At 55.0% G+C, this 70,054-nt stretch overlaps 1 protein-coding gene across 2 annotated transcripts; it reads right to left on the minus strand.

The window, feature by feature from the left end:
- Positions 1-11,883: 11,883 nt before the first annotated feature.
- Positions 11,884-59,694, minus strand: EFNB1 (ephrin B1). 2 transcript variants are annotated; one of them, XM_015860125.3, is made up of 5 exons: positions 59,292-59,694; positions 30,241-30,518; positions 17,595-17,687; positions 16,519-16,647; positions 11,884-15,792 (listed from the first exon to the last, which is right to left on the minus strand). In XM_015860125.3, exons 1-5 carry the CDS (start codon positions 59,405-59,407, stop codon positions 15,404-15,406), a joined length of 1,005 nt encoding a protein of 334 aa, XP_015715611.1. In that variant the 5' UTR covers positions 59,408-59,694; the 3' UTR covers positions 11,884-15,403. The 2 variants fall into 2 exon arrangements, with proteins under 2 accessions (XP_015715611.1, XP_015715612.1); XM_015860126.3 differs by lacking the exon at positions 59,292-59,694 and adding an exon at positions 32,171-32,220.
- Positions 59,695-70,054: the final 10,360 nt, after the last annotated feature.

Raw genomic sequence — 70,054 nt, forward strand, 5'->3', positions numbered from 1 at the left:
ACCTGCCCCTTGCTGAGGGCAGTGTGCACCCCAGGATGTGGCTGAATGCTATCAGACCACTCCAGGATTCATCTCTCCACCCTAAAGGTGGACTCTGCTTTAAACAGCTGCCATTACCTAAACCCCCCATGTTTCCACAGAAGAGGCAATGCCCAGCAGACAGATCTGGCAGCAGCTGGCAATGCTGAATCAGCCCTGACTCAGAGGAAGAGGCCCTGAGCCACAGCCCCCACCGCACTCAGTGACCCAATTCCCACTCCACATGTGAAAGCTGGGAGATTATCCACCACAGGCATCACGCTACAGACACCCCACGCACCCGCAGGGGAGGAAGGGCTGAGATCATTTTGATGTAATGAGAAATAAGGCAGAAAGAGAGACGGAGCCGTGGCAACACTGGAACAGAGCAGGAGCTCACTCAGATGGGCTTCCTATTGGGAAACCAGAGATCTCTCCTTCTGGTGAAAACAGCCAGGCTCTATGGTTCTGCTACCTGCATGCCTTTACAGCAGCACAAGGTTTGATGCGAGCACAGAGCATCTCTCCTGCCCCAACCAGGTACCCAAAATGGGGTTCCCACCCCCCAGACCTTGCATTTGCTGCTGACCCCAAACTGCTGCCTCACCGCTTTGCATCTGTCTCATTGGAAACTTGCTGGAACAACGTGCCTGGGAGAGCTGTCAGATCTGGTTTAAGTTACCCAGCAGTCTCCAAGATCTCACCAGGGGCCAGCTGGACACGGGTGCACTCAGAACATGGCTGCCTGTGCCAAACAACAGGAGGAAACAGAGACAGTGCTGTGAGCATACACCTGGGGAGCAAAGATGCAGGATGCAGTGGGTGGGCTTCTGCATGGTGCCTGCAGAGGGGTATTTGGGGTCAAACACGGGCTGGGGACCTGACCCTGTGTCTGACTGTGGTGCACTGATCCTGTCTCCAGGCTTATGGAAGGCCACAACAGAGCCAATCCATGTGAGATGCTCCTGAAACCCACCATGAAGGAGCAGGAGGGGGCATGCAGCCAGCACCCAGCCCAGCAGGCTGTTAGCATCTGCTGTCAAGTACACAAAAACTCTCAACAGAAACTCCTGATGTCTGCAAGCAGCCACAAGGGATGGGAGCCTCCTCCTGTGTCCTATGCAGAGGGTTTGCCCCACCACTGCCAGTGCTGCAGGTGCACCCAGCATTGCTGTGACAAAGGAACTGTCCCCAGCACAGCGTCTGCCCCCACAGCCCCTCTCACTGGCTGCTGCATTCACCCATCCCTGCCCAGCTGACCCCCAGACTGATTACTCCACAGGAGCTCAAACCAACAGTACCACCTCCACCTCTCAGCTGGTCTGATGCCCCATTCCCTCGCAGGCAGATAATTACCATCTCTCGGATGTGGTACTTTTAATGAGGCCAGGTGCTTGTTTCCCATCTAAGCAATTTGCTCAGCAGATCCTCCAGTGAAAGAGAAGTCCCAGCAAAGGGCCTCAGAGAGTGAATGTGGCTGTGATGGATGTGTGGGACATCAGAGAGGGATTACCTCCTCAAGGGAGGAAGTGGAAAAACAGATAAGGGGAAGGCTGGAGAGCACTGGGATGGGGGAAGGAAGAGACAAAGGAAAGAATGGGGAAAATGCAGGCCAGGAAAGAGAGCATCTAATGAATGCTGTTCTATGATTTCCCTGTGACCAAGCCCTGTAGCACCAAAGCTAACACAGATCCAAATAACACACTGCAAATACAGGCTTCAGGACTGCAGGGATACCAGCAGCGAGCTCCAAACAGAGCAAAAACACAAACACAGGAACTCAAAGAAAAACAAAAACATCCTGCTTGGCATGGGGAGCCATGAGGAGGGGGTGAGGGAAGTGGAGAGCGGAATGCAGCACCAGGACCCAGCCTGATGCTTCACTCCTTGCAGCCACGTGCTGCAGCAGCTTCCAATGAGGGAAGCAGCATTTTGGCCAAGTGATCAGCCCCACACACAGCTCCCAACTCTTCCCAGGGCTGCTCTGGACCTGCAGTGCTTGACAGTTCAGGAACACCACTCTGATACCCAGCTTGGATTTTGTGCACAGCTAATTGACAGCCATTTGATTTAGTGATGATATCATGTAATGTAAATTGTTTATCTCCTTCCTTGGCAATCACTCCTCTAAATTTGTTTATTAGGAGTCATTATATCCCCCCTGTCTCAACCTCTTTTTGGCCAGGCTGAGCAAATTGTTCCCTGTTCTTTTCTCAGGGCAGGGCAAATAAGGTCCACACACTTCCCTGCCCTCCTGTCTGGGTACCAACACCCACAGCTAACATCACCACAGCCCCAGCTGCAGGAACATGGCAGCCCCAGCACCACCCTCACCCTGGAGCAGCTCCTGCTGGGAGCTCCCAGCCAGCTCTGCATGAACAGAGCTTGGGAACAGCAGTTGTGCCCACAGGTGCCCACCTCCAGCAGCACAGCCTGAGCAGGGCCGGGTCAGCAGCCGCTCTGAGCATCACTCTGCTCTACTTCTTCTCTTCACACTTCCCTGATTTACAATTGGGCAGCCGAGCCAAATGCAAATGTACCCAATGAGGCCAGTTCTGCTCCCTCAGCTCCATGGAACAGGCGTTTTCTCCATGACCATGCAGCAGCATTGGGGTCTGTGGTAGCAAAACAGGCAGCGGTAGCTGGGGACACCCAAGCAGAAAATGGAAAGCCATTAGAAAAGAACAAATGATCTAAACGTTAAGGGAGGAAAAATGTAATATATTAAATGTAAATCTATTTTTGTTACATCTGTTCAGATCCTTTAAGGAGCTTTAGGACAGATGTTTCTATAGCCCATTTAATCTTGATGTTATTGTAATGAGCTGAGCCGCGGGGTCTCCGCTGCTTCTCTCCCTGGACACACTGCTGCTCTGTGCTAAAGCCCCACCCAGCCCTGGGAGCCACAGCACACCAACACCATGGCTTTGGACACCTCACTGCCCTCTGGGTTCAGCCTCCGGCCACTCTCCCACTTCTCTGACCTCCTCCCCCCCCCCCCCCCCCCCCCCAAAATGGTCACATCCCCCCTCTGCGTTCCATCTCCATCCCCTGTTCGCTGGCAGAGTTATTACTCCAGCATTAGAGGCTTTGTTTTTAATTTCCTAAATTACAGCATAATTTAGGCTAATTATTGCTTTGTCCCTCTGATCTTATTAAACCTTTAATCCCCCAGTGATTCCCCACCCAGAACACAGAGCTTTTCTCACATCCATTCCTGCACAGGGCCAGCTCTCACCCCTTGCCCCAGGCAGCCTCACCTCTCCAGCATTACAGATGCCCTCACACCCTCCCTCTCGCCGCACCCCCTCCTCCTCAGTGCTGCAGGAAGCAGGGTGGGACTCCACACAAACACACAGTAACCACGAGAAGGGCTTCCAGGGCACCCCACTGCCCCACCACACACACCACCTACATCAGCTTTCGGAAGCAGTGCTCATAGGACAGTGCAAGAGAGCCTGGGAATGCTCACACCCTGCACTGTTTTCCCTGCTTACGGGTCCTCCAGCTGCCATTGGGTTACAGGGAAGGCATAGCTCACTACACACCCCCAGCTCTGCCACCCACACCCAGCAGCACCCCACTATGATAAGCAACTCCCAGCACCCTGTACAGGAAGGAGCCTGGAGGTGGGGATGTTGGCTGCTTTTAACCCCCCTCCTTGTACCCCTCAGCACCTGGCAGCAGAAGCAGAGCTCAGCCAAGCACAGGTAAGGGCACTGTGCTCATCCAGACCAGGTGTTGGGCACTGAATGCTCCAGTTCATTTGCATAGGCAAAACAGGTGATAGCAGTGTACTCTTTACAGCAACAAAGTTGAAGGCTTTTCTGACCACGGGCTGCAAAAATCCTCTTAATGAAGGCCCACAGCTCTCTGGGGCTTTAGGAAGAGCTCTGGCCCCTGGTCCCCCTCCTCCACTTGAAGCATTGTTTCTGCCTTCAGTCGCCTGCCAAGAATCTCTTCAGCTCTTGCAGCTGGATTTGATACAGGGTGGGGAGTGAAGTTTAATCACCGCAATAAAGAGAGTGGCAGAGGAGCTGTTCTGGGGGAGTCTTTCAAGGAGTGGGGTTTAAAGCATCCCTGAGAGTAGAGAGAGTGCCCAGATGTACGGCACAAAGTGGGAATAGAGGGAAGAAAGGAAAAAAAAAAAAAAAAGAAGAAGGAAAAAAACCAGAAGTGACAAACAAAACCTCTCCTGGGCCCTTTCTGTCTCTAATTTATCCCAGGCCCTGGATTAGAAGTAGGTTGTTAAAGTGGCTACAGGGAAGGGGTATGGGCAGCACTGCTAATGCCAGTGAGGCAGCAGTAAATCACAGCCTGCACTGGGCAATGTGGAGGGGACACTGTGAGAGCCAGAGCTGTGCTGAGCTCTATGGGGAGAGCCGTGTCCCGCAGGCACCCTTGGAAAAGGACAGCCAGGCCTGGAGCAATGGAGGTGGTTCGAGGGCTCTGGGACCTCTGCACACCCCACCAGCCCTGCGGCTGCTTCCAATTTCCATCTCCGGAGCAGGGCACACCTGCAATTACGAGGCACAGCACCACTGAGCGCGGGGACAGCAGAGCTCCCGGCCCTGCACAAAGGAGCCCTTACATCAGCTCAGCAGCCGACGTGCTCTGGAGAGGGGAACAATTATATTTTTATTCTCTCATTTCGGCACTTATTAACATTCCTTCACACGGCAGCCGAGGGCCGGGCCAGAACAGCTGGGAGCCGTGGTGAGGACGGGCATGGAGGCAGATGGCCCCAAGGCACACTGAGTCCCAGCATCTGCTGCACCACCGTCCTCTCCGAGCGAGCGCCAGCGGCCCCTGGCAACATCGGGCAGAGCCAGGGGGAGCTGGGGACCGGCCATGGCTCACTGCTATAAATAATAATAGCAAACCTGTTTGCCACAGGCTGACAAGGAAGTGCAAGTTAGAAACCATCAGCTGCGTATTGTGGAGCCCAGATGCATCTTGCAGAGCAGTGGGGAGTGGAGAAGAGGCTGAAATCCCGAGTAATAGTAATTACACCGAGCATGGAACGGCATAGGGCTGGGAGCTGTTGCCGTCTGCCATGGGATCCCCCAGGTCCCACCCTGCTTGCTGCCCCAGGCTCCTGTTGAGCATGGAGATTTGCTGGGAAAGGGCCAGGATGGGCGGCTCAGCTGCCTTTGGGGCTCAGCTGGAGGCCAGAATGCTGGCGGGAGGCCCAACAGCCCCATGGCACGCTGGGGCTGCATCGTGAGCTGTGTGCCCAGAAGGATCCACTCAGCAACCAGCGCAAGGGATGGGGAGCAGGAAGGAAGGGCTCAGTCCTATGGTAAAGGTGGGGCGGCCATGTGCTGGAACACCCAGCCCTGGCAGCACACACCCATGGGGCACGGGCAGGAGCGAGCAGAGCAGCCTGCTCCAATGCAGATGGCCCCAGGAGATCCTTGCCATGAGCTGCCAGCCAAGGGGATGCTGAGGGCTGTGGGTCCTTCTGCACCACACAGAAGGAAGACAACGTCACAGCAGCTGTGAGCATTTGGAGGCTGGGGTAAAGGAAAATAAGCAGGGGATCCATGCACACCACTCCCAGAGCCATCCTGCTGCACCCAAAGTAGGGCACCCACTGCATCTCGTTGCCATTCCCATCCTTCAGCAGCTGAGGATGTCCCACAGGCAGTGGCACAGAGATGAACTGCTGTCCCCAGTCACGATCTGGTGCCCACAGTGTAGCCACCCTTGAGCAGACACATGAGACACACTCAGCTGCCCAGCAGCATCTTGCCCACTGCCCTAATTCCTTTGATCATCACTCAGCTCCTCTCTACAGCACAAGGGGAGACTGTGAGGGTACAGCGGGCACACACAGGTCTGGGACTGCTCTCCTGCACCTGGAATGGGTCAGGAGAACCCTGACCATTGGTGCCCAGGCACCCCAGCCAGAGGGGCTGCTCCCTGCCCCCCACACCCACTCCTGGGCCCCTCATTACCCTCCTAAACACTGCCTGGGGTCGGGGGCCCAGACGACGGCACTGACAGTAGCGAGGAAGCTCTGACTGGTGCCGGCGCCGCGAATTCTGGGCAGCCCGGCTCACCACCCACGGCACAAAAGCAATTAAAAGTTGCACACTGAGGCCACTGTGAAGAATGAGGGCACGTCGCTATGTCATCACTGCGGTGTTCACGCCTGTCACACCCGCAGAGCCGGTCCTGGAGTGCACAGCCAGGCTGGGGGACGCTACTGGGGAGAGCCCCAGAGCTGCTGCAATGGGAAGTGGGGCACGGCCACCAGCAAGGACCCTCCCGGAGCAGCGCCACCCCCACACCCACCCGTTGCTGCCGTGTTCTTAGGGTAAACAGAGCACTTCTGCCTGCTGCATCCAACCCCTCCCAGGGGTCACTGGGGTCCTGTCCCATGTCCGTGTTGCTTGCAGAGCTCTGGGACATGCCCCTATGGCCACGGAGCACGGGCAGAGCTGCCACCTCCACCTCTGCACTCTCCCGGGAGCACCCTCATGGAAAACCCTGCAGATACAGCCCAGCACTGTTTTGCCTTCACCCCACTCTGCTGCCGCATGGGCCCAGGCGTGACCCATCCACACGGGGGGGGGGGGTCCCTCTCCCCACACCCCCCTGCCCGCCGCAGCCCATTGTATAACATGGCCGGGCCGTCAGGACGCATCTCATCATCTCGCACGGCCGCAGGGAAGCGGCGGCAGCAGCTGCCAATGCGCATTAGGGAGCGCTGCCTGCGTGCACTAAAGTGGGGGCACAAAGCACGGGGAGCTGCAGGGAAATGGGGAGGGTCAGAGCTCCAAAACACAGCAAACTGCCCCAAAAGGAGCAGCCTGGGGGAAGCAACACCCCAATGCGCTTCTCCGGAGAGAACCATGGCAGGAAGGTGGGAGAAAAGCTGATGGCTGTGATAACCGTGAAAATAACTGATTTTCCATCCAAGAACCAAATAATAATAATAATAATATAGAAAAGGAATCAATCTGAGTAGGCCCGGAGCAAAGGAGGAACGTTGCAGAAGGGAATGTCTTTGTCTCCAGAAGGATAAACAAACAAACACACGCTCCGTGCAGCCAAGGAAAAGTTTATTTAGGGAAGAGAGTTATCTTTAAGAAAACGTTCCGTGCAGCTTAACTTGATCTGCGTGCTTTGTCTCCAAAGGCAAAGCCAAAATATTGTATTTAAAACATGTCAAAGCCAGACGTTGCTGGAGGTTTGAAAATCCGCTCTCTTGGCCACAGATCCAGAATGTATGAATAGTTCAGCCCGGTCCAAAGCTGCATATTTGTGCCGAGCAAAACGTCCGTCAGAAACGTTCCCCCAGCTCTTTGGGGAACAGGAAACGCACCCCGTGCAGCTGCTCAGCCATCTCCCATCCCTCAGGGTGCTGCAGGGCATCCTGCTGGTCACAATGCCGGCAATACATCGACCTCCATCTCCCATCACCCTGCAGCTTTTGCACCCTCTATGCTGACGCGATGTCCCCACTCCCCCCCCCCTCCGTGCCTGCAGCTACGGTGCAGTCCCTGCCCGCGCCGGGGGAGCGGCGTGCATGGCTGCACTCCCTGAAAGGCCCTTTCTCTCCCATTCACACCGACCACGCTGGGATTTGCTGTGCATACAGCCAGCATTGCACGCATGCCCCTAGGTTGCTGGGGCACGGCCGGAGCACCCCAGCGAGGCAGAGCAGGGCTCGGGGATAGGGAACGTGGGGCTCTGCTCCCGGGGAGCCATTCCATTGCACTGAGGTGCAGGAGGGTACTCAGCTCTTGGGCGCATCGTGGCTTCCGTGGTGCCTCCGCACAGCTCAGCAGCTCTGCCAAGGGCTCCCTTTTATTAAGAGCTAATTACCCCTCTATTAGTTTGGGGAAGGATAGCGCCGATGTTTGTAAAATCAGCATTCATTAACCCTTTCACCCCGGGCTGGGATTAATTTCCTGCTGACCCCGCTGGGCGATGCGCGCCCGACGGGAGCGCGGCCGCAGCGCAGACAGAGGGGCTTTGTTCGGCGCTGCTGCCTTGTCGACGCAGGATCACCTTACGCCGAGCGCTCCAGCCCCGCGGCCGCTTCCAAGAGCAGCACAGCCCAGCAGGCAGCGGGGGCTGCTGGGGGCCGGGCAGGGCGACGGGCGGCGGTGGGAGGCACCCAGTCCTGTGCGCGGCCGTATCCGACCGGGGCAGGCGCGCTGTTCCAGTTACAGCGTGGCTCTGCTGTCCCTCCGTCGAGAGTTCCTCCCCTGGCCTCCTCGTTAAGCACATAATTAATGGCCGACACTTGACTGCGTGGAGCAGCAGGAAGCTGAAGTTCGCCACGCGGCACTCTTCCAGGCTGCCTTTGCGCTTAGAGCCAAAGCAGGGATGGATGGAGCTAACCTGCACGCCACGCTGAGTGCTGCTGCCTGGAACAAACTGAGCTGCCACCGGCCGAGGTCACATCACTCACATCGGGGCACGCAGGGAATGGCACCGCTGTCCTACGGAGACGCGTGTGCCCCAGCCGTCCCCGTTCCCATCTCACCGCAGGCTGCGGCCGTGAGGCACCTGCCCACAGCGCGGGACGGGAGGGCCTCCCGGCTCCTTCCTCTCATTAATGCAAAGGAAAATAAACCCCGCAGCCAGCTGCCTTTGTGCCGCTGGCTGTGGCCAACGTGCCGCTTGCCTGTTCTTCTCTCAGACTTTCCTGCGTCTCTCCCACCGTCCCGCAGTGAGGCCAATTCCCCGTACCCTGCCCCAGCCCCATCCCTCTGCCACCCTCCCGGTGCCGCTCTCCCCAGCATCCCCCAGCACGGGGCTTTGCACTGCCCCGGGCCCGGCTCCCGTTGGCTGTGGCACAGTAGAGAGCAGAGCCGTCCCGAGCCGCTTCCTCTGCAGCCGCCGTCTCTCTTTTCCTTCTGGCTCAGCTGCGTTACAATGACCCCTGAGCCACAGCCAGAGCCAATTTCCAGCCAGAACCTGGCGCTGGGCTCGCTCGGGGGGATTACACCAGGCTGCAGGAATTGGGAGGAGGAAAGCCCGGCTGAAACCAAAGCTCCAGTCCTTCCCAAACCAAACAGACCAAGGTGACCCTGGGGACAGCGGCAGTGGCTCGCAGCATCCTCACGGGGCTGGGAGAAGCGTCTGGTGCACAGTCCCTGCCACAACCCCCAGGGCACGTCAACCCCGCAGTGCACAGTGCCCTGGGGACAGGTCGTGGAGCACAACAAGTGACTGCACCGCACAGAACACGCTGGCAGAACCCCCTGCTCACAGCGCTGACAACTCCCATTTACCTCTCATCCTCAGTCAGGACTAGAAAAAGGAAAAGCTCTCAGTTTCCTTCAGGCTCTGCTCCAGCAGCCAGGAGACCCCCTCAAAGTGTTTTGTTTCAGTAACATTAAAACCTTGCACATAATTAATTTACATTTGCTGCAGAGTAATACTCGCACTCGTTCCTTTTTTTTTTTTTTTTTTTGCACGAATGATGAACTACTGGATTTGCCCTCAGACTGCTGCTCTGCTGGGCCTCACTCTGCTGGAAGGAATCTCTCTCCCTCCTCCACTTCCCAGCTCCTTTTCTGGGCTCTACCCCTTGTTCCAGCCTGATGGTTTCCCCTCTCTGCTGCCCCACTCCTGTACCAGAGCCGGCACCTGAGCTCCTCACCCATGTGTATCACATGCCCACCTCCACAGCAGGGCACACAGACACAGCACAGAAGATGGATTTGGGGACACCAGCAGCACTGCCATGGGACTCCTCCTGCCTCAATGTGGAGCTTTGTGCAGAGCACAGTGCAGAACAACCCAGCAGCAGTTCCCAGCCCTGGGACTCAGACTGTGGGAACCACCCTACTGCTGTCCTCGGGGGTCTTCAATGGGTCCATGCCGAGCAGCCCATGGGGCCCTGCAGCTACTGCTCCCACTGTAGAGCCTGTGGGACCCGCTGCATACCACGGCCCTAATGGATCTTCCAGGACCCTGCTGGTGTGAGCACAGAAGCCAGGTGCAGCCGGGCTGGTGTGCAGCATGAGGCTGCAGTGTGGGAAGAGCCATAGCCCCAACCAGGGGAACCTGTTGCTTATTTCAGATGAACTACAGGGAAAACAAGGATAAACCTCCCCATCCTTGCTGTGGCAGCTGGCCTGGCCAAGGTTTATTAAGAGGGATTGCAGCTCTGCAGCACCATACAGGCAGGGTTTGCCGAGGAGATGATCTCTGAGCACAATGCCGTGTCCACCCAGATCCTGGCTGACTGACCTGACCGCAGCAGGTGTCATTTCTCAGCTGCAGATGTGCCCACACTGCCTGGCCCCTGCCCATGGCTCAGAGTATGCAGGTGCTGCCAAGGCACGTGGAGATGGAGGCCAATCAGGTGGGATCTGGCCAAGGGTGAGTTAATAAACTTGACAGAAAGCTCCTTTACATTTTATAATTAAAATAACTTCTCCAGGCCTGATGGATGTCCAAAAGCATCAGCTGCTGTAATGCTCCCGATCCTCAGGCTTGAAGCGAGATGCTGCCAATTCCCTGGCACCAGCTGGCCCTGGGGAGCACAACCCACACCTTCTCACTGTGCTGCAGCTGGGAGCAGGGATGCTCTGAGCAAAGCCCTTCCTGTTGCCACTGCTTGTGTTGGTCGGGGCTGTGAGCAGAGGGAAGTGCAGCCCTGTGCAATATGGGATGCTGCACCGTTGGGTCTGTCCTTGCTCTGTGCCCAGGCCATACAGGGTGGGACTCCGGGGGCTGGCAGTTCTGTGCCATGCTCTGGGTGCTGTTGGTGTCCCCTGATCCTTCCCCCCTGCTGGGTGCTGGGCTACAGGCAGGTCCCAGCAGGCTGGGTGCACAGTTTTCCCCTTTGGCCACCAAGGCCCTCTGAAGCTGTTGAAAATTAAAAGCATTATTTAATTCACACCAGGTTCAAAGCATTGTGGAGGATCGGGATTTCAGAGCAACAGACCACTTATGAGCCCACATGTCACACCCCAGGGCCTGCTTTCCCCCTGACCCCAGGCCCAGGCAGCCCCTGCCCACTGCTGGCACAGTGCTGCAGACCCACCTGCTGCTTTGATCTCCCCATCCCACCTTGTCCAACACCCTCTGCACATTTGCCAAGGGGAAGTTCCTTCTCCATTCTCTTTTGGTGCCCTAAACTCGTTTTTCCCATGACCCCACAAGCCCAACCCATCCCCTCAGCCATCACAGCAGCACCATACAGAACAGTTCAGCACCCACAGCCCACACAAGGTCTGCAATAGGCACGGCCTCAGCTCTGCCAGACACTTTCAGAGCTGTTGTTGGGCAAACAGGGGAGCACCAGCCCTGCTCCCACCCTGGGCTCCCTGAGTTTCCCATGGAGGTGGCTCATGGACACCAGAACACACCTTACATCCTCCATCCTGCACCCCCCACCTCACACCCTGTATCCCATGACCACAGCAGCCACCCCTCACATGGTGCTCCATTGCGTGCCAAGAGCCACATTACAGCAGGTTATGAAGAGCCAGAGCTGTGGCCGTGGCAGAGCCCATTTTGGACCTGGTTAAAGCACCATCTGTTAAGGATTTATTGCCATCCTATTTCCTAAAACAACTTTTTAATAACTTATTAAATGAAACTGCAACAAGGAATGGATAAAATACATCATCAGGAGAGACAAGCACTCCTCCTCGGGGAGCAGACCCTGAGCCCCATCCCTATCTCTGGATGCAGAGCTGCCCCATGGAACAACACACACCCAGCACCAAAACAGCACCAAAATGGCACCAAAATCCCTGCCATAGCACCCACCACACACATGAACAGCTGGCTAATGCCATGCTGCACTGTCCTGGCCCTCTGGAGACAGGCTGAGGTATCAGAGCACAGCCTTGGGGCAGTAAAAAAGCACACGGGAAACAGCCAAGGTTTCCATAGGAAAAAAACCTTTTATTTAACAATATATCAGGTTCCATCACGGCTCCATGGCGCTCAGCTGCCACAGAGCAGGTTACCGATGGCGATGATATGCTAGGGAGAGCCGGGAGAAGGTGAGAGGGAGAGAAAGGAGGGACATGACAAGAAGAAACAAAAGCCCGCATTGTTGGGGGCGGTTACACGGGCAGTGGCACCACCCCCATCCTTGCGTGCGCCCGCAGGGACCCCATGAAGGATGCTATGCAGGGGGTGCACATGGGCACAGCTCTGAAATGCAGGAGTGGCGCGGGGTGCTTCTGTGCAGGGGTGCAGGCTTGGGGCTGCCCATTTGTTTCCCTCTGTAGATGCCACGTGGGTTTAAAGCATGGGCTCCTGGGGGCAGCTGGGACTCGGGGTGCCCAGGGCCATCACCTGCACTGGAGACAGTGCCACCCCCTTCACCGGGCAGCCCCCCGCCCATAGGAAGGGACAGTGTAAAAAAGGGGCCCTGCAACAGCAGCAGCTCTGCAGGGCTGGAACAGCAGAGCAGGACCTCAGGACACTGCATGGAGGTTTGATGATTGTTCATCTGTCTGCTTTTATGGGTTCGATATATAGAGACGAATGGGATGCTCCTTTTGCTGATGTTGCACTTCCCAGCCCTCAGCCTGCGCTCAGCCCTGCACAGCAATGCACCCCCTGCGCTCAGCACCCCTCCTGCAGTGGGGCATGGGGAGCACTCTGCACAGCAGCACCCAGCACAATCCCCCCCAAAAGGGGCACTGTGGGACCTCCGCACATCAGCACAGCCCCCGCAGGGGCTCGGGGTGGACTGCAGTATGACAATGTTTTACACCCGTTCTCTTGGTTAAAGTTTTTTCTTTTTGTGTTTTTTTCTTTTTCTTTTTTCTTTTCTTTTCTTTCTTTTTTTTTTTTTTTTTTTTTAGTTCTCGTTTGGTTTTTTTTTGTTGTTGTTGTTTGTTTTTGTTCTTTTTTTTTTTTTTTTTTTTCTACGAAAAAGCAACCAGAAAATAATTCGGAGTTTATACAAAACATCTTTACATTATTTCTTCCAAAAAAGACCTACTATTTACACGAACCAAATGAAACAAAAAGGAAACAACAGGAGGGGAAAGGGAGGGGGGAGGGGAAAAAAAACAACAACAAACCAAACCCAAAATACCAACAACCCAAAACCGAGCGCAGCGCCCTCAGCGAGCAGCACAGAAGGGATGGCTGCTCTGTGCCAGGGCGCAGCACTGAGGGCTCAGTCAGACCCAAAAGCTCCGCTCCCCACTCCCTGCACACCTATTTTACAAGGTCTGCCCATCACCACCCGCACCCCAATGCCACTGTGGAGCTACAGAGGGGGGGCAATGTGGCTACTCAGTGACCACTATGAGGATGCGGCCATTGGCTTTTGGCGTGGGGCTCCTTGCCCAGCCCTCTCCTCTGTATCTCAACTCCCTCCCTGCTGCCACAGCCCCGGGGGACCTCCATATTGTTACATTGTCGGGATTGGAGGATTTTGTTTTCTTTATTTGTTTATTTTTAAGACACAATTTACTGTGATGGAGAGCAGAGCCTGCGCCCTGAGGCAGCACCAGCACAGTGCAGCATCTGCATAGACACCCATAGGGGAAGGCAATGGGCTGAGGGGGTCTAGAGGGCGTTCTGTAGGGGGTGAGGAGAAGGGATGCCCACACAGGGGAGGGGAGCGGAGCTGGGGTCTCCCACACTGCTCCATCCCGGCCTCACATCAGCACAACCAAAGCAACACAAAGGAACGTTTTGCTCAGGGCCTCACTCCTGCCCCAGCCCCTCCCTGATGGCACCATTGGGCTGCCCCTCCTGCCACCCCCGGCCCTCTCCTCATCAAGGCACTTTGGCAGAGCAGCTCTCTTGCTCTTTGGGCACTTTGCAGCCTGGTCTGGGGCCACAGGCACATGCCCAGGGCAGGGTGAGAAGCGGAGCCGGGAACACATGGCAGGCAGCAGCCCCCCCCCCCCCTTGCTCCACACCCACTCCCTGAGCAAAAGCAGCTACTTCTGAAAGGAAAAAGGAACACAAGGGCTGAGACAGGCAGGGCACAGGGCTGCCATCGCCAGCCCCAGCGTGCATCCAGGGTGGCAGAAATCTGGAAGCGTCCCACCAGGACAGCCCAAAACTCAACCCTTCCATTTTGGGACATGAGATGGGCCGGGCAGTGGCACAATGTGGTGTGACGGAGGGGCTGGGTGAGCACCCAGGGATGTTGAGCTTGGGGAAACTACATCGGCGGCTGTGGGATGGCTGCACGTGGAGCACTGAGCACTGTGGCACTATGATACCTCCCCTGCAAACATGAGTCAGGGCACAATGGGGCTGGGATGACAAGTAGGGGGGGCGAAGCTCCCCAGGGGCGAGCAGCCTTGCCTGGATGGATGTAAGGATGGATGGATGGTGACCCAGACATCAGCCTGATCCTGGCAACATCCTGTACGATTATTTTCCAGTTTTCCTTTACAAGGAGAAGTGCTATAGGGCTGCACCCAGGGGCGGCCACCTGCAGCCCCAGCTCTGGGACGGGAGCAGTGACAAGGGATGTGCCACCAGCCCTGCCCTCCCTCCACCCCCAGCTGCTCCATCTTTTGCTTCCAGCAGTCCCAGCCTGACAGGAACCTGCACGGAGACGACTTCAGCCCCGCACTGCCCAGAGCCCTGGGCAAGAGGATGCCCTGGGGATACCCAGGATTGCTGCTGCTCCATGGGCAGAAGGAGCGCTTGGACCCCCACACGCTGAATGCTTGAGACATCATTTATGTGATTTTTTTTTTTCTTTTTTTCTTTCTTTCTTTTTATAAAGAGAGACTAAAACAAAGAGTCAACAGCTACGAACACAAAGGTTTTAAAAGGCAGAGGCGGATCTGCCTGCGCCAGCAGGATGGTGTGCTGGAAGGAGGCTGTGACATGTGCCCAGGGCGGGGGGGGATCCCGCCACGATTCACAAAATTAAAAATGTTACAAAAAAAAATTTAAAATAATTATAATAATAATAATAGTAGTAGTAGTAAATCGGGTTTGCCAGCTTCCTCCCTGCACAGTTCTCTGCATCTCGGGCACCTGGGCGAAGCATCCTCCTCCCTCCCAGGGCTCCTCGCTGCTCCTTGCGGCGTCTGACACAGCTCCCAGGCCCCTGCACGGGCACTTGTTGTGGAGGCGATGAGGGGAAATCCCAAAGTGCAGAAGGGGAGGTGGGAGTCCGTGGGTGCCAGCGGTGTGCAGGCAGGCGCGGGAAGGCAGAGTGCGCGCTGCAGCCGCAGTCCAGAGCAGGAGAGGAGGATTCTGGCAGCTCACCCTCAAAGTCTCGGGATTACAAAAGCTGAGAACTACAAAACTAAATACAAAGGGAGAGAGGCAGCGCACGAGTGAGCGCGGCGCTGCCGGGCGCCAGACCCCTGTGCTCCCACGCCGTGCCGTGCCATGGCTTAGCACAATGCCTCCCGCTGCCAGCCCCACCGGGCGCTCCTGCGTGGCGTGCTCAGGCTGCTCCTCACACCTTGTAGTAAATGTTGGCTGGGCTCTGTGGGGGCATCTCCTGCACGATGTAGACAGGGTGCCCATAGTCCCCGCTCACCTTCTCGTAGTGAGGGCAGTAGTTGTTCTCTGTAGTCCGTAAGGGGATGATGATGTCGCTGGGCTCTGAGCCGGCATTCCCGCTGCATTTGGGGCTGGCCAAGGTGCTGAGGGACAAGGCCGCGGCCCGCTGCTGTGTGTGCTTCCGGTGCCGCTTGCGGATCTTGATCAGGAGGACGACGAGGAAGATGATGATGAGGATGAATATAACACAGCCTGCGCCGATGGCAGCGAAAACGGCGACTTTGGAGCTCAAGAACCCGTCGCTGGGACCTTGGGTCTCCTGGCCGTTCTGGTTGACGGAACCTGTAAGGAAGGGAGATGGGCATCAGTGTGAGCAGGTGGGCTCCCTGCCCTCCCACCCCAGCCCCACGTAGCACATCTCACCCCATCCCCACCCACCAAAACCAGCACATGGCTCAGCCCCAGGCTGTGACCAGGGCACACCCTGGGAGCTCTGCACACAGTAATGATCTCGGGGTCTGGTGCCCAGAGCCCTGCAATATCCGATGACTGACCCCCACCTCCTGCTGACCCTGGCCCCAACAGCTCTGGGCCCCTGAGGGGCGGTCGCTTGGCTGCCTGCACTGCGGGAGAAGAAAAGAGCAACTTTTCCCGACTTCATCTGATTTCATTTTTCTCCCAGCAGGGTCAGGAACTCAGGAAACCACCTTCAAAGGGCTTTCACACTGGCTCGACTCAAAAACCCAAGGACCTCAACTCCTCCAAAACCTCTCAGATGTACGTGGAGGAACAGATGGGCAGAAGAGGGAGGAGGAGGAGGAGCATGCTGAAACAGCACTTCTCTGCTGCACTGCTGCCAGCACAGCCCAGAGCTGGGAAAACAGCCCGGGAGCTCTGCTCAGCAGCACCTCACTGGGCCACCGTGTGCAGAGCTGGGGTGTGAGATGCTGAGGGTATGGAGATGCTGGGGGATACAGGGATGCAGCAGGTGTGGGGATGCAGTGCCCAGCATCCTGCAGCACAGGCAGCACAGCTTCAGCCTGCACAGCACATTCGTGCAGACGTTACCTGGTTTGCCAGGCTCCTCCACCGTGGGGACTTTGTGGCGTGGGCTCTGTGTCACAATTTTCACGGTGTTGTCTGCCTCCTTGCTGGGCCGACTCGTTGTCAGCTGCTCCGGAATCACTGCGTTTGGATCTGAGGGAGAAAGAATGGATAAAGAAATCTCAAGTCAAGCATACCACAGTTGGCCACCCCAAAACAGCCACTCTGCTGTGGCTTTGAACGTCTGAGAGCTGGGGCAAGCCCAACAGTATGGAAACCTAGGAACAAGGATGCAGCCAGGGAGCATCACTGCAGATGGGCTCCTCCTGGAACAGGCATGAGGATGGAGGGAAGGTGCTTCCCATCCTTGTCCGACACCCAACATCTTTTCGTGCTTTCTGACCCCCTGAGTGTGGGCTGCAGTGCGCTCCTCATAGGGCAGCAGGACCACAAAGGAAAAGAGGCTGCCAAGGCTGCAGTGCTGCTTCTTATGTTTGTTATAAATATTGGCCCCAGAGTGAAAACAAAATAATGAGAAGCAGGCAGCAGGAGAGCTGCAGAGCAGGGCCAACACAGGCCTGTGGCATGGATGGAGCTGGAAGCAGCCCCAGAGAGGGAGGTTCTGGGGGCAGAGACCCTGAAGCCCATTGAGTTAACTCTGAAAGTTGTCCATGCTCTCAACAGGAACTGGCCTGGCCTCAATGTCCCCAAAATCCAAAAACAACCGTGTGCTGGGACTGGGGCCCTGGTTCAGCTTCCCAACCAAAAAGACAGGCTGCCATAACACACAGCTGAGGGAAGCCGTATCAGGAAGCAAAGCCATCTGAGGACAACTTGCAGGTCTATGATGGCGGCTGGGCAGAAAAAGAAATGGGAAGGGTTTTCAGCTCCTCTGTGGGTATGGAAGGATGATGAGCACACTGAGAATGGCAGCCTGCTTCAAGCTGCAACTTATTTGCACGGAAACAGAACTAATTCAACCTCCCAGCCTTAGTAAGGAATAAGGTAGCTCCCCTGGCTCGCCTCGCTCAGACTAAATGCAGCCAGAGGAAGCCCTTCCCCTGCACCAGGCACTTGGGTACCCACACACCAGCACTCACCCTGCCCCACTTTCATGACGATCTTCATGGAGCGTGTCTGGCAGACCCCTCCTTCCCGGTTCTCCAGGCCATCCAGTGTCCCGTTAGAGGTGGCTGTAAGGACAAGAGGCAGGAGGTTACAGAGCTGTAAGGAACACAGAGTGCTGACAAGCTGGCTTTATTTAGCTCTCCTGTCTGTGGCTAGTCCCCTTGGGCCAGCTTAGAACAACGCCAAGGAGCAGAGAAAAAGATGTGTACACCACTCCACACAACTCCCACCCTATACAACCATCTCAGGGTGGTTTCTGTAAAGCAGCATGAGCACTGCCCATGTATTTACCCATCAGAGCACTCTCTGCAGCTCCAGGTTCCTCTGATTGCAGCACAGTCCCCATCAGGTGCAGCACAAGAACATGAACATTATTCCTCACTCACGGCTGCCAGCAGCCAGCACTGGGCACGCCTCGCCCAGAGATGCTCACAGCAGTGAGGATGTGATCCCTCCAGCTTCCCCCTGCCACCACATCCACACAAGTGAGCCATTCTCAGTGCCTGCACCCTCCTCCCCCTTTAATTCCTGGATAATTTCCTTTGCTCCTCGGTGTATAATGGGAACACATGCATATGCACAGTTTAAATTATACATATATAATTACACACTGTACCTCAGTAAAGAATGTAAACTCAGAGCCCCAATGGGCTCGAACGGCTTTAATTGCAGGGCAGAAGTCAGTTAAATTCACATTAGCTTTTTTCTTTAGCCGGCACAGATTTTTTTAAGCCTCCCTCCTGTGGGAACACAGTGAGCTGCATCCCCTGGTACCAACAGCAGGATGGGGCACAGGAGGGGAAACCACCAAACCAGCCAGGTCAAACTTCCACTGGGCAGCCTTACAATCACAGTCATTCAGGTTGGAAAAGACCTCTCGGGTCACCAAACTCCAACCCATCCCACCAAGCCCACTGACTGTGTCCTTTCATGACACATCCCTACTGTCCTGGAACACCTTGGGCCATGTTAACAGCACCAGGATGAGGACTGGGTAATGCTTTGCAGCAGGGCCAGGGTAGGTCTGAGAGCTGTGGGAGCTCTGATGCTGTCTCCCTGTGGGGCTGGAGCCCTCAGGAACACAGCTGAGCTTGCCAGGACGCCCTTGCCAGGGCCAGAGCTGCAAGCCCTCTGCTCGGTCCAAAACCTTCCCTGCAGTCCAACCTCAGTGAGTGTTTTGCTCATCAGAGCTTCTTGGGCAGCCAGCAGCCCATGGACAGAGCTGGACATCCACAAGTCAGAGTTTGACAACAACACTATCAGCATAAATCTCAATGCAAATGTATGGGGAAAGCAGAGAAAAGTCTCCCAGTGCCTGCATGAGCTCTTCCCAATTGGAGCCAAGTTCAGGCCCAAGCTCCAACAGCCCATAAAAACATCTGAGGAAGTTCATTCCTTCCGAACAAACAGCAGCTCTGCACTCCGAGGCCAGAGGCACTGCTTTTGGGGTGAAATAAACCAAAATGTTCCATGTACAGATTCCCTGCCCAGCATCACACTGCACTGAAAGGGGACATGGGCTGCTCCACGCACATCTGGGTCTGCTCCACCTCTGACAGACCCCAGTGCTGCATCTGGAAATGGGGCAACACCATCCCACAGTCAGGGGCCGGGCAGCACCTCTTGGGGACAGACCCATTTCCACCTGCTTCTAGCCCAGACTGCAGCCTGCCCACACATGTCATTGCCTGGAGCATCAGAGCACCCTGCTCCACACAGCTCCTGTACAGCCAGCAGGGGTGGGGGAACAGCACTGCAACCACTTCCACAGATTCCACGAGGTCTTATTTAGGAGGTGATAACTAATGACAGCAAAATGACCAGAAGAAAGCATGGCTGCAGTGCTGGAGATCTTGCAAAGGTAGAGCACGTGGCAGCAATGGGAGACGTTGATTTCTCCAAAATAACTCCACAGACATGGCTTTCAGATACGACCGAGATATTAAATGTTCAAACAATATCAAAGAGTGCCAGATGGATAATCACATGGATGGGCTGAAGAGGACACAGCTGAGCGCCCTTTCTCCCAAGCAGCGTGCAAGACTTTGTTGAAGGAGTCTCTTCTTATCCTGATCATAATAATTACGAGGAGAAAAAGTAGCTTTGAAAGGGGAGCCACACACACAAAAAAAATGAAGCAGCTACTTGAGGGAACATGAAAGGGGCAGCAAAAACGGCAAAGCGCTCCCAAAAACCATGGCTGTCATCTGCACTGCAGCCTCTTGAAACAAGCTTGAAACGAGGACGTGCAGCCTCAGCTCCGGCTGTACCAAAATAGGCCACAGCCAAAGCACAGCCGCGGTGCAGGCAGCACAGCCACATCCCAGTGACATAGCAGCACAGCTTCTGACAGGCTGTATGTGAGCAGTGAAGGGAAACTGAGGGGCTGCTGCAGGGCTGTGGGCACAGGATGCAGAGGTGAGAGCCTGTGCACCTCAAGCAGTCCCCGTGTAGGTTAGCAGGGCTGCTGGAGAAGTGCAAGGAAGGAAATAAGGATGTTCCGTGTGAAAAAGTCTTTTTGTCCAATGCGCCTAAAATCCAGCTGCAATAAAGAGAAGAGGGCAGCTCACAGGTGCACCACCGAGACGACTTGCTTCTCAATGAGGATATATCAGCAGGCATGGGAGTGGCTCAGGAGCAATGTGCAACCTGGGAAGCACCTTTCCAACGATGACATGAAAGCTCACAGGTGACATTCAGGTATTGCTGATGAGAGCTGCTAAGACAGGTGTGGAGCTGTGATGGCACTGCGCAGCACAGATTTTAAATGGCATCACCTAATACAAAGCAACACATGGGAGAGAAAGGCAAAACACATTTACTGCACAGCGGGTTCAGTGAGAAGATTACTGTTTGGGTGGGATGCTGGAGACAGCCAGGAACAGTAAACACAGAAGTGACGCAGAGCCACACGTGGCAGCAGGCAGGGTCAGACCCGCTGCCCCTCTGTGCACCATATCCCTGCATCCCCACAGCACCACGAGGCTGTTGCAGGATGGGAGCAGCCCCAAGGCCTCAGGTGACTCACAGGACAGACCCCTAAAGTGATGCATGCAGCTGGGGAGATGCAGGGATGGGATGAGGCAGATCTTACACCCTGGCAGTGCAGACAGTGACAGGGCCGGGTACAGCCGTGCCCAGTGCAGAGCCACCTACCCACATCCCTGTGGATCCGAGGGGATTCGCTGCTCCCTGTAGGACCAGGAGAACAAAAGCAGCCTCCAGACAAATCACTTCTACTTGGGCTTAAAGACAGCGCAGCTCCCAGCCCAGAGAGCTATTAGATGCCTTTGCCTTAATGAAGCATTAAGCCTCAGGCTGCTGAGCGATGAGGATTTAACATTGATACTATTAACCATGTAATTGCTTGTCAATTTAGAAGAGATGCTCAGCCTCTGTGGAGGCAGGAATGCAGCAGGCTGACACCGCTCGCCCTAGTCCCTGGACACAGGACCTACCCAGCACCCAGCACCAGCTCACAGCACACCCCAAAGGATGGACCTGCTACGGGGATGGGAGGGAACTCCAGCAGCACTCCCACTCTTGTCCCACTGCACTCCCAATGCATCCTCTCCGCCTTCCTACCACTGCACTTAGAGCTGCACCATCACTTTGTTTCCTCCACTAAAAATATTTCAGACAAGAGTTCAGTTTTGGCAAGTTGGAACCTCTGGAAGTAATACCTGGCAGCAGATAAAGGCAAGGGTCTCTTAAACGGTCAGCCTTGGACAGAGTGAGACGTTTGGTTTCTCTTCTGGATTCCCTCTTGCAGGACTCCGTTATGATTTGGGCCCCAAAGCACAATTAATGTGCTGAGACTGTAGCGAATCCAAGTCTCTTTCCTTTTATTATTCTTAATTACTCTTCCATCTGTGTACAACAGCCCCGCTGCAGACCCAGCCAAGTACCGCATGGATACAGCGCGGCCGCTGGCCCGCAGCCCTCCCCTCGCCCCCAGAAGTGTCAAAGATTCAGGTTTCCACACTCTATCTCACAGCCTGCAGCGGAGCTCACGGTGGATTTCCCTTCCTTTCGGTGAGCCCCAAGCCCTGCACTTGGATTGCACACACCTCATGCACCTCTGGGTGCAGATCTACAAACACACTCCAGGAAGGTTTACAACAGAAACAGCTCATGCCACCCTCTCTGCCCTCCCATCTTTCTGATTGTTTTCTGCACCCTCACAGACCACGCTGTGGGTGTTGCATTGGTGCATGTGCTGCAGTGGTGCTCAGCCCCATCCCAGAGCATCTCGCTCCCTCTTTCCCACTGGGGCCAGCACATCGCTGCAGGAGCACTGGGACATTGCAGGAGCACAGGGACACTGGCAGCTCCCCCAGCAAGGAGACAGTGTGCTCAGTCACATGTGCTGCCTTGCAAGCCCTGGGGCACCAGCACACATTCCTCTTACAACCCCCATTACTTTATCCTTCCCCATCCATGCTGGGGGGAGTTGAGCCCCGCACACAGCCCCCTGCACCCTCCCCACACACCGGGGATGAAGCTGTCGGGCTGCCAGCAGGGCTGGGAGCCGCCTCCGATCCCAACAGCAGCTGCGCCGGGAAGGGGCCCCGCAGCCCCAGCAATGCGCACGCATCCAGGCCAGCCCCGGGCTGCTGCAAGAGGCACAGGGCTTGGGTTTCACACGGCCAGCCAGCAGCCAGTGAGCCCAGCTCTGCTCACAGCAGAGCCCACGCTAACAGCAGCACTGGGGACTGCTTCCCCCCTGGCACCCTAAAGCTCGAGGACATGCTGCAGCCCCCAGCACTGGCCTAACCTTGAGCTGAGTTCAACGAGCAGCACACCCTATTCATTCACTGCCTCCTCCTCTTTGCTTCACGGGGTCCCACAGAGTGCTGAAAAACGTGGGTGTTTGCCGCAGAATGTACCATCCCAGGAGCACACAAGCTGGGGCTGTAAGAGCAGTGGGGTGCGAATCCTTCTCACTTCCCAGCACTGTTTGCTGCCCACACTGCCACAACCCACACACACATCGCAGCTCCTCCAGCACCAACCCCAACAACAGCTGTGAAACACCAACATAGGCAGCTCTTATGGCTCCACCTGGCACAGGCACAGCCCCGTGCAGAGCAGTGCACTTCCAGCACAGCTCCACTGGCACCGCCACACTGTGGGGATCCAGCTGGTGGCACACGGTGGTGACACACAGCTCCAGCTGTCCCCAGAAGGGAAAGGATGGCACAAAGCAAGCAGGGGGTCGTGCGGAACACTGCCACCCACCAGCAGCAAGCAGGCAGCCTTGGGCTGTACCTGGCTACATAAATACAGGCTGGATGAATAAATAAATGCATGTTGAAAATTAAATATACATACATAAATACATACTATCTGTATAAATACGTAAATAAACAAACTTAGCTGTAAGTAAATAAAGCACTGAACCAAGCAGGTTCAGTCCCTGCAGTGGGGGCACTGGGGGCTGGTGGGGCCCCCCAGCAGGGGCCGGTGGCTCAGATACACCTTGCAAAACATTAAGTGGCTCACTGGGTCTGTCTGGGGCAAGGGAAGCTTTCTGCCAATCAGGGCCAACTCAACACCAGGACCAATAAAACACTTTGTTAAAACCATCCCTTAGAGAGAGGCAGCTGTACCGCAAAGCACAACTCCAGCAAGGGCAGGTGAGAATGCACACCAACAGTGTGCTCAGTGTGGCACAGGGAATTGTGCAAAAGAAGATTTGCATTTCAGCATCCTGGCTGCATGGCCACCTGCCCAACTCCTGGAAGCAATGCTCTGCTGCTGCCCATGGGCAAGAACCGAGGTGCCACACAGAGAAAGATGCTTGAACACAAGTGATGACATCGAGGAAGTGATTTCCCAGAAAAGCAGTTTTTTGATGGAAAAATTATAATCAGCTCTAATTAGCACTGTAATTAAGAGTCACAGCCACGCGGCAGGTAACCTTGTCAGGGCCAGAAAGCACGGCTCAGTGCCGCAGCACCGCTCGGCTGCACGCTCTCCTTGCATCCAACACACTGAGAGTCCACGTGGGATCGGGTCACAGAATGGAGCCTTTGTCCTACATCTATCCACCCCCTTCCAAAAAAAGGCAGCGTCAGGAGGAGAGAGACTATTGCAGAGGCTCAGGCGCAGCCCTGAGCAGCAAGCTGCACGTCACAGGAAAAAAAGTGCCATGTAATTCTCCACCTGATGCTCTGCCAGAGTCATTTGTGGGCCCCGCTGGGACCCTGGCAGGAGGAAAGCACTTATTGAGTTTTAACAGGGTGTAAATCTCCTTGGTTAGGTAGCAAAACATCTGTGACTCCGACCAAGCAATCTGTCGCGGGGCCCCGAAGGACAGACGGACGGAGATGCACGGCTGCAGTGGGCTCAGCAGGGCTGTGTTGGCGCTGCCTGGATGCAGAGCTGGAGGTGGCTCAGAGCAAAGCCGAAGTTACCAGGGAGCAGAGCGGCTGATTTATGCGTAGATGTGTTGGGAGCAGGATCTGCTGGGCTTGGCTGCAGCTGGAAGATGCAGAAGGTGGGAAGCAGCAGGGAGGGAGAGGGTTTGGGGCACGCTGCAGGACAGCCCAGAGGAAAGCACACACTTTGCATTTACGCCAGGAATCTGCTGGCAGCAGAGAGAGTTACATGGGTGCAAACAGCCCCACAGCTGGGATGGGACACAGCCCCAACCATCATCCTGATCCCAGCCCTATACTGGGACGTGGGGCTGCTGCTTCCCCAAGCCATGGGAGATGGGTGCTTGCAAGGGATGCTCGGCAGAAGGCTGGTCCCCAGCACACACCTGCTTGGTGGCCAGAGCATTATGTAGGATGGGGGCACACAGCCCTGTGCCAGCAAGGCAAGCTGGGATCAAAGCATGGCATCATCACACAGCAGCAAAACCATCAGTTTTAGGGCAGAGTGACTTCAAACAGCAACACAAACTTTTCCTCCCCAGCAAGGCAAGCTCCAGGGGGTGAGCATGCAGCAGGGCAGCCCTCTGCCAGCACAGACAGGCCAGCCAAGAGGATTTCAAAATGCAAACCATTATAAATTAAACGAAGATGGAAAGGAGCTACATATCGCAATTCATTCATACCAGAGCCCAGTTTGCTTGCAGGGCTGCACGTCCCATGGAGCAGGTGGTGCAGTGCTTCCCAGAGCCTGCAGCACTGGCTCGGCTCACAGAAGCACAGCAGAAGCAACACATGACACATTCCATGTGAGGACAGGTCAGAGCTAAGGGACACTGGCAAGCCCACGGCAATGCAGAAAGTGCAGGCAGCTCCTACAGGGGCTGAGCTCACCAAGAACAAGAAAGCATTTCTGGGTGGTCCTCTGTGCAGCCAAGAGTTGGACTAGATGATCCTTATGGGTCCCTTCCATCTCTGGATACTCTGTGATTCCATGAAAGCACTGTGGGTGCGCAAGCAGCAAAAGGAAAAGCAGCACGGGGGGCTCAGGGAGCAGCAGTGATTTAAAACAAAGCGTGGCGCATCGGCTGCCTGCGCTTATCGGCTGCACACCCCCAGGCATGCCCACACGCTGGGAGCTTGTTTCAAACCATCCTCAAGCTGAAGGCTCCTGCAGCCTTTAAAGGGCCTTGGTAAAAACTCGCTCCCAAAGCAGCCACACTTTGGTTTTCCCTGTGCTATGGAGGAAGCACTGCTGAGGACAGGCTCCCTCCTAGCAATGCTGCGCTTCACCCTGAGGACCCCCCCATGCTGCTGGCAGGGAGCTGGGCTCTCCAGAACGGGGCACAGCAGGCAGCAGCAGATCAAAGTGCTGGGCACTGCCCTCCCAGCCGGGCGCAGGGATGCGGGCCCTTTCTGATGGGGCTTTTCATCCCTATTAGCACCGTGAAAGGCTGAGCCATGAGATCAGCTGCCAGGGCCTGCGCGGGGACAGCACTGAGCCGAAAAGGTCAGGAGGGAGGAGAAGAAGAGAAAAGAGGCAGAGGCTTAAGGGACAGGGCTCAACAAAATCGCATTTACCGTGGTCACGGTCTTCAGACAAGCCTCCGAGACAAGGAACCGCGTGTTGTCTAAGGGCCATTATTTGGGTTTGACATGTCCAGCTCAGGGGCTTTGAAGTTCTGAGTCAGGCACGGTGAGAGCCTGCTCGTCCCCCACACCACTACCACCTCCCGTGGGGACCCCAGCGGGGCAGACCTCCAGGACCCCCACACTTAGGCACAGCTCCAGGATCTACATACTCAAGTTGGACAGCTCCAGGACCCCAAAACTGAGGGACAGTTCTAAGACCCCCAAACTGAGGGACAGCTCTGGGACCCCTAGACCCACCAGCCAGGGAGGAGGAGCCTGCAGCCACAGCTCAGTTCCCAGAGTGCGTCCCTGCAGCCATGTCGCAAGGGCAAGGAGGTTGCGCAGCTGCAGCCCATTTGGATGAAGCATGAGGAAGTTGGTTAATTGGGGTTTTATCAGCAGAAGTTCACAGCTCTCATCAAGGCATCAAACAGCACTTTTGCTTTCAACTCGATTTCACCCAGCGAGTTGTGGGACGGGAGATGAGGAGCACATGAAAGCGGCCACATTCAAATGGAACCAGCAGGAAAGCAGCAGAGCGTGTGGCTGGCGGGTACCCAGCACGGCCCCCCCCCACCCAGAAGCACTGCAGCTGTGCACATAAGGGACAAGGGACAAGGAAGTACAGCAATGTGACCCCCCCCAAAAAAGTATATAAAAAATTTTAAAAAAAGAATAAAAAAAAGAGAATAAGAAAAGGAGGATTCTGGCATTTGGCAGTACACAGGTGACCCTCTTCTCCACATTAAAATTCAATCTAGAATAGAAATAGAAAAGTGCTGAGGAAGAAAGGCCCAGGGATGAGACCCACATCGCAGAGGCAGCAATGGCTGACAACAATAGCTCTTGCCAGGTTGGGTCTAATTGCATCTAAAAACAGAAATGCAAGACAAGGGGTTTAAGGGAACAGCCGGTGTAATGTATCTGGTCTTACTGAATTCTGCTGCCAAAAAATGTTAGATTGGATTACAAACATTATTACATCAAAAATGGATTGAAGTGCTTAAAGACCAACAATCAACAGCAAGCGCACTCGGTTTGTGAAGCACATCTCTTCTGCTGCCTCCCTTCTACTTCAGCACTTTCAGCTAATGACCCTGCAGAGGACGGGCATTCAGCAGCTGCCTTCCCACTGCTCCCCTGAAGGCGGGGGGGGGGAGGTCAGACACAAGTCTGCCCACCATGCTCAGAGGGGGATGAGAAGGAGTTGCACCCAAAAAAACAGAGATGCTTCTAGACTGGGGATGAGGACATGCACAGAAGCAGAACAGATCGCAGGAAACAGGAGCAGATAAGGCTGAAATGAGGCATGGCCAGGTCTGGGACCCTGCAACAGAATCTCAAGGACCCTCCAACACCTCTATGACAGCACAGCTCTGCAGTTCTCACCTCCTAATGCATTTGCTCCTGCAAGTCCACAAAGCATCTGCTGGCCTGTTTGTAAGCATTCAGAGCCATCCTTCCCTCCCAGTACAGCCATTTACAAGTGACAGCTTCCTCACCAGCATGTCCTAAACCCCCACACACAATACAGCCACCCTGCCGACCCTGGGAATGGCAGCAGCACCCACATCCATAGATGGGTCTGGAACCCAACCCAAGCCCTACCCTGGCTGCCCAGCAGCCTGCCCAGGCTGGGATTTGTGCTTGGGAAAGGAAGCCCCAATGGGCAGGAAGTGAGAATTTGCTTTCGCTGGATTCACCTCCCCATAGAGCAAAGCAGGAACCGTGCCACAAAGAACCTCTCCCCTTCCCCATCACCAGGTGCCAACCAGACCCCAAAAGCAGGAGACCAAATGCACAAGAACCCATGGGCTGCCCTGAGCCCACATGTGCCGAGGAGCAATAACGGAAGCAAAGCACCAAATACCCAAATTGTGCCCAATCCCCGCAGCCCTGCCGTGCCTTTGTGCACAGCCCCGCCGCACAGCCAGGAGCTCCTGCATCTTTTTCTTTATGAAAAGGCTTAGGGAGAGGAATCACCTTCCCCTGTCCAGCCACGGGAGAAAAGATGCTTTTAATGAAAGCCTCTGGCTGGCATTGAGGGGCTCTGCGCAAGGATTCAGAGAGGATGGGGAGAGGTTACGTCTGCTTTCAAAAGCCTTTTTCATCACTAAAGCAGCCTAAGCCGAGGGCTGAGTGTCCCTCGGTGATAAAAGTGGCCCTAAACGAGGCTTGGCATATCCAACGTGATGCGGGGGAACAGGGGGGGGGGGTTGCCCTGAATGGTGGGGATGGGACCGCAGCGCTCGCAGCGAGGCTGGGACAGCACTGTCCTGCAGGTGGCCACTGCCAGGCCGTGTGCTGCATCCCCCGGCTTAGAGCCAGCAGGAGAAAAGGAAGAAAAATCCTTTTGTGTGTCTGATCAGGCTGGAGGAATACAAAAAAAAAAAAAAAAAAAAGAGAAAAAAAATAATAAAATTTAAAAAAAAAGAAAACACGTGGGTGGTCTGCTCGGGAGACTTTTGACTTTGTTTTTTTGGCTATTTTCTTTCTTGGCAGAAGGAGTTCCTGGGGCTGCTGGGCAGAGGCTACGGGCAGATCACAGGAGCATCCCCAGCCCACCCAGGGGCCAAAGAGCAGCACACAGCAGCCAGCCGGCCCCCGCGCCGCCAGGGCTCGCTTCAAAGCACGAAGCAGTCAAGAGAAATTAAAGTCAGAAACGGTCGGAGCCGCACGGGCAGGGGGCACCGGGGGGACACAACAGCACCAGCACCGCTCCTGGGGTGGAGGCCGGGATATGGTGGGGGGGGGGGCAGTGGGAGTGTGACAGCCTCCAGATTCCTCAGTGCTCGGATGGAAACCAGATTTCAGTGCAAACATGAGAGAAAACTGCTGCATGTGGGACAAGGTTCAATGTTCTGGTAGTGGAATAAAAATGCAGTTGCAGTCTTCTAACTCTGAAAGGAGAAAGGAAAACCAAGGCAGGAAATAATAATTGAAAAAGAAAAAAAGACTGCTTTCACACCAGCAGCCAGATAACACAAACACAAGCAGCTGAGGAGGTGGCATGGGAGGGGACAGGTGTGCTGGCAGCCCAGGTGCACAGGATTTGCAACAAGGAAACCCATGCACTCGTTCTCCCTTGGGCTTCTATGGGCTCTGAATTTGTTCTGGTGAATGCATTTGTCCTGGAAAGGTACTTCCAGCTGCAGAGGGTGGTGGGCTCACTAGTGCTACGAGAGCTGCCAGGGGTACAGCTCGAGGTGTAATGCAGGACCAAGTGTGCCCAAGCACTTCCTGGTGTTTGCCCCAAACACAAAAGGAAAACCTCTGACAGTGCTTTCTGTCCCATCTCACGGCGACCACGCTGCAGCCAACCCTGGGTACACACAGCGAGCCAGGCAGGACCAGCAGGCGTGCGTAAAGCAGGAGGAGCTCATTGCTGTACCAGGTCCTCACCCAGCTGCAGCACTACAGGTCTGGGAGCAGGTGAGCAGAAGGGCTGTTTTGGCAAGAAACTGCTGCAATCCCTTTTACACCATCCTATGCTCAAGCCAAGCATTATAGAGAGCTGAGCAAATGTATGCTAAGGATCCAAGGGTGGGCTGAAATCTGACCTGCAGGAGCCCATTTGGCTGTTTCCTCAGTCCCGGGCTTAGTGAAATTAAGCTGCAGTGAAAATAAAGCAATTTCCAACACCAGATAGGGCAGCAGGGAGCTCTTAGGCTGGCAGCATCTCTGCGGTACCTCCTGCCCCACAGCCCCAAGCTGGAGGATGCCTGTAGGGTCCTGGCCATCCACTCTGACAGTAGAGAGCTCAGGCTAAAAATACCTCTCTGACCGACTCCAGTGCCCCAGCCTGCAGTCTCAGCTGACCCCTGTGTGCCAGGCTGCTTGTCAGTGAGCCCGCAGCATGTGACAGTGAGCGCAGGGGGTAGCAGGGCCTCCATGCCCTTTCCCGGCTGCTGTGTTGTGGGCTCGCACGCGATGTGAGCAGCCAAGCAGAAATCCCAAGGCATGGGGCAGAGGGAGAGGGAGGAGGCAGACATCACACAGCACCATGATGCAGCCCCAGCAACGAGCTCACAGCCACCATGGACGATGGGGATGTGCTGGTTGGTACCCATAGGTGCATCCCATGCGCATCGTCTGGGTGCTCAGAGGAAACTCAGCCTCCTTACTTCTACAGTGCCATGTTACAGATGGAAACAACGACAACAGGCCAACGTGTAGGATTTTACAGCCACTTATATCATAACAAGCTCCAGGAGCAGCTCCCCAGGCTGCTTTCCATGGCAGGCATCAAGGACGGCTGAGAGACTCTGCACACCATCAGCATCCCAGTGCCCTACAGGACGGCCCTGCAGCACTCCAGCCTCACAGCCTGGCTCCACAAACAAGCTCCAGTCACAAAACCTCTCCAGACACAGAAACCATTCCAGCTGCAGGCAGGTCCCTCCCTGCTGGAGGGGCCATCCTGGCTCCTGGCGTTGCCAGATAAGGACCCAGGACCCCTTGGCCAGCACATTCCTCCCTTCTCCCATCCAGTGGGAAATACTTTCCATGCGTATCAGCACTGAGCAGCAGCCAAGTCCCAAAGCAGTGCCTGGTGACACTCTGCAGGCCCCCGAAGCCCACGGCGAGGAAGAGGAGGGCGACTCACATGTGATGAAGTAATCCTGCTGCCGCTTGAACTCCAGGCCCATGTAGTTGGGGCTGAACTCCTGAAACTTGATAGTGAAGCGGATCTCCTGCTCGGGCCGGTTGCATGTCACCAGCACATTGGGGTCCATAACGGTGCTGCAGGCATCTGCCTGGTCCTTTTTCACCAGGTACAGCTTGTAGTACTCGTAAGGCTTGGATGGCTCCGCCTTGGGGCATATAATGTCCAGTTTGTCCCCAATCTCTGGGTAGATGACCAGCCCTTTCCCACTCATGAATCTGGAAGAAAAGGAGAGGGAGAGACATCAGCAACACTCACACCCAGGTGTTCCACTCCACGCTCAACCTACAATTTATTTTGGACATAAATTCTGCTGCTCTCCCTCCACAATATGCTTTTTTTGTTGTTTGACACCAACATAAAGCTCTCCTGTTCAAAGCAGCAAAGCCAGAACCTTCCCACCACCACTGCTGTCCTGCAGAGCTGGGCTGGGTTCTGCCCATGTGGTGTGCCCCAAGGCAAGGCAGCCAGCTTCCTGCAGGGCCGGCTGTAATTAGGGAGCAGTGGGGAGGGATCCCTCCCCGCCCCGCTCACGGAGGAATTCCTGTCCTTACATGGCAGAGAGGGAAGCATCTCGCAGGGCAGCTCCTACCCACCCGGCCACTGCTGAGGCTCAGCGGCGTGCCCAGGAGCGTGGGAGGACCGGATGGAGAGGAGCAAGGAGGGAGGAAAGCTATTTGGGGCTGGAAGGCAGGGCATTGCAGAGGGAAGGAAGGCAATGTGCTGATAATTAACATTCAGATTTCGTTATTGCGGAGCAACACTCTGAAGTAGAGGATTAGGGCAACAAGGAGGGAAGCAGCAGAGTATCTACTTTGATGTAGGCAACGTAATGCATTCTGATGGAAGATAACATGGGAATGGATGTTCCTGCAAAGCTCTCTGCTGCAACTCCCCCATGTAATCTGTGCAAACCAGAGCTGCGCTCCACCAGCCTGCATTGCACACATCCACAGCTCCCCTCTTCTCTGCAGCCCCTGCCCCATACCATGGCAATGGGGCTGCCTCCTCCCAGCGTCAGCAGTGCGGGCTGAGGTTCCAGGCACCAAAGAAACAGCATCAAACATACAGGACCAACCTGCTCTGTGGCTCCTGTGCAAGTCTTAGCAAGAAGCCGCTGAAACCGGAGCCACAGCAGCCCAGGCTGCGGGCCTCTCGCTACACGAGATTTACACGCCAGGGAAGGCAGGCGGATCCCAAGCCCACACACACCCGATGCCCTCGGCAAGGGCTCCTGAGTCGGGTTTCGACTGCAGGATCGGGAGGGACAGAAGACGCAGGCATTGCCTGCACCTCGCCATCAGCCCATGGAGCAGCTCCACGAGGCCACACGTGGGGACAGAAGCTATGACTGCCCTCCATCCACGCTGCCTCAGCCATGGAGCTGGATTTGGGTGTGCTGGCTGCATCATCCCATCTGCCTCTCACATCCCTCTGAGGACAGCAGGGCACAGTAGCCTGAGCAATGAAAGCAGGTCATCAGGAATGGGGACAGTCTCAACCATCCCCACTCGACCACCTGTGTAGAAACAGTTCTGCCTCCTAGAAGCCACAACCTCTGGTACAAGGCTCTCCAGCATCCCCAGAACAGAGCAGGAAGCTTCACCCCTCCGCAGCCAGGCTGCTGCAAGAAGGTGGAAGGCAGCCGGCGCTCCAGGTGAGCCACCAAGTAGGTCAGCTGGACCCCAGCCAGAGCATTACACGCGATAAAGGCTTCCCCCACCCACTGCCTGTGCCCTGATGCAATCCCAGGAGATGTTCAGTCGGAGATGCAAAGAAGCCCCTGCCCCTCCCTCCCCTTGCTCACCAACCCCACCCTATGCGAGGCCACAGACATGCAACGCAAGTAAACACTTGCATGCTCACTCACAGGTTCCCACCCTGCAAGGCAGCTGGATCCCACATTCATTTCTCCGCAGTTGGGCTGAGTCAGACGTTTTCTGGCAAAGGGCTCCCGAGTGACTCAAATTCCCTCCTTCAGCCTCTGCCAGCTCCCTCCTGCCCAAAAGATGCCAAACAGGAAGCCGCAAACAAGTCAAGCAGATGTCTCGCGACTCCGGAGCCAGGGCAGAGGGCTCCCATCCACCTCCCAGCAGTGCCAGCACAGCCCATGTGCCATCCCCGCGGCTCCGGGTCAGGTCACGCCAATTTCTGAGCACAGCAGGATGGGAAAACGTGGGGAAGGAGGGAGACGATAAGGGAACATCCACACGTGGCTCCCTGTCGGCATTCCGTAATCTCACAAAACTCAGAAACGTTTTGTTGTATTTGTTGTAAGGACAAAATCATAACCAATTTTCTTAACACAAACGCTCCATCTCAACTTCAGAAGCGCACAGCTTCTGCCTGGGCATCAGCCCAGCAATATTTTCCAGGCTGCCTACGCCAGCACCAAGAACCGTTCACCGGCACCGCACGCAGCACTCCATCACTGCCATCCCCACGGCTTCAGGAGCTCTGCACCACAGACCTGCACATACACCGCACACCTCCACCTACTGCGCACAGGATTCCTGCCCACATGCACATCTTACCCTTTGTCCTTCTATTCCCCTCATGTTTTCTCCTCCATTTTCCCGCTGGTGTGCTCCCTCTCTTCTCTAAAAGCCAGGCTGTCTCCAAGGCTCTTCAGCCTTAGTGACGATAAGAAAGCTCTGAAAGTACCTTCAAAATAGCTCCCACATTTCTTTGAACCCTTAATGATAGATCAAGACTTTTCCCTCAAACTGGGAGGCTTTTTGCAAGCAGTGGCTTGTGGCAGCCATCTTCAGGAAGCCTGCAAACAGATCCCATTGGGAGAGCAGCCAGGCCTCCAGAAACTCTCCTTTAGAACAAAAAAGGTGAAGAGCACCATTCCTCTCAATAACAGCCAAGAGAAAAGCACCAAGCATTTGGAAAAATCACCCTTGGTCATCACCAGAGCAAGTTTTGCACAGGAGAAATTTTCCTCTACGAGGGTCTCTGAAGGCAAAAAAAAGGCTCAAACTCTTGGCACAAGGTGACTCATCCTTACAAGGACACATCTCCAAATTGATGTTAACTGGAAAGAATGAACAAATTACTTTTAAATTAAAAGGTGAACTCGTTGAGCCCTAAGAGCACATACTGTAATTTTGGGGAGGATCAGCTGTATTCCTCATCCATACAGAGGATGATTTTCCTGCTTTAAGGTGGGGAGCGGAATCAAATTCAATTCAACCTTAAGGATGAAACTGTGACTGACAACTGTATAATAAAGCACTCGGGGATGCAGCTCGAGACATGCAGTGTATTAGACAACTTAAATTAGGATACAGCAGACTGGCGAAGCACTGAGGAGGATGGCTGTTGCTCAAAGCAATAACCTACTTATGTCCCAGCCCCAGACAGCTACAGCCAGCACTGGGGATGAGTGGACCCCACGGCAGTGATGGGGTGGGAATGCAGCAGGCAGCACACAGCCTGCAGCACCTTCCCCAGCACCTCTGCCATCCAAAGCCTTGCTCTTCTGGGCGAATCACAGCACGATGGTTTCAAGGGCAGCAGAACCAAACAGCCTTATCACTCTCCACCCCCCTCTGCTCTCCTACCACCCCGCAAGAAAGCTCTCAGATCTCGCACTGGTGCCAGCACAAGCATGTGAGGTGCCCATGCTACACACACTGCATTTGATGGGGTCGAGCGCACAAGGAAGAAAGCAAAGCCGCTGCTGGGCTGGAGAAGAACAGGCTGCTGCACGCGCCGGGATGCTTCTTCCCCAAGGACCTCCCAAGTCTAAAGGTTGGAGCCCTTCAAGTCACTACGAAACCAGCGGCAAGCACTTAAAGCCGATGCAAATCGGGAAGCGTGCTCTGCTCAGCTCAGCTGGGCCTCCTTTTTATCTGGAAATCTCAAGTGCTTCATGAGATCGAGCCTCGCAGCCGCAAGGAGACAGCTGAAGGGCTTTGTCACCCCCGAGCACAGCGCTGCTGCGGTTGGCTCGAGCTCAGCTCCATCCGTCCCTGCAACCCAGCACCTCTCATAGAGCACACAGCCTCCCCACGTGCCCCCTCTTGGGACAAGGAGTACATTTCTGCTTTGATTCATGGAGTATTTGTAACCACCACCAGTTAGCACCTCACGGAGAACATCTCCGCATCCTTTCTTTCAGAATCAGACACAGTGGGAAACACTAACTACAGCTACTTGAGTCACCTGCATTCCCAGCAAGCTCACCACCTCAGAGTGATGCTGGTGGCACTGGCACTGTCTCCCACAGACCCAGTTGGACTCCCAGTACTGCATCCCGAAAGTGCAGCCCCACGCACCATCCGGCCCCGCAGCCCCACAAATTCCTGGCCCTGCAGGTTCCTTGGGAGATATCAGGTGGCAGCGTCCAATTTCCTCATTGTTTCGGGAGGTGTTTTCTGATGGGAAAGGTGAAAAGGGTATTTGTGAGCCTTGTAAACCAATTCCTCCGAGTTGGGTAAACAAGGGGAGCTCTGTTGGCAGCCAGCCCCTGCAAGCCAGAGATGCCTGAGCTGAGAAACCCAACCAGGGGGCAGCCCCCAACCCAGACAGGGGCTCAGGGGCCCTGGGGGAGATCCCAGCCCCAGTGTGGAATCAAAGGGACAACCTCTGAACCCCCTGTGGGAGCTGACAGAGCAACACGGGTGCGACAAGTGGGACCAATGCAGTGACACAGGCTCCATGCTCCCCAGCTTGCACAGTGTCTGGTGTCAGGCACGGCTGCACTGACATCGCAAAGGGGATTTAATTGGAGAGGAAAAGGACCAGAGCGATAAGGGATAATCCCTCAAAATATGCCGCTGGGCTACTTGGGGGGATTTCTGTGGCCTTTGTTGCACCAGGCTGCACCCAACTCAGTTTACAGGACTCTGTACCCCAGAATGCTCCTCAAGCAAAGGAAGATGCATCCCACAGCACCTGCTGCCTCCTCCCTCTGAAGCATCCCAGCTCTGCCCGCCTGTGTCAGCACAAAGGAAACTGGTAAACTGCATGAAAATATACATGTAATTTAAAGAAGGGGCTAACATGCTTTTGAACAACCTATCTCCCAGCCCAGGTACTTATTGTGTCATGAGAACTACAAAACCTCTGGGGCAGGCATCACATTTCCCTGTGTCTGAAGAACAAAACGTACCTCTTACTGTATTTCAGGCTTTGCAGAAAACAGAACAACACAGAACAACTACCCTCTCCCTGGATAAGATACTCCAAAGCATGAATTCTGACGTACATACAAGATGACATATGCTAAATGCTGTTTTCTTCAAAGAAATCCAAAAATAACCATCTTGCAAGGAGGACATGTACTCTTAGCAGCCAGGGCTGCAGGAGGGCCTGGCAGAGTGACATGTTGTGAGCAGAGAGCAGCAAACAGACATTTAGATATGGCATTTACTGCTGTGCAAGAGCTACAGGTTCTGCTAGGCCTTCAGAAGCCGAGGACCACATCAGGAGAGTTCACCCTCCCAAGAGAGCGTATCAGCTTGCCTTACAGGTTATTTGGGGGCTACACCTTCCCCACGGCTCCCATAGGTCCTCATGGCTCAGAAATGGGCTCCAAGACAGGAAACAGCTCTGCAGCTGAAGTGGTCCAGTAAAAGACCTGGAGACTCAGTGGAAAAACTCATGAAAAGCATTTGCAGAAGCCCTCCACTGCCTGCCTTGTTCCCACCTGTTTTTCAGGAGCCCACGACCACATCACAGATGAGAGGGCTCTCTGCCCGAGAAGAGCCCTCCTGCCCATGCAGGCAGCCTCCAGCAGCCCACATCCATCCCAAAGAGGTGCAGGAGCAGCAGCATTGTGCTGGAGCACCAAGAAATCCAGGTTCCTACCCAGCTACCAGGCCATGTGCTGAAGGAGGAGGGTCCAGTTCCATACAAACTCATTTTTTCAATCTACAGTGCTACCACAATCCAATTTCTTCGTTTTGACTCTTGTGAACTTCTTGGAATAAAGATATCCCACAGAAGGATGTTCATTACAACTCGAGCAAAGCAGTTCCCTGCTCTCTTCCACCTCCCATCTGTGTCTATCACCTTTCCATTTGTCGAGTTCTTCGTCACTGCAAGGAAGGGTAAATAGAAGCACGTGATTCCCCATCCTCATGCTTTCAGATCCCACTTCTTTCATGTGCTCTTCTATTCTTAGTCTCCGCTAAGTGCAGCCTTCGATCTCCTTTTTCCTGCTAATCTCTGTATAATTATTTCCACTGCCCTTCTGCAGACCTCTTCTATTTCTGCGGTATCCGCTCTGTGCTGGGGCGATGAGAGGAGAGCACGGTGACTCAGGTGAGCCTTAAAGCAGCCTCGTGGGGTAGTCACTCCTTTGGCCTTGGCTCCAAGCACAACCACCAAAAGTCAGTGTTTTTCATTGGTCCTTTACACCATCCAACCTTGGTCCCAACTCCATGCTCTCCATCCATCCACCCTTCAGCCATGGAGCCCCAGGAGCAGCCTCCTGCCCTCAGCCCTCACACCAAGTTCCTGGGCAACATTCCCCACAGCCCAAGTCTTAGCAAAGAGGCCAGAAGCCACCTCTGCCCACCGGCTCATGTCCTCCACCAACGCCAACCACAGGTGGTTCCCACCACAGCACGAGGCTAATCACCCCAGCCCATTCCCTGCAGGCATTTAACCAGCTCCATAGCAATGCACCCTGGTCTGTAATTCTCTGGGATCATTCCTAATACCCCTAATGATAAACACAACGCTGGCTTTCTGCCCACCGCACCCCCCAACACAGCAGCTGAATTAAAGACGGATCTGCCTCGTTAGCGGTGCTTGGAGTGACCCCTCCCAGTTCCCCCATTCCCTTCACCCCACTTGCAGCCCCTCGGCCTCATTCAACAGGGAGGAGGCAGACATGGAGCATTTTAGTTCTGCTACCAGCACCCACAATCCCACAAGAAAGGGGCTGTGCAAACAGAATCCCATTCTTATCTCCAGCACAAAGTGGGGTGCCTGCACAACCTGGGAAGCCTGCAGCTCTGCCTTCTCCTCTTGCAAACCACCCCACAGAGCCCCCCGCTCCCCATTCAACCAGTCCCCCTCCCGGACACACTTTAAGGCCCCTTTTTTTTTCCTTTCCACATTTCAGGTTTAATGAGGCCCATTCAACCCTCCCAAAGACAAAAGGCCCTTCTCGTTTCTAAATGGATTTACACGACGCATCAGTGAGGCAGAAATGGGTTGCCATGGCAACGTGGCCCAGCCATCCCCCCCTACCCCCCCCCCACACACGGCTGCCATTTTGTCCCCATGCCGCACCCCAACCCCCCACTGCTTCCACAGGGGGAGCATGGAAGAATGGGGGGAAATGAAATAAGCCATAACGATGACGCAAGCTGAATGCACTGGGGAATGGAGATGTGCAGCCCCTGGGGACCCCACACCCCCACATACATCTCTAGGGTCCCAGCTCTAGGGGCCCCCCAGAACAGGAGCTCCTTAGACCAGGACACCCAGACCGTGGGGTCTGTGGTCTGTAGGATCCCCAGAACAGGATCCCATTGCTCCAGAGCCCCCCCAGGCACCTGTCAGGGCCACAGCAGCTACACCATACAGCCATAGAGACCTCCAGGACCTCTCTAGGAAGCAGCCTCTTCTGAGATGAACTTAAATCTACTTAAGTAAATGTTTCTCCCAGCATACGCAATCCCTTGCAAGTTTTTCACTGATGAGTGATTGGGGTTTATTATCAAACTGGAGTTAAAATGTAAGCAGAAGGCAAGTAAACACCAGCTGTGGGGGCGAAAAACAAATCGGTAACACCTCACGGTCCCAGCAGGAGGCTGAAATGGTGAAGCTGGGGAAGCTCTGTGCTCAGCTTCCACGTGTGTGTCTGCAGGGCGATGGTGGCTGCAGTGGTGCCAGGACACTACCCCACACCTCCCACAGGGCTCGAACACAGCAAGGCTCCTGCTTCACACCTCGTGCCCCAGCTCCCTCCTACGCCCAGCAGCGCAGATCCCATCACGCAGCGCCAACCCCTATCAGCTGCCCTCAGCTGTGATCTGGAAACACCACATCCCAAGGAACACGCAGCCCGGCAGCACCAGCCCATCCCTAAGCAAGGCTTTGCTCAGCCAGTGCCATTGGGAAACATGACTTCAAGTGTCAAGCACAAGCTGGCCAAACAAGCTGCCGGTCCAGCTTGAGCACAGCCGGCACTGCTCACACCTCAGCAAGTGGATGAGAGAGCAGCCTCACAACAAACACTGATGGGAGCAGCCAACAAGGGACAGCAGTCCCTCGGCCATCAGAGCAGGTTCCTCTTTCATTGTCACACACCAAACCACGTGGCAAAGGAAGTCCAGCTCAGGACCAACAAACACAGCACACTGGGGAAAAAGGGCCATTCCCACAGCCCCCAGGCAGGCTTCTCTGCCCATGCTCAGCTCCCTGCTTCCAGTCTCACAGTCTGCAAGCACTCCAGGTTCCAGATCACACCACACCTGCCACCAGCAGTACCGACTGAGGACTCCAGCAGTTTCTGATTGCCATAGGACAGCTCCATTCCCTGTGCTTGTTCTCAGCTGTCTGTCTCACTGGAGCTATGGGACCTCTGGGGTAACTTTGGGCTTTAATCACCCAGACACAGTCATTCCTTTAATGCAAGACTGGTGTTCATTTGGTGAACCTGATGGATTTCCAGCAGAGAAGCAGAGCAGATCGGACACAGCCGGAGAGGCGCTGACCGCGTGCACATGGCACCGAGGAGTTGCAAAGTTGCCGTCATGCATTACAGCCACTTCCCAGCTCCGTCCTGCACAAAGGCATTTGTCTGAATCAGCTTATTTATAGCTGCACGCCTCTATGCCGTGCTGCCCGCATGCGCTGCTGCCAACAATGTCCCCAGCCAGGGGACAGCCAGCAAGCTGCACATGGCCCCTGTGCTGCAGGAGAGCCAGAGGTGGGTGTGCTGAGTCCCTGCATGGGCACAGGGGGGGGTGCCAAGCTGGGTGACAGAATAAGAGCACCCAAGAGAAGGCAAGTGCTTCCGTAATGAGATGAGCTCCATTACACAAGCAGAAGAGGCTGGTCAAAGCTAATGCAGCACACCGAACGCACATCTCCTGCCAGGTGAAAGCTCTTCTGCATGACAAGAGCACAACAGTAGAATGCTCCACTGCCTATCCGCCCCAGATGCACCCACCCTGACCGAGGAGGAGGAGGAAAGCACGAGACCCTTACAGGAGCCAGGCACTGATGTGAGCACCCCATGTATGCAGGCGCAGCACCCAAACCGTACAAATACTATTTATCCCAACCCTGCAAGGAAAATTAAAAACAAGCCAGTAATTGAGGCCATTTGGAGGAGATTTAATTGGGGCCAGACCACTGGCGCAGGCTGCTGCTGCCACCTGCAGCGCTCTCTGCATGCAGTGACAGCGGCTTGGTGGGGGGGACCAGGGGCCCCAGTCCCTGCTCTCTGGGGATAGATGCTGTTGGGACAGGACATGGGATGCATCCTGGGTGCCATGTCTGCACTGTGCCCAAAGGCATGCTGCACACTCCTTACTGTCCCAGTCACGATACGCTGCTCCATCAGCAACAGAATCAAGCAGCTGGCCAAAATAATAGTTAATAATAAAAAATGAGAAAGTCTATTTCTACCCCCGAGCGCTATCAGCCCTCACCTCCCCTTGCAGAAATAAAGACAAGCCGTGCTATCTAATTAATGCTGTCAGGCTGCGGCGTGGGGCGGTGGTGGCAGCCACAAAGGTGGCGTGGGGAGCGCTGTGCCCGCAGCCCCGCGCCGTGCATCAATGGGGCCCCACGCTGCGCATGAGGTAAGATGCGATTCAAAGCAGGGTTTGTAAGAGGTTTTGTTTTTTAAAATGGGGGAGGGGAAGGGAACGGGGACTTGACAAGAGCTGACAGACAACTGAACAAAACCATAAGGGCCATGAATGGCAACACGGCTCTTTAATTGGCGTAGGAATGGAGAGAAAAGTGAGACAATGAGGCGCAGCCCTGGTTGCGGGGCCCCAGCCTGACGAGGTGCAGGGGAGTGAGTGTTCCCCTTCTGCTGCTGCTTGCAGCCCCCCAGTACAGGTTGTATTATTAATTATTAATATTATTAAGCTTGCTGGTCTTCGCCGATGGATACCTCTGCCCTGCAATTTGTTTAGACAACAGAAGGAGATACGACACGTCTTTGAACCAAGGAGATAAGGAAGTTCTGCCGAGGTTTTGCACCAAAGAAATAGAAGGCCCTGCTTGGAATCAGCCATGTAACACACCTCTTGGAAAACTAACACAAATGATATATATCAAACTGAAGATCATCTCTGTAAGTTATGCATGAGAGCAGGGTTACCCCCATGCATCCGCTCTCTAACACTCCAACTTGAGTCATACAGAGTTTCCTTATTGAACATCCTATGGTATCACCCTGGCCCATCATGCCCAGAGCTGCACACCCCAGGTCCCACAAAGCACCAAACCTAAAGGTGCCAAGGGAAGAGGAAAGCACAGAGGGGTAGGCACAGGGAGCTGAGTGGGACCACCAGGCCAGACAGTGCCTTCCACCCCCCAAAGAGCCCAAGCTCCTCTTGCAGGAGCCCGGCCAGGAACAACGTCCCGCAGCCAAGCCCTGCTCACCACCAGGAATTTCGAAAGCTAGAATTGCTCCGAAGCGGCACGGACCCAAAACCCAAAGCCTGGACGCTACAGACACAAAATGATCCGACGGAAGAGGATCGGGTTCCCCGCTCAGCTCCGTTTGTTTTTCTATTTTGCTTTGGTTTGGGGGAGGCCCAGGAACGCCTGTGCCCGTGCTCTGGCTGCAGCCCCGCTCCTTCTCCATTCATTTGGAGGCTGGGGGGAGAGGGAGAGACGGGTTAAAAGGGAACAAGGTCCAAGCAGCAGGGTTCCCACTTCTTCCCTGACCCCTCAGCAATAAGATGGAGGAGATTTCGCCTCCCAGTTCCAAAGCAAAGAATTACTTTGGCATGGCACACAACGGCGGCTGAGCGCCCACTTGGAAGGGAAGGCGGCGGCACTCACGTGCCCAAGGAACCCAAGAGCAGAGCGAGACCTCCCCGCCAGGCCCCGCTTTGTGATGCAGATGCAGCCCCAGAGCAGAGCAGTGCAGCCCCCTGCCCTATGCAGGAGCTTAGCACCGCTCTCCCAGTCCGAGGTCTGACTCCAGCCCTGGCACCTTCTGGAAGATCCTTCCCCCCACAAGCTTGGCCTCAAAAATTAAGAAATGAAAGCAAACAAGGGAAGGGATGAAGTTACAGGCTGCAGTTAGCAGCACGGCACAAGGAAGCAATCTCCACTCTGCTTGCAGCATGCTGTGCCCAAACCCCAACTGGTCCCAGACATGGGAATCCAAAAAAAACCCACCAGAACTGAGCATGGCAACAGCACCAGGGTCCTGCAGGGGACTGTAGAGCGTGGGGACAGGTCACCACCAAGGGCTCCCCCCAGGGGCATGGGGGGGCTCCCCAAGTGACTGAGCTCTTTGCACCCCACGTGCCAAACCTGGGCCCTGCTGCTCAGCGTGCCTTGGCTAAGCGCTGCTGTAGCTTGAAAGATTCATCCTGACATCAGAAACCGGGCAAGAAGAGGAGAGAAAGCCAGGAGCAGTTAGCACAGTGCGACGGGATGCTCAGCCCAGCACCGACGGGTCATGCCGGCTCCAGCAGCCCCGCGGGCAGGACAGGGCCGGGGCTCCATCCCCGTGACTAACACTGCTGCTTTTGATCTGCTGACTCCCAGGGTGGCGAAACGGGTTTTGTAATTTGGGCTAAGTCTGGAAGCGCCATCTTCCCAGGCAGCTGCAAATCTCTCCAAGCCCTCGTGTCATTACTAGGAACTGGCTGGACTACAGTCTGCGTTAGAACTTATTCAGGCTTTCTTAACCACTCCATTATAACAAAATGCATGCATACAATAACCATAACGACTGTCCACTCCGGCTGTGTAATAACTGCCCCAGTAACCAGGTCACACAATATTCCTGCCCTCTGAGTCAGCCCTGTAATCTTCACGCTATACTTGGCCATACAGGACTTTCAGCCCCACACCACAGGCTGTTTTGGATGGGTCTATGACAAAAAAGTTAAAGATGAGTCATAAGAGCTCAAAAGACGTTTTCTTTCTACCCCTCCCCCCCACCCCCGGCCTTTCCCCCTTGTCCTCATGCACACAAAATCTAAGAGATTCACCGAGGACTAGTGAGCCTGTTCCACAAGACAGCATAAGCCCAGCCTCCACCTCAGCCTGCGTTCCTGAAAGTCACTTGGCAGGGCAGAAAATGGCCCCTTTCTTCCTAAAGCCCCTCCTAAGACCATGGGAGGTCCTGTTGAGATGCAGAAGCCACAGCTTCCTGCACAGCAACAGGATAAAGCCCCAGCTCAGGGGTTTCAGCAGGGAAGGGGCCAGGAGCCTCCAAGCTTCCCCATGTCTCAGCAAAGGGACGGCAGCACAGCCACAGCACAGCCAGCACAACGCAGCCGTGTTGGGTTGAAGCCTCGCCCCTCGCTGAAAGAGATCTGGCTCGTACTTGCTTTTATTTTTAGGCTAGATACATGTACGGCTGAACTTTAATAAAATGTACAACCTCCTTTGGGGAATATGAGAAGCCAGAGAGGAACAAGAAAGCCCATTACTTTCTCCGGTGTCAGAGCAGCTGCCAGAGCTGAAGGTCTGCCCTTCTCTGGGGACGCTGCGCAGACCCAGCGGGTGGCACAGAGCTCTCTGCACCCAGGGCTGAGGCAAACACAGTGTGCAAGCTGGCAGGAAGCAATGCACCAACAGCTCCACGCACTGCAGTTTAAACAGAGCCAAGCCCAGCTCTCCACCATGCAGAGGTGAGCAGCAGCAAGACTAGAGATCTAGAGATGTGTTGGACAACATGATCTTTAAGGTCCTTGCCAACCCAAACCATTCCGTGAGTCTCTAAGCTGCTCCTTTTGCAGCAGCAGGGGTACCTGGACCTGCACTGCTGCAAGAATTCCTCCCCCACCAGCACAGCAGCATCTCATCAAAAGAGACTTTTAACACAACAAGCTAAAGAAAGCTCACCCCAGCCCAGCAGCAACCCTTTCTTTAGGGAGGCCACCACCACAAAAATCAGCTCTCCAGACATGTCATTAGGAGCTCCGTGGACTTCCTCCTACAATCCGTCACACTGCAGACCGGCCCGTCTGTCTTTAAGGCAGGATTTGCGATTGCAAAAGGGAAATGAGTTTGCTGGTCTCAGGGTTAGTCCCAAGTGCTGACTTCTATGAAACCAAAGCACTTAAGTGTGGCTGGCACCCACTGGGGCCAGCCTGTGTCACCCCACACCCAAACCCAGCCTACGGAGGGCTTTAATCTTGCACTGCCCTTTTGCAGCAGGGTAGTGCAGGCACCCTGGGAGGGCCCATAAATCTCACACCGCTGGCTGGCCTTTCCTCTGCATCGCTAGGCAAATAGCAAAGGAGCTAAAAGGCAGCAGCTCTCTCTGGCCGAGCTTTCTGCTATTTGCTTTAAGGTGATAGGGCAGGAACAGAGAAATTGCCTATCTCCTGGACAGCTTTTCTTAAGGCCCCAGCCTGCCTGCGTTCCCCATCACTTCCCTGGGAACCACCAGACAGCACTGAAGTTACCTTGGAGATATCCCTCTGCCCAGGACGCCAGCCAGCCTGGGGAAGGGATGTGCTGGCACCTGGAAAGAACACAGATAGCAGGGTAAGCAAAGCCAAGCAGAGCCCTTGGGAAAGCCCCACCAGGATCCTAGCAGGCACAGGGACAATGGGACCACATGCCACCAGCCTTCACAATTAGCCCAGGTGAGGTTCACAGGGATGGCGAGCAGGAGCAGCCCCTGTGCCTGAGGCTGGCACCTCATGTTTAAAGCCCAGAAACTAACCAGCATTGGGGAGGAGGAAGAGGAGCAGGGTAGAAGCACCCCATCCATCCCCACTCCCCGGGCCACCCTCATGCTGCTCCCACACCAGCTGTTTCCAATTGCCGGCAGAACCCACGGATGGGGACCATTCACAATCCCCGCCCCAGAGACAAAAACCCTCCAGCTTGCCACCCACACGCATGGAAGAAAGCTGACGAGATGCCGCAGGAGACCAAAGTTCCCCCAACCACTTCCTCCCCCCATAGTTTCGTTGCCAAATGCCATTCCCCAGGGCTGTACCCCAGCATCCCACTAGCTGCCTGCGGTCCTCTCCCCACCATGCACTGTGCCACCAGGATGGGGACATGTCCCCACAGTGCCACCGTGCTCGCTGTGGCCATTCCCCCAGTGCCAAGCTGCAATGCCCCACACACAGTGCTCTCTGCCAGCACTGCTGAATGCAGAGCAGAGCTGCTCTGCCCTGCTGTATTGCAGGGTGTTACTGCAACGTACCTTGCTGACTGCACAAGGGCAGCGGGCGTTCAGGACACCCAGCAGGAAAGGGGCTGTAGTGACTTTAAGCCTGTAGTCCTTTAAGCCTCAGGGTCGGTGTGGGTGTTAGCGGAGCAGCCCCCAGCTCTGCCCTGCTGGACCCCATAAAAATCCCCCCATAGATCCCTCAAGAAGCCATCACAAGCATCCTCAACCAGAGCAGACCCAGCCCTGGGGAGCCCACCCACCCTACACTGAGGCTTCAGCTGCCACCAGCTCAACCTTGCCGGACACACACAGCGCTGCTCAGTGCCGCAGCATCCCACCGTCACCTCCTTTCATCCTGCTACCCGAGTGCATTTTCATCCCGTTTTGCACTCAAGGGCTTTTATTATTATTATATAGTTTTTCCCCAAACTTATTAAGGAGAAAGTTCAACACGTCTGCAAGGACTGCGATGCACTAATTTAGAACTTACTGCGGTGTCGGCATTGCATTAAGCACTGCTGTCAACCGTGAGGACAGACTATGTCTATGTAAGAAATTACACCAGCAATTAGAGCTAAAGAGGCATGTAAAATTTCAAGTAAAAAAAAAATAGGAAAAAAAATGTAATGTATTCAGAAATGATAAGTGACATTCTTATTAGGATTAATCTAATTTTAGTCGAGTCATTTATATCCTGCCTTTGGAGAAAAAAGAAAAAAAAAAAAAAAAAAAGAAAAGAAAAATGAATTTCAATGTTAAAACCTGGATAAAAATTGGCATTTAGGAAACTACTTTCAGAAGTCGCCCCACATGATTAAGGGCAATGATCTTAAGAGCAAGTCAAAGAGAAGAAAAAGCTCTTCCATTACAGAAGATATTTGTTACACGGGCACGAAGCCCCCCGGCCCCACTGTGCTGAATCCCAGCCACAGGGCACAGCTTGGGGGGGGGGAGGAGGGTGGGATGGCCATCAGAAGCCTCAGCTTCCAGTGCAAGCATTACATGGGAGAAGTTTATAAGCATGCTTCAGTCTCGACTAAACCTGTTAACGTAGGTTTGTACGCACGCCAATTAGTGGCAGCCCACACCTCTTCACAAAGAATAGCTCTGTTTGACAATCCTGACATCATTCTGCAAGGAAATTACATGTTTTGCTGATACAGGCAACTGCGTGGAAGCGCCGACTGCGGCGCAGCACCAACCCAATCATACGTGTCCTGAGCAGAACGCAGGCATGGGGCACTGATGGGGCACTGATGGGGCACAGCACCGCAGCCAATCCTGACTTCAGCAGGGTTTGTATTGCCTGGAGATGAGCAGAGCATCACTCCTCCCCTGGAGTGGAGGAAGGCTGGTGCGGCTCAGAGGTGAGGAAGAGAAGCAGCAGCCAGGAGGTGCTCAGAGCAATGCTTCTGGGTGCCAGAGCACGGGATAGATCCTGCACTCAGCATGCATTCATGAGCAAGAGCAGCAGCAGGCACTGCAGAGAGCAACACTGCCCTTGAGGTACAGCAGTGACCAAAGACAACAAAATTAGTGGGCCAGCTTGGCTTACCTCCCCAATTATGAAATCCCCCAGCATCAAATCCCAACTCATGAAGAACCATCAGGGCACTGAGGTCTCCCCTTGCATTGCACAGAGGTGCACCAGCAGCAGCAGGCATGCTCATGCCATTAAGAACCCACACATCAGCAGGGAGCACAAGGAAGCACGGTGGTGTGCTCCCACCCCAGAGCTCTGCCACAGATCACTCGTCTTTTAGCAAAAACTCACTGCTGGCCTCAGGCACCATCCCTGTGCTGCTGGAACCAGCTGCCAAGGGCTGCCCCCGGTGGCACAGGTCCTGCCTGGCCCTGCGGCTCAAGCCCAAGCAGCCCCAGCCTGCAACACCAAGCAGAGCAGAGCGCAGCAACACAGCAAAGGGAGAAGGGAAGAAACCTCCCAGGATGATTATTTTATTTTCTACTGACAGTTTCAGCCACGAAGGCCAATAAATCCTGATTACAGATTTTAAAAACGCTTCCTGCAGACACTTGGACCATCAAGGCAATTCCGGGCTCCCATAACTCCCGTTTTATGATGGTCATACATGTCAACTTCTCACAGAGTCCGGCATTTCAATAAAAATGACCGTAAACCTAGATTAGAGATTAAAGGACTGCCTCAGAAGCTTGTCAGAAGAAGAAACAAGTTGGCCCGCAGTTGGCCTGCAGTTCTGTTACCAACAGGTAGGTCATTTCTGATGGTTTTACACCAGCAGTACATTAACAGGCTGCCAACAGCTCCACGCACAATGATGCAGGGACACAGAGCTGGGTGCAGGCAGCAGGCACGGGAAGGAGTCCAGCCCATGGAAAGCTCCAAGCCATTCTAAGACACTTAACCGTGGAATCACTGGGGTTGGAAAAGCCCTCCCAGATCCCCAACCCAACACCAGCCCACCGCACCATGTCCATCACTACATCCCTAAGTGCCACAACCCCACAGTTCTGAAACACCTCCCGGGATGATGACCCCAGCACTCCCTGCGCAGCTATGCTGTGCACCACTACCCTTTTGGAGAAAAGACTGTTTCTAATATTCAAAGTGACCCTCCACTGCTGTAACTTGAAGCGATCAGCTCCCATACTATCACTGGCCCCGTTCCTCTGCACAGCTTTCCATCCCTCTGCCCCAAGCCTGCAGCGATGGACGGTGTTGTTGTAGCCAAAGTGCAGAACCCAGCACTCAGTCTCGTTGAAGCCATGGGACGGTGAAGCACCGCAACAAGGGACAACGTCACATGTGGCCAAAATTCACGGTGCTCAGCTCCATCAGCACAGCTGAGACATGGTGCACATTCCCCTCCCTTCGAGCTCACTTTGACAGCACAGATGCAGCTGCCGGACCTGCCTGACCTTCCTATGTCTCTCCCACATGCCCTTCCCTCCTCCCCGGGAGCAGCTCTGTTCTCATTTCTCCTCCTCTTGCCTTTGCAAGGTTAGCTGTGCCACGCAGGTGCATGTGGAGAGGTGACAGGAGGGGACAGCCCATCACCAGCACTCCACCACCTCACCAGAGTGAGCCAGGAGGAATGGAAGTGTCTCTCATGCAGCCAACAGCACGGGCTTTTACGGCATGAGGTTCATCGGATGAACTGGTGCTCACATTTAATAAACAGAGAAGGAAAAGAATGATGAGAAAAAAAGCAGCAGAAAGAATGTCGGATGACTCACAACAGACAACGTCACATCTCCACCAGCACCGAGAGGTGCTGAGATGATGCCAAGGACAAGGGCTGGGTCCAGGCTGGATCAAAAGGATGGCACTGCTGGAACCAGCCCTGCGAGCAGGGAAGGGACACAGGAGAGCTCGCAGCATCCAGGATGCAGCCATGCCCCCCACTGCATGCAGCCTTACCCAGGGCAGCAGCAGCTAGTTTCCCTTTGGAACAGGACTCACCAGCTGTCTGCTCCCTTTGACAAGCAGTGGGTGAGGATGCTGTGCCCAGCACCAAGCCCCTCTCTTGCAAAACACTTCTCCAAACCAAATCTTAAATCCTGCTCTGGTCCCAGAGGCAGCTGAGGATGAAAATGGCCACAGTCTGTCACTGCAAGGTGTGACCATCCCCATCACATTGCTGCCCACCCGCTGGGCACGTGGGGCTGCCCCTCACTGGGACACAGGCAGTGACGGGGTCAGCGGGAACACTGGCTGATTGTAGGTGCTCCAGCTAATTGTAGGTGCACCCAACAAAGTGTCACAGTGATCAAAAAGTGCCCTTTCCTGACCACATAAAGAGCCCGGAGCTCTGCTCACTGAAGGAGGCTGGTGCCCTTTCTGCTGGTGTCTCTCAAAGTCCATCAAAAAGTCCCATTTACATCAAAATGCACTTCCAGACATGCTTCAATTTTACTTTTCCCCTTTCATCTCCTTCCACCCTCCCACCCCACCTCGCGGCCCTATTGTCGGCGAGGCATTTGTGGCACCTCACGCTGCAAGAAAGCTGCCAAAGTTAAAGAAACAGGACAGGAAGAATGAAGCTTTCAACTAAGCAAGAAGCCGGAATCGCTGCTGGTCGCGCTCCAGCATCCGCGCAGGGCAGGCAGGAGGCAGCCCGCTGCTTGGCGGCCGCCCCGGGGCACGGTGCTGGCCACGGCCTCAGCCATGGGTCCTGGCTCTCTCTGGCTTTCTGGTCAGGCTCCGGTAACCACAGATGGTTTTAATGAATTTTAACAAAAGCCCTGGGCAATGGGTTTGGGATGAGTGGTCCCACACCCGGCAGGGGGCTGCCACGACCCAGTACCACCAAAGCCAATGAAGCACCCAGGGTGATGGATTCAGGTTCCCCCTCTCCACCACAGAACTTAATGGAGGAGATGGAGTGTTTTCTCCCAGCTCCAGGTTCCTCTGTGCTGTTTGGTAGGAGAAGCCTCTGCCAATTGGGTTTAATGAACTATCTCTTTCCAGTCCAGCTCCCTGCAGGCTGCATGTCCCAAGGCAATTCCTCCAAGCAGAGGGGAAAGAAACTTTTGGGAGACCTGCATTGAAAGAGGCACTATTCCCAGGCTGACTGACAACCAAACCCAAGTACAACCCGCTTCAGGTTATGACAAGCACAAATGAGCTTTAATTCCGGTCTACAACCATTAAAGCCCAGCTCCAGCAGTGCAGTGTAATCCAGCCGCCTCTCGCCCAGCTCCTGTCCACTTCCCTTAGCATGGAGCTTTTTCAGTCCTTCCTTCCTATTGTCAAGTGCCTATTTTTAACCCCGAGCATTATTCCTCCCTGCATGGCTTCAGAAGCTCTCCGGGGATGATCTGGAATTGCTGAGCTTGTACAAGGCGAAGTGACTCCACTCTCACCTTCAGAAGCACTACAGAAAGCACAGGAGTAGTAAATTTCTCTCCACTCACACTTTCCTTTCTCCTTCCCACCGAGCTTTGTCCTGAGGCTGAAAGCAGGGGAAATTGTCCATCAGCCTGCAACCCGAGCCGAGCCATTCTGCTCCCTTTTCTCCCCCAGCGCCCTTACCAACAGGCTGCATTTATCCTCACTGCACTGAAAAAAAAATCAAAAACAATAAAAACCCACATCAATACGCAGCAAAGCAGGGCCAGAGCCACAGCCCTGAAGCTGAGTGCGAGAGCAGCACCACTGCAGAGTTTCACACATAAGCAGCTCTCCCAGCACCCAGCTGAGTGCAATGGGGAACAGCCACATTCCTGCCCCTGTGATGTTCCTGGAGCTGCAAAGCAGTAATTAACCAGGAGGACAGCGGCGGAGGAGTCTGAGAATCTCTACCTTGAGGAAAGTTTATCCAAACAACCCCCATTTGTTCAGCAGTGCTCCCTTCCCGGCCTAATTCATGAAGTGCTTCCAGCCCAGCTGAGCGCTGGAGATAAGCCCGCGTCCCACCGCACATTTGCGCTGCATTAGCCAGATGTTTACATTACTTGGCATTAAGAACCAATAAATAATCATTAATACCGTTGCTGGCGATGCTGCTCTCTGCACGAAAGCGCTGAGGCCAAGAAACGCAGCGCAGACGGCGCAGGAGCAGATGGGGTGGATGAGGAAAATGCAGCTCCTGCAGCCCACCCAGCCCCACACAGGGCTCACACACCCAGCAGTGCTCATGGACACAGTGATACCCTGAGCTCAGCACCACAGCATCACAGAGAGCTCCTGGAAGCCATCAGCCCACTGCTTCACTACTTGTCACCCCCACTCCATCCTGGTGCAAGGAAACCATCCTTTCTACCCGAAAAGCCCTTTATCTGTCACGAAGCAGGAAGGAGATGCTCCTGCCGCTCCCTGCAGAACGGCTGCTTTGCAAACACAAGGTGCAGAGACACGGGGGGAACTGGGAGGACACGTCCTCAGATGGGACAACAGGAGTTCCTCTGTGCTGCTACAAAGACACAGTACATTCACATTCCACGTGCCAGCCTGACATCCCAACTGCTGTGTGTGCAGCAGAGCCCGTGCACCTCCACCCCAAACTATGCCCAGAAAGGAGAACTGAAAAACAGGCAAAGTGCTTCTACTGGACTGAAACGTACAAACCCAGTGCACAGCAACACCATGAGAACCAGCACCAACCATCCCAGTGCTGGAGGAATGGAGCAAGGTGCACGGCACAGCCGGAGCAGTGCTCAGATGGACATCCAGCTTCCAGCCCTGCTCACACACCACAAAGGGAGGAGGTTCTGGAAAACTTTCGTGCCTCTCCTGGATGTTATGAAACTGAGGAAGGAGCATGAAACTGCCTGCCGTGGGTGGGAGCACCCAGGGCTATATGAACAGCGCTCCAGGATTCCAGCGCTGTATGGGAAAGCACGCTGCGCTCCCCACCCTGCACACGCCCTGGCAGGAGGGCTTTTATTAATTTTATTTACTTTTTTTTTTTTTTTTTTTTCCTGAGATGGTATAAGCACAAACAGCCCCAGCAGCCCTGTGTAAGGGGGTAATTAGAGAAGCAGCTCCATTGCTCACCAAGTCAGGGCAGAGATCAAAAGCACCATCCCGCATTAAAGCCCCCAGTACCTGGAGCTGCCCCTCTGCAAGGGATGTACATGGCACCGCCATGCCCCACAGCCTCTATGGGGAGCAGCACAGGGCTGTCCCCACCAATTGGGACTGTCACTGAGCACTCTGTGGGGGGTACCTTCTGCCCACACCACTACCTGGTGTCCTCACTAACCCCCATGGGAACAAAGTCTCACAACACAGAGGAGCAGTGCTGGGGCTGCTCCCCTGCTTCATCCAAGGGGGAAAAGTCCCCAAGACCCAACACAAGTCACCACAGTCCCTCTGTGCCATTAGTGGGGTGCACACACCAAGGACGCATCCCCGCCGAGTTTACACCAAGTAAGAATAACACGGGTTGAAAAACAAACACAGCTGAAGGGGAAATTCCAGCCGCCTTCGGCTCTTCGCACCTCTGCACAGCTTCCTGAAACCCTAACCCGAGTGGCCCAGCTCTGCCCGGCCAGTACAGCAATGGGGCACTGAGCTCCACTCCTCCATTCCTCATCCTGCTGCAAAGGACTTGGACTCAGTGACCCTCAGGGGTCCCTACTGATTGGGGATATCCTATATTGTATGAATCTGGGAGCAATGGGGTGCAGCGGTGCCAGCTGCAGAAGGGACAGCGAGTGCCACCACAATGCATGGGGACGCTGGGGACAGCCATTAGGGTGGAGTCTGGGCAGCCCCAGCTCCTGCTCGGCACAGCAGAAGGCGATGCACATCCCTGCCACCTGGAGACGGGTTGGTTTTTTTTTTTCATAGATTTTTCTCTTGAAGAAAAAAAAGATCCTAAAAATAATTGGCTAATTGGCCCAGCCCCAGTTCCGTGCTCACAGTGAATTCCTGGCTCACTCTTGCATGAAGCGTTTATTAAATACATCAGAGCAGGAGATTAGGATAAATCACAACACCAGGCAAGCCAGAGAAACCGGGCGGTGCCAGGTGGAAATTTCCCATCGCGCCCAGAGGGAGGAAGCCCAGCATTCATCCCAGCCCCCGCAGCGCTCCCCTGCCTTGGGGCACAACTCAGCCAGGGGGGGCCCAAAGCGCAGCCCCCAGGGACACAGCCCCACGTATTGCTGTCCCCACGAGGGACCATTCCCCCTCCCCACACGGGGGGTTGCTCCCTCCTCTCGATCCCCAGCACCAAAGCAGAGCCCTTTTAGGGGAAAGTGTAACGCAATACCTGGAAAATTTCTCCCACCCGCTCTCCGCTGCCAAATTTAAAACATATTTGCTGCTCTGTGCTGAAGAAATGTAACCTGCTGCTTAATTCCAGAACATCGATTCTTTGGGGGCAAGGGAAAAATCCCTGCTCCTCTCCTTACAAGCTGCGGTACCAAACCTGGGTCCCTCCTGCATCCTCAGCAGGAGCATCCCCACAGAACAGGGGAGCACCTCCAGCAGCACCATGGCCACAAAGCAGGACAGGGACCCACAGCTGCCCAAAGGAGGGGTGGGGGCTGCTGCCAGCCCTGCAGGAAGGGGACCCCTCACCTCCACTCCCCTCCGCCCTGCAGAGCAGCCCCCAGCCCTGCCCATTCGCTCCAGGAATTTTCCATAGGGGCTCCATTTGTAAGCAATGCAGCATGAGTGGAAAAAGGCTGCGTAGCGAGGGGCGGTGGGGGCTGAGGGAGGGCATGCAATGCGTTTCACAGACTGAGCGATCCGACAGGGCCCATTAAAGGAAACAATTTGTAATACAATAATTATTACGTCGTTTCTCTGGACTCTTTCCTAAGCCTCTCTTTAAACAGTTTGAGGCTTGACGTGCCTGTATAAAACAGACATGATCTATGGGGCTAAGGATGCTCGAGGACCACGCGCAGTGGGATGATGCTCTCCCACACCCCACAGCCCCAAACCCAGAGTCTGAGGATGCTATGCATCCTAGGATGGGGAGGCAGGACCTGCATTCTCCCCACTCCACTTTTGTGCTCCTGCGCCCTCGGCTGCACATCTGAGGAGCACAGCAGGAGCGAACAGCAGAGCGGGAGCGAGCAGCACAAATCCCCAGGATAATGAGCCCGGAGGAGGGAGACGGTGGGCTCTGTCTGAGGAGGGAGAGCTGCTTTTATTGGAGAGGCCTAAAAGGGCCATAAATCCTCCAATTCAAAGGCGAGCTCGAGCTCTTTCAAGTCGGAGGAAGGCCTGGGATGTGTCAGCCAGAGGACTAACCGTGCCGCGTCCCCTGCTGAAGTGGCCTCTTCAGAAAAGCTGTTCTGCAGCCCGGGATATTACACCCAGATCCTTTCCATATGCTGCCCGTGCACCACAGCCCCCCCTGCACGCAGCCCCCCCTACACACGGCCCCCTGGCACCTGGTCCAGCCCTGCACAGCGCAGGGGTCCGCACACACCGCCCCTTCCCAGTGTATAACCCTCTGGACTGCCCCTCAGAGCCAGGTGGGGAAGGGGCCCGGATCTGGGGGGGCCCCCTCAGACCTCCCCCTCGCGTTGGGCTGTGTTACTACATGAGGACAGACAAAGGAGCACCGGCTCCGTGCTCCAACATGCACCGCTCTGTCCGTCCATCTGTCCAAAACCAGCGTGGCAGCAGGAAAGCACTGAACGCTCAGTTGAGGAGCGTGCAACCATTGCTCAGCCTTAATGAGAGGGAATGCACGCAAACATTCTGTGATTGATGTGAGTGGGGTAAGGATATTTATAGCCAACGAGCAGCAAAAGAGCACTGTGGGCAGCACCGACCCAATGCTGGTGCATGCTGAGAGCTGGCACAGCATCCCCCAAGCAGTACTGCCCTGGACAGCACATCACACAGCACCCTGCCCCTTCCCCAGCACCAGCACATTCAGGGAGGTGCATATCCAACCTCTGACCCCTCCTTGGGGCCGCTGCTTACAGCCAAAGGTCACAATAGCAACAAGATCTGGATCTCAGATCCAAGCAAAACAAGAAGGACCCACTCAAATTCAGGGAAACAAGTGCCCAGATGGCATGGCCAGAGCATCTCTGCCACAGCAGCACTGAGCAACACCAGATTCCATGTGGGGCACAGGTGGGGAGAGCTCACACAGCAGCTGCTGTGGGCTCAAACAAGGGAAAACCACCCCAAAGTGCTCCCTGGGGGCAGCCACAGTGCCAGCAGTGCCCCTCACCTGCACCACACGCAGCCCCGGCCCAGCAGAGCAGTGTTAGTCAGTCTTATCCACACAGTAGGACCCAGCCTCAGCAAGGTGGTGGAACCGGGCACCTCCAACTGCTGGCATCGCACTGCCAAGCACCAGTACTACACATAGCACTGCCCTGAGCCCAGTACCACTGTCCTGGCTCTGGTGCCAGCCAGGGGACAGTGCACACATGGCAGGAAGAGCCTCCCCAGGAGATGCTCAGGTGCTGCCCAGGTTTGGCAGAACAGAACTTTCCAGGATGCTGGAAAGGAGTGTTCCCTCCTCCAGCAAAGCAGCGAACAGGAAGGGAAATGGAAAAGAAAACTCAGCAGAAGGCAGCAGCACGGACTCTGCTCTCCCCAGCTGAGAGCACAACAAAGCCCCACAGCCAGCACCACATTCCTGCCCAGATGTGAGGCCGCGATAGCGCCAGGCCCGCGGTCCTCCTGCGCTCCCGATACAAGCCATCATTAATTAGACACAGAATGGATTTCAGCTTTGTTTCTCCCCACCCTGTTTCGGCTGCCAGACTCCAAGTAGCATGTGCTACTGATCGCTACAAGATGTTTTCCCACCGGGCTCAGCGCACTTTGGCTGCCGAGCGGCAGGGACAGGCACGGTGCATGACAGGAACCTGCATGGGGAAGAGAATGGCATCACAGGGGACACCTCCCTGAGTGCCACGCAGAGGGCTGTGCAGCTCCAACACAACCTGCATGCCCTTGGAAGAGCCCTGCCACGGTGCACAGTGCGCTGCTATGAACAAACACCCGTGGGTGCACACAGATAGGAGAGCCCACCACCAGCAGAAGCTCCAGAAAACCACCCCCCCCCAAAACAGTGCTGCCCCAACTCAGCTCCAAGGAACCCAGCAGCCCTTTTGCTCTTGAGAAAACTGTACTTTTACAACCAATCAGCCACCCCATCACAGAGCTTTTTATTTATTTTTTTTCTTTTTTCCCCTCCTCTTTCCCCCCTTCTTTTAAAGGAAGCAGTTAAATCCATTTTATAGAATCCAGTGGTATTTACCCAGCTACTGCAAGAGCCGCAGCTCGGCGCTCACTGGCTGTTGTTTTCTTTTATGGAAGTTAATGAAGTCATTCCCAGGAGACATGCACAGCGCCCTGGGTCCCCCCAGCACAGTGCAGGAAGGGAGCAGACCTGCAGCCGTGCTCCCAAAGCACTCAGCCATCCCAACACCCCAAACACTGGGAGAGGCTCATCGGGGAAACTCAGAGCTGGGCTCGGACTGCTGGGTCTCACCTCACCCAAAGCGGCCTCAGGAGGTCAGGCAAAGCCCCTAGACGTGACCATGAGCTCAAGATTTGGCTGTGTAGGCCCCATTGGCACAGCACCTCCCGAGCATCCTCAGTAAGCAGCACGGAAACAAAGCCACAATGCCAAGCCCCCAGAAGCACACATACAAAACTCCATGGGACTGCAACGTGTCATTAAAGCCAGAACAAAAATACCACCAAGGATCAGACGTCGGTCTGCATCTGGTCAGTCTGTCTGTCCTTCCCTCCCCACCCCAGTTCTTTCTCTCAGCTTTGTTTTTAGCAAGTCACTCACGACCCTGCAGGGCAGCAACAGGAGCACAACGGGGAGAATTTATAGAAGGGGGAGAGAGAGAGAGAAAAGCTGAGCAGGAACAAGCGATCCTTAAAAGCTGGGCGGATGATGTGTCCCATTTCCCCCCACCTCCTTATTAAAATGCTTACTGGAGAGCCGAATTCCTGGCCGAAATGAATTTTCCAAACCATATTTTATTAGGAACGTTTCCTTTTAACGCTTGGCGCAGGAGCCCACCAGGGTCAATATTTCTCCTGAATTACAGCCCAGGGATTGAAGAGCAGATTTCACCAGAATTCCTCATGCCATTCCGGGCTGTTTAACAATAGCAGCAAACCCCGAGCACTGACTGCTAAGTAGCCAAAGGGCCGATTCAATCACTGGAACCACACTCCAGCTCCCCCCTCCCATAAACGCAGGGAACAGTTTGCAGGGAGCCCTTTCAGACACGACGGGATAAAATTAAAACCAGATCAGTTCGCCGGGACCCCTTAAAGGGGCTCTGCTCACATCCACGACAGGCATCGCATGGAGCCCAAACTTGCCCCAAGCACAGTGTGGCCAAACGGCAGCCCTTCACCCAGCAGGGTCACTGCACGCCTTCGTTTTTCCTTCCTTTAAGGACACGGAATTATTCACGGTGCAATTACAGCAACAAGTCTGGAGCTCACATCGGGAGCATTCCCCCAGCTGAGGACTAAGCTGCTCCCAGCCCATGTAGGAAGGTGAGGAAATCGTCCTGGTATCAGCTGTGTTATCAGTGCCCCTGTCAGATGAGAACCATCCGTGTGCTGTGCCCATGCACACCATAGGCTGCCCAGGGATAACAGAGGGCAAGAGAATATTTCCATCAGTCACATCAACACTGCCAAGGCCAAGTGTCCAACGCACGGCACGTTTTCCTTCTATCTGCTGGGAAGTTCCACTTCATCATGTTATTTCTGTAAGGTTTCTGCTTTCTTTACTCTAGAAATAAACACGAGCGCTCATTGTGCTGCATTCAGAGCCAAGGGAGCCCTGGGATCAGAGCTGGGAGCCCAGTGCCCATGTGGTGAGGTAACCCCAGGGATGCTGGTCCCAAGGAATGCAGGTTTGGGGCAGTTTGGGGTTTTTCACTGTGCGAGGCTTCTCTGCCCTCTCTTAGAAACATGCCCATTAACTGGGCTGGCAGGAGAGACTGCGAAGGGGCTCTGCCCAATTCCACATCAGCTGAGGAGGAGCACAAAGGCATTTAAAAAAGTGAGGAAAATGAAAAAGGAGCAAAATTGAAGCTGGAGGGGTGACGGGGATAGGAAGCAACAGAGTGTGAACCCATGCAGACAGAGAGCCCACACCACTCTGGACACAACACTGCACCTCCTCGCGCACTGTCACCCCACAGCACGGGTGTGACAGCAGCAAGCCGTGCCCCCAAACCCACAAATACAGGGAGAGGACCCACCGGCCCCAAGCAGCCCAGGAACAGCAGGAGGGGATCCTCACCCGCAGCACAGGGCTGGGGGCACGCACCGCGAGGCACACAAACCCACAGACGGCAGCGTGCAGCTGAACACAACGGCCCTTTGCACGGGCAGCACCGCCCGGCACCCAGCCCCGCTCCGCCGTGGCCGCCCCACAACTTCCCGGCCCCGCACGGTTCCTTCCAGGCGCGCTCCATCACGGCACCGACCTCCACCGCAGCACGGCGGGTGCGGGCTCGGTCACGGCACAGCCCGACATCGGCCCCGGCTGCGGGCACTGCCAAAAGCCCCGCACAGAGCACGGAACCCGCCCCCCCCCCCCCCCGGCACCCCACACCCTGCTCAGCAAACCCCCATCTCCAGCGGAGCCCCTTTTTCAAATCAGGTGGTGGCGGTTTCTGGAACCAATTTGCTTTTTCCTCACCCTCCCACCCCTTCATGCTGACAGAGCAGACTTAGAAACACCAAAGATCAGTTCCTAGGGGGAAAAGTTCCCCTTTTTGCTCCGAGCAAACAGACGGATCTTCAAAAGAAGGGGGGAGGAAGGCAAAAAAATCAAGCACGGGAATTAACTTATTGGAGTTTCTACAGCCACCAGAGACCTCTTCCAGCTTTTCCAACACGCTGAATTAGAATTCAAGACTTTGTTTGCACGACGCTCCCCACAGCCCCTTCCAGACACACCACAAACGTTCGGGTTGCGAAGCGAATGTCCGACTGGGAAGGGCTCCACGTGGGGTCAGAGCTCTCCAAACCTCGAGATCTTTTCTTCTGAGAAATATGGAAGGGGGGGGAAGGACCGAGATAAAAACCAGATTATTTCTTCCCTCAAAGCGGAGAAGGGATATATAAACAAACACTCCGCGATTTACAAGATAAAGCCCAGCGAGAGAGCTACCAAAAACATCCCGACATAATCAGTCCCAAAACATCGACGGCTCATTAGTGACCGCGCCGAGCGCTTAAAGATCTTTTCAGGCTCCTTCGTTCCTTTCCATCGCGGGAGCGAAGGGAAAACCACGCGCATTGTTCGCGTCCTGAAGCCACGAGAGCAGCCGGGGGGGCGGCTGGGATTCGATTTTCCTGCGGTGCTACATTACAGGGCGGACAGATCCCCCCCTCCCGCACCCCCAGCACCGCCTGGGGGGAGCACAGGAGGGGGCACGGCACCGCCCGAGCCCCGCACTCGCACACCTGCTTTGGGGCAAAAAGCGCCGTTTTTGAGGCTTCGGAAGGCCGGAGCCACCCCCACAACACACACCGGCCCCCGGCTCAGTGCTGGGCAACCCGGTGCCTCGCTACCACCAAACACCCCAGATTCCTTCACACCGCTCGAGGGGGGGGGGGCTCAGCCCGCTCCCCTTCCCCAGATTCCTCCGCAGCCTATTAATAAAATGACAAGAAAAAGAAAGGAAAGGAAATAAGAAAGGAAAGAAAAGAAAGAAAAACCCTAAAAGGCAGCCTAATACTGCGCTCGCCACAGAATCCAAGCCCGGAGCGGAGCCCACCTCCCCCCCCCCACTCCTCCTCCCACCCCACCCTCGGCAGCCCGAGCGCTGCGGGGCGCTCCCGGTGCCTCCAGGCGGGACGCGACGCGCTCCCAACATTCCGGACCAGAAACAAAAAAAACAAAAAAAAAGGAAAGAAATAAAGGCACCACCCGCCCGGGCGGCACCGAAGCGGCTGGAAGCGAGCACAATGCCGCCGGCACAGCCTCCGGGGCTCTATATTCCAAGGGTGGGGAGGAGGGGGGTTCTGTCCATCCGTAGAACGAAGCCTCGAGCTCCGGGCGGCTCCGGCGTCCGGCGGCAGCTCCGCACGGCGCGGGCGCTCTTCGCGGCACCACCGACCGCTCTGCTTCCGAGACCACGAAGGTTATTTTAGAGAGACATTTTTTCATCGCTCTGGATTTATATATTATCTTTTTTTTTTTTTTATCCTGCCACCGAGGGAGGGCGAGGCGGGCCCCCCGCACCCCCCGCGCCCCCGTTTTGCCGCACGTACTTGGGGTTGCCGGCGCTCCAAGAGACGGGCTCCAGGCTCTTGGCGAGCGGCGCGGCCAGGCGGCACAGGGCGAGCAGCACCCCCAGCAGCCACCGCCCGCCGCGGGGCCGCGCCATCGTCCCTCGGCGGCGGGACGGCACCGGGCGTCAGGCGCCCATGCCGCGGGGCTCTCCGCTCCTCAGCCCCGCATCGGCGCCGCGCAGCCCGCGGGCAGCGCCCCGTCGCCGCCGCCCTCCTCCTTCTCTTCCCCCAGCTGCTCCTCTCGCCTCGACGGCGACTCCGCCGCGTCCCCTCCGCCGTCCCGGCTCGCACAGCGCCGCCGCCCGCCGTGCCGCCCCCTCTACTCCCCTTCGCAGGCAACGGCACGGACGACTCAAGGCGGAACGGCCAATCGCCGTTCGCCCCGACGGGGCCTTCGAGCCTCGGGCACGCCTCTCTCCGCCCCCACTGTCTGTTCTTAAAGGGCACGTACCGCCTCGCGGCTCCCCCCCCCACCACACGAGCGGGCGGGGCCGGGGGCCGGGCCGGGGCCGGGCCGTCGAGGCGGTACGTGCCCTTTAAGAGCCGTTGGCGGCGCCCCGACGGCCCGACCCCGTCCCGCCCCTCAGCGCCGCCCCCCGGCCCAGCCGCGATCCAATGGCGCCCCCTGGTGGTGCTACGGCGGCCGCTGATTGGCCGAGTGCCGCACCGAGATTTGCCGCGCTTCCCACGCCCCTCGGGACGGGCCCGGGGCTGCGCGCGGCCGGTTGGGGGGGAACAGGGGGAGCGGGGGGAAGGGGGTCGGCGTTGTTCCGTTTGGGATGTGAAAGGGTGAGGCTTATTGCCCCTTAAGTGCGGGTAAATGGGCCACGCTAAAAGGGATTTGTCCCCTTTTGTGGGGACGGAGAGGGGAGATTTGCAAGCCGGAGCATCCCCGGCTGATTGCTCTTTTTTTTTTCCCCTCTGAAACTTTGTAAGGTTTGGGATTGTTGGTTTGGAGCTGCGTCACGGACGAGTGAGGTCACTGCGTTCAACAGTGAGAAACCTGAAATGAATTGTCATTCAGAGTAGCGACCGAGCACTCGGAGTCGGCTGTGTGACTCCATCAGGGGCAGCTCGCGTTCTACTACCGCGGCTTTTGCTTAAATACTCCGAAGTCAGATCGTTTTCCATTAAGGATATCCAAAATCCCCTCGTTTTGCGACAGCCTTAAATGCCCTCAGCCCCCTCGTTCTTTCATTCCTCGCATTTCCCTTCTCCAGCCGGCACACCCCCGCCATCCAAATGAAATCGACGTTTATTGGCTTTCTGCGTTTTAAAAAGAAATTAAAATCGGGAATTAAATGTGTTGTTAAATTGAAGCTGTGCAGATGCTTTCCATCGGCCAGGCCATTCCCAGCTCCTTAAATCAGGTTACACCGCGCCTCTCGCAGCCGGTTAAAGACCTGGAGACAATTGTCGGTTTGATTTAAACTAAATGAATGAATCTATCAATTGCTTCTCCGACGACACCTTAATTCAAAGGAGACAAAAAAGGAAATAGAAAAAAAAAATCGAGGAAGGAGGAAAAAAAAATAAGCGTTTTCATTTTAGGTGGGAGGATTTCGAGCCTACAGTAATGAGTTATATTGCAACAAAGGTAATTATTCTAAGCGAGCTGGCTGGGGAATTGAAAACTGCATTAGAGCGTCAGTGACTTCCCTCCTGCATCTCCCATCGCTGCTTCCCATCAGAGAACCACACGCGCGTGGCACGGAGCGGGCGCAGCCCCGGGTCGGCCGGGCAGCCGTGGTGACCCCCACCCTCCTGGGGACACGTCGGGCGCAGCCCGGTGCTGTCCCGGTGCTCGGAGCAGCGACCGGGAGGAGCTCCCCCCCCACCCCCGGCCGGTGGCAGCCCTAAGGTGTTCCTGTCCAATAATCTCCGCAAATGACATCACGATTAGTTGCCATGGCGACGTCTGCTCACAGCACAACGGCTCAGGTGGGAGATGGGGAGCCGAGGAATTCTGAAGCAGGAGAATGGTGTTTTCACGCCTTCCCGGTGCCAAAAGGACCGCGATGGGCTGAGGGGAAATGAAGCAAAACAGCTTTGGGTGCTGCTCCAGCCCCGCGCTGGGCGCTGCCACTCACTGCCCATCAGCCACACGTGCAGCACAGCACAGCGCTGTGCCGCCTCCACACCTCCGTGCCCAACCCTGCTGGCACTGGAGCACACAAAGGCCTTTTGCCTTCAGCATTTCAGCTGTTTTCTTCCAAGGGAAAAGAGGCCCGGGGTCTGTCTGCAAACAATCCGGCGTGTTGGGGTTGAATTGTTGAGGTCTCTCACACCCCAATCCAAACCTGTGGAGACCAGTTTGGTGCTAATCAACACTGGTGCATCCTTAGGATGAAGGGAAACGCAGCCATGTGAGCAGCGCGAGCCGGCTGTTGTGGAGACTCATTACAAGTTTAAGATAGGTAATGTCAACAATGAGCATCCAAAGGTCACCCGGTGCCTCTTTATCGTGAGCTGAAATGGTATGTACATACCTGACACACCAGTATAGCTGTGTGCTTGTGGGCTGTGTCAATATCCAGTCTCACTCTGTGTTTTTATTGTTTCTTCCCCTATTGGAATTTCTCAGTTGGACGGATGGACACAAAGAAAATCGAACATTTCTGGCGTGGGAAAGGCAACTCGGCTGGCATAGAAGGATGGATACCGGGCCGTGAGGGTGGGACACACCTTCCCACCACCACCATCACCATGGAATCCAGGGAATGTGTGACACCAAGCAAGGGTGATGCCTCAGAGTTAATTTCTAAGAAGTAAAAAGCAATAAACTGAATGAGGAAAGGTGCCCAGCCTCAGTTGTTGATCTCTGGCATCCAGCAACACCAATGAAACCCTGGGCTGTGTGCAGGCAGGGGCAGGAGGAAGGTTTTGCTGTTTTGGGGAAGCAGAGGAAAGACTGCAAAGCAGTTGCAGGGCTGAGTGCTGGACGGGGAAAGGACACCCCATCCTGCCCCAAAACCCCAGGCTGTGTGAGCCCTCCTCTCACCTAGACAGCAAGCTGTTTCCTGGCCCATCCTTGTTTGTTACCCCCAGAAGCAATGGGGATTCAATGCTCTTCCTACTTTCTGCCTTTCTCCTTCCCCAGTGCACTCGCTGGGTTAGTGGGGACATCCAGCAGCCAGCAGAGCCTCACCCCATCCACACCTCCCCACAGACACAGAGCACCCTGAGGTGAAGTGTGGGTCCAGAGGGCAGGGAACTGAGCCAAGGTTTCCTCATGAGGCTCTGCCTGTGTGCCTTACTCACCTTCAAGGGCACATCCAGGAAGAGCAAAAGGGACAGAGCGGGCACAGAGTGTGTGAGCATGGGTTATGCATGCACAGAAAGTGTGTGCATAAACACTGTGTGCAAGGAGGGTGTGCGTGGGCTGTTTGCATGGAGAGCACGATGTGTGTGCAGTGTGCACAGTGGGACTGTGCCACACACAAACACACTGGATCCCCCAATGGCCAAAGTTCTCCCCCTTTCCATGGGCCCAGGGTGCTGGCCCCAGCCCTGCTGCCTGCACACAGCACTCAGCCAGGCACCAGGGGAAGCAGCACCTCTAAGATCCCATGCCAAGGGCAGAGATGTGCACAGGGGCATGGGGGCAAACACAAACACACATGCATTCCAGACCCAGCCCAGCTGTAAGGCATTCCTCTGTGGCACAGGCACACACACGGTGAGCAAAGCAGGATGTGGGGGCACAGAGGGGGGGCTTGGCCCACACCTCCGATGCAGCAGTCAAGGGTGGCTCTTGCTGCTTTTGATGTCCCTCCAGAGACAGCTGCCTGGTGCATCCAATGTCACTACTGTCGTGAGTTGTGGGGCCCTCAGCACTGCAGGATGCTTCTGTTGCAGCTGGGAGTCCCCAGCCTTCCCAATTTCCACTGCCCGTTCCTTAGCATCCACAATCACACCCTTATCAAGTGATGAAGGTCTGCATCGCCAGATGTGTTCCACAGCCGCTTTATATCAAAACTGCCTGGGACAGTTTATAGTGAGAGAAGTAATGAGATGAAACGGAGCAAAAGAGAATTTAGGTTGAGCACCGGGAGAAAGTGCTTAGTGCTGAAATCTGCAGGATGGCTCCCTCAGGGAAGTGGGCTGGAGTTATTTAAAACTCACCTAAATAAAAGCCAGGAGGGAATTAACTCCTCTGGTCCCACAGGCGTGGGCACGGCGGGACCTGGGAGACGTTCCCCGAACTAATTTCTGTGGCTGAAAACATGCGAGAGCTCACACAACTGAACTCGTGCAGCCTTGGGCTGAGCAGAGGGGAAAGCAGTGGGACTGCACGGCAGGGGGTGGGGAATCAGAACTCTGCGGCTGAGCCAGGAGCTCTCCATAAGAAAAGAGACGGATTGTTGGAATAGCGGCATGCCGGCAGCACGGAGCTCTCCGACGAGCCGTGTAGCTTTTAAAGAGCAAACAGCCGGGCTGAGCGGGTGCCAGAAAGCCTACATTAGCCTTGCAGGACCACAGGATCGGATTCAAAAATGAAGGTGATGTCAAGGATTTTCCCTCGCCACGATTTATACCGTCATTCTGGGGCTCAGACTCCTGGAAACTTGCACCTTCTGCAGATGTGCCGGCTGATTAAAATGACGCAACGTAGTCGCAGGCTGGGTGATGTGATTTCAATTAAAAGCCCGTATTCCCACCAAAAATGTGCTGTGGTTGCTGGCAGCCTTCTCACTGCCACGTCCCACCTGTGCAGGCAGCAGGTGTGGGGCTGCAGGGAACCAGCCTGGCCCGTTGTGCACTCCCAGGTCCTACAGACAACCCCCACCCACTGGGTACTGGGGGCAAGTTGGGGCTGCAGGCTGGGCTGCTGGGATAAGGAGCAAGAGAGGAAGTCAGCGGCACAGAGTGATTGGGTTCCAGAAGGCACATTTTTATGGGGCTGCAAAATCTGCTGCATAATGGTCCAGGGAAGGAAGTATTAAAATCCTTAACCAGTTTTGAGGGATGCGATAATTAAGGTGTTGTAAGCTACCATTGCCTGGAAAAAAGGAAGCAAAGGAAGCAAAGGAAGAAGGGAGGGAGGGAGGGAGGGAGGGAGGGAGGGAGGGAGGGAGGGAAGGAAGGAAGGAAGGAAGGAAGGAAGGAAGGAAGGAAGGAAGGAAGGAAGGAAGGAAGGAAGGAAGGAAGGAAGGAAGGAAGGAAGGAAGGAAGGAAGGAAGGAAGGAAGGAAGGAAGGAAGGAAGGAAGGAAGGAAGGAAGGAAGGAAGGAAGGAAGGAAGGAAGGAAGGAAGGAAGGAAGGAAGGAAGGAAGGAAGGAAGGAAGGAAGGAAGGAAGGAAGGAAGGAAGGAAGGAAGGAAGGAAGGAAGGAAGGAAGGAAGGAAGGAAGGAAGGAAGGAAGGAAGGAAGGAAGGAAAAGGAAGGAAGGAAAAGGAAGGAAGGAAAATGAGGGAAGGAAAATGAGGGAAGGAAAATGAAGGAAGGAAAAGAATCACTGCAAGAAAAAGAAAACATGAGAAGCGAGAGAAGAAGCTGGGGCTGGGGGTTGAGGGAAGGATGGCCTCAGAGCTGGAGCTCCGTGTGCAGCCTCAGGTGCAGAGAAGTTAGGGAACCCAGTTCAGGAAAGCGCTCAGCAGTGCTCCAGCTCCAGCCATTCCCTGCTCCCATCAGGGACTTGAATGGAACTCAAGTGCAGGTTTAATGCTTAAGCATTTCAGTGGAGCAGCTCTCTTTCATCGGGACCCCTGGGAAGGAAAGAATATAGGTTTAAATTAACAACATCTCTGGAGTGGATGAGAGACACTGAACTGAGAGCTTTCCTCTCTCTTCTGAGATGAGTTTGGGTGAAGGACAGCAGCTGCTGTTGGGACATTGGCAGAGTCCTGTGAAGGGTAGGAGGAACATATCCCCATATCCCATTTCCACATGCTGGGAGCAAAGTAATTTCTTCAGCTGTGCTCTAGATGAAGGGAAAGCTGGCAGAGGAACAGAGCTTGTGGGCTCCGACCCTTCGTTATGTCTGTCTGGCAGCTCCCTAACACACAGAGCCAGCGGCAGTGGGGGAAAGGTGCTGAGGCCCAGATGATAATGAATCCTGAAGGGCTTGACTGGGGAGAGGGAGGCAGGAGATGGTCCCAGGGGAGCTGTCAGCAGAGCTCCATGGCCATGGGTTGCACAGAGAGTGGTTCAGTGTGCGGCTGTTGTGTGAGCTCCGATCATCCACCTCTCAGAGGGAAAACCAAGAGTGCATTTTCAGGTCACTGGTCCACCAAAAGAAGGAAAAGCCTCAAAAAGGAGCAGAAGCTGGAGGAATGGTATGTAAGCTGAGATTTTAAAACACATGGATCTGTTTTCTTTGGATGGGGAATAGCGAAGGGAAGTCACAACGGCATGCAAATATCCCGCAAGGTTTTAACACCAAAGGAAAGATGATTGAGGGTGGCAGGAGAACAGAAGGCAATCCAGGGCTGTATCCTGCCTGTGGGGAAAATGCCAGGGGCTACGTGGCTGTGCTTTGCAGCCAGGTGCATGCTGCAGGCGGGGGAACTTGCACTGCTCCCAGGTTGTGCATCATCTCATGTCCATATGGGGTACACAGACCCCACCCAGCTGCTGCCTCCGGACCATGTGTTGGCACTGCAGTGGGTTCTGCTGACCCACTGGAGGATGTCAGCCACAAAGCCACAACACCATGACAGGAAGGCTGAGTTTTTCTCTCTGTTCCAGCCTGGGATGGAACAGGGCAGGGTCCCGCAATGTGCACCCACCTGCGTGTGCCCCAACCAACTTGGTGATCTCACGTGAATGAGCTCAGAGCTGGCTGGGCCCTGCCAGGATTTACATGGAAGGCTCCAGAGAGTCTATGTGTACTCAGAGCCCTCCTGCAGAGCTGCTGCTCTCCCCGCGGGGCTCAGCAGTGGGGCTCCCTTTCCTGTTCCCCACCCTGAGCTGCTCCGGCTGCTGGCAGCCATCCTGCGCCGGGCGGCCCACGCTGTGCCCTGCCCCAGCAGCCCAGGCCCTGCGCCCCGGGCCAGTGAGCTAAGGCATGCTGCACCCTGCCACCTGCACTGTGCATCCCTATAACACTGCATCCCTACAACCCTCTGCAATCCTGTAATACTGTACCTTGCAACCTGCAACCTTTTCACCCCACAGCCCTGCAGCCTGCACCCTGTACCCTGACAATGTGCAGCTCTGCAACCTGCATCCCTGTAATCCTGTTAACCTGCACTCAGCATGCCCACTCCATACATCCTTGTAACGTGCACTCTGCGTCCCTGTAGCCCTATATCCCTGCAACTTGCATCCCCTCTATACATCCCAGTAAACCTGCACCCCACAACCTACATCCTGCATTTCTTTATCTCTACATGCTGTACCTCGGTTCCTCTGCACCCCACGGCCCATCCTCACCTACTCCACAGGTCAGGAGGGAGCTCCAGCTTCACATGCAGATATAAAATCCTCCCATCCTGGCAAAACGTGGTGTTGCATGCACACACACACAGTGTGCTTGGACCCATGCTCTGCATCCTGGTGCAGTGTGTGTGTTGCAGGTTTCTCCTTCTCAGCCCATCCGTGGTGTTGCTTTCCATGGATGCTGGGAAGTGCTGGCTCACGGTGCTCAGCAGGATGGGGCGAGAGGCGGAAAGTGGAAACCAGAGAAAAGATGTTTTATCTCAACAATTGCCAAAAGGGATCAACTGACATCATGAGGAGTTGCACAGCAGCATTTCTTTTGTGGGGCTGGTAATTTGTGACACGGAATATCACAGAAAATATCTTAATTAATGTTTATTTTGATGGCTGTGTAGGTTTGGGGTGACGTGTCCCTGAGTCTGGAATGGAGAGGGGGGCAGGAGGCAGGGAAAAAAAAGCACATATTTTTTTGACTTGCTGCCCAGAACCACAAAAATGCCTTTAAAGACTCCCTCCCTCGCCCCAACAGGCTCCTCGGGAGGGGAACAAGATCATGGAAAGAAGTGAGATAGAAAGATAGAAATCCAGAGGAAGGGGGAGAGGGGCAAAGACATGGGAAGGAGACAGACAAACGCGCACGGAGCAATTTGCATGTTTTACGAGTCTTTGATTTCAGTGTATTTACAACCTCAGTGCTAACACCCTGGTGGGAAGTTCTGGAGGTGACTGTATTTACCCTCCGTTTCTCTTTACATCTTTATCAGGCGATCTGCCCGTCTCGCCCCCAGCCAGCCGTTACGAGCTGTGTCCCAGGGAGCAGCCCCTGCCCGGCTCCGGGAACGCTTCCCACCGACGCGCCCATCGAGGCCCCCACCCAGCAGTGCCCTCCCTGCATCAACTGCTCTGCCCCGCGTCGGGCCAGGAGGGTTCCTATGGGGTGCAGGCATGAGGATAACCTCGGGAAGCAGCAGAGCTCCTGAGGTTTTGTTTTCGCTCCTCTCTGTTGCTGTTGTTTTTCCTCAGCTTCAAAGGCGCATGGCAGCTCTCCTGCAGTCAGCTGCTCTCTGCTGGGAAGCGAGGGGTGGATCAACACAGGGAAGGGGACTCTGAGGATGATGCCTTCCATCCCTCTATGCCCCACTGCCTCCTAAACGACTGTGCTCTGCCCTGCTCAGCTGCCAGCTGTCTGTGACCTCCCAAGTGCTGACACTGCCTCACCTCTTTTTCTCTCATTTCTTTCCCATTTCCCCCCTTTTTAAGCCATTCCCATGGAAAGAATCACATTCCCAACTTTGACCCAAACTGCCATGCCAGAGTCCATTTTCTGTGGGAATATGAAGATCCACTGGAGATCTGTCATCTCTCAGATAGCACCCGGCACTCAGACAGCACTGCTGCGCAAAGAGCAATCGGTTCACGCCATGCTCAGAGCAGCATAGCTCCAAAAACCACACTGCGACCCCAATTAGCACTGTGGAGGAGCAGATAATAATGCTTTTCCTAATGCCCTTTTCAGCACATTTGGTTGGTACGGATCTTATGATCTGCCTCCATCCATCAGCATGCATCTGTAATACAGCCCTTCTCCTTCAAACCTCAGAGCACGCTGAGCTGGGATCCAGGGAAGGTTCCCAAAGGATTTGACTGCCTTTTGTTCTTGGATTTCCCCCACATCATCATGATCCCCCTCGGTTTTAGACACCCACATGCACACACAGAAACCTCCAGGAGTGCTGGGGGTGGCACTGCCTGGAAGCAGCTCCCTGGCCAGAGGGCTGTGCAGCAGCACTGCGCAGTGTGAACCAGCAGCGCCCGCTCCAATTGGCTGCACATCCCCCACTATCATTTCCACTCCATAATTGGGCAAGCGATGCTCTTCATATCAGATCTCCAGCACAAGCACCAACGCGTACCTACAAGTCCAAAGGCTCTTGGGTGAATAATGAGGAATATTCAAGGAAAATCTTGTGCTTTTTCTCATCTCATTTCTGCCAGGAAACTCATTTTTGGGGGCTACCTGCAGGAAGTGAAAGCAGCAGAGGCGCAGGCCCACAAGTACGGGCAGCTCCTGCATGATTATTCCCGGTCTACCTTCAGGGCGCCTGCCTGTACACCGGGAGAATTTGGGAGAGAAGAAGAAAACCCACAGCCCCAGAAAGCAGCGAACAGGGGAGCAGCACAGCCACCACTCCTCAGTGCAGCTCTTCTGTCATGGAGAGAGTGACGGCGCGAAGGAGACCTCTCTGCCAGCACATTTATACTGCGCGTTGGATTTTTTTTTCTTCCCTTGACATTATTTAAATCTTGTTCCTTAATAACTTTACAACTAAAAGCAATTAAGGAGTTCAGTGAGCAGCATCAATTTCAGCTGTTCTCCAAAGCATGTCCAGCTGAGATAAGCCCCCGCATGCAGGTGGCAGGGCAGGGGCTCCCTGTGCCAGGGCTCCATCCTTAGGGCTGTGCTCATCTGCTTGGCCCCAGCAGGGACACCTCTGCTCTGTGGCCATTTGCAGTGCTGCTCCTGCTGCCCACCCACACCTGCAGCCCCCGAGGATCTCTGAACACCCCTGTGATTTGCAGAACCCTTGGCAAGACTGGGGGTTGTAGTGGCCCACACACCCCTTAACCAGAAGGTGCTTCTTCCCTCATAAATGATGCTTAGAACAAAATACAGGCAGGAAAACTCTACATATATATATATATATATATATATATATATATATATATATATATATGGTTATATATTTGGAAATGAAGCAGCAGATCAAAAGCAGCCGTCTCTGTGAGGCAGAAGATAATTACCAGCAATAATCTCCCCACAGCCACTGGCGGGGAAGCAGTGCTGTGCGTGATAACGGATCGGAGTGATGCACACCAAGGCTGAGTCAGAGATGTGAGGGCCTGGGCAGCACACAAGGACACCTCACATCCTGGGGAGGAGTAACCAAAAGGGCCAAACCTGCAGCTGGGGTGCAGCATCCAGGGGTGCCCTTGTCCAGCCTCCCCTGCACAGGGAAGGCTCAGCACCTCCTTAGCCATGCAGCCATGTGCCCCAGCCCTCTCAGCACAGTGCAGCTGCAGGCAGCCGTTCTCCTGCACTGCTGCAGGATGTGGATGCAGGCACAGCTGTCCCAGCGGATAGAGAGTGTAGCCCAACCTGCTTTGCATTCTCTCTAACAAAGGCTTTTGCTTCCATCCCAGCTGTAATAAAAACCGAGGCAGGAGAGGTAACCTCTACCCACAGCATTCTAATGAAGAAAACACCCACTGAGATGTGAGCATGCAGCCTGCAGTCCTGCTCACACTGCACTGAACACCACACTGCTCACTGAGCCCGGCAGGCACTGGCAGTACCAAATGG

The sequence above is a fragment of the Coturnix japonica genome, chromosome 4, assembly GCF_054131305.1.
Source record: "Coturnix japonica strain WE chromosome 4, WE-NBRP24, whole genome shotgun sequence".
NCBI classification, from domain to species: Eukaryota; Metazoa; Chordata; class Aves; order Galliformes; family Phasianidae; genus Coturnix; species Coturnix japonica.

What these genes read in the sequence shown, in the direction of transcription:
- EFNB1 (XM_015860125.3), bottom strand. Translation starts at nt 59,407, where the DNA reads ATGGCGCGGCCCCGCGGCGGGCGGTGGCTGCTGGGGGTGCTGCTCGCC. An exon ending in CGTCATGAAAGTGGGGCAGG is followed by an intron (nt 16,648 to 17,594) that starts GTGAGTGCTGGT and finishes TTTCTCCCTCAG; the next exon opens with ATCCAAACGCAGTGATTCCG. An exon ending in GGAGGAGCCTGGCAAACCAG is followed by an intron (nt 15,793 to 16,518) that starts GTAACGTCTGCA and finishes CCTTCCTTACAG; the next exon opens with GTTCCGTCAACCAGAACGGC.